Source organism: Corvus kubaryi, unplaced genomic scaffold (genome assembly GCF_017639235.1).
Source record: "Corvus kubaryi isolate FWS band 111438036 unplaced genomic scaffold, C.kubaryi_AGA036_p1.0 split1-131, whole genome shotgun sequence".
Taxonomy (NCBI): Eukaryota; Metazoa; Chordata; class Aves; order Passeriformes; family Corvidae; genus Corvus; species Corvus kubaryi.
Genome location: NW_024582073.1, coordinates 10,824,434 through 10,884,494, shown reverse-complemented (window position 1 = coordinate 10,884,494; position 60,061 = coordinate 10,824,434). Strand labels below are relative to the sequence as shown.

At 34.3% G+C, this 60,061-nt stretch overlaps 1 long non-coding RNA gene across 1 annotated transcript; it reads left to right on the top strand.

Moving 5' to 3' along the window:
- The first annotated feature begins 2,546 nt into the window (after positions 1-2,546).
- LOC121676783 lies at positions 2,547-37,446 on the top strand. The gene is made up of 4 exons (XR_006020590.1): positions 2,547-4,091; positions 9,375-9,468; positions 24,028-24,090; positions 34,822-37,446. It is a non-coding gene; the product is annotated as an uncharacterized LOC121676783 (long non-coding RNA).
- Positions 37,447-60,061: the final 22,615 nt, after the last annotated feature.

Below are 60,061 nucleotides of genomic sequence, written 5' to 3'. Positions count from 1 at the left end.
AGGGAGAGAGGGAGAGAGGGAGAGAGGGAGAGAGGGAGAGAGGGAGAAATGCTCTAATTTTCAAATAATTATCTTAAGGTGGAAATTCTTATAAAGATATAAATTATACCAAATAAATCCTTGTTGCTCCCTTCTACACAGAGATGTGGCAAACAAAACCTTGTTTCTTGTGGTTTTGTTAGCAAAGCAAATAATTACAGTTTTGAATATTCTTAAGACATGCATAGCTAAAGTTATGTATGGTTATCAAGCACTGAGAGGAAGGGGAAAGATCAGTGTCAAAGAAGAAATGGTTTACCTCATCTTCTGAGATTACTATGCTGTTACATCTTAGAAAAGAAAATAACAAATGCATTCTCTCTAGCCCTTTCAAAATGCATAGCTCCTTTCAGCTCAACAAAGAAGGCTTTATCAGTGCTTTGTCATATATATTGTTTTCCTTTAGTCCATATACTGCGTTAAATTTCTGAGCTCACTTTCAAAAATAATTTTTTAAGGACTAAAATAAAATTATTTTTCATATGGGAAATTGGAACACAGAGTAGGTAGCCATTGTCCATATTTAGATACCCTTTATAAACAGCATTTGATTTCTTTTTCATTTCTACATGTTTTATTCTTTAAACATACCTTTCTTTCTCAGGTTGTCATGTCAAAAGGAACACAGAAATATCTACTTCAGATATACAGGCAGAGGAGCAGGTTGATTCACCTCTCTTTGACTCTGCTCCTGCAGTAACTTTCCAAATACATGAAAAATCTTCACATTGTCAATGCTATGCTCCTATGTATGTTCTTACTTTCCAGTGTAGCATCTACCACACATCATATCATTGTTTTCATAGTGGTAGAGGTCTGAAGGATACAGATAGTGAAATGATTTCTGAGCACTCACAGGTTTGCGTATTTTTGGAGTTTATGGGATGATTAAAATAACCACGGAGTGACAGTACATGTGCCATTATTAAAAGTGACAGAGAAACCCTAAAAAATCCAGACTACATTTTTTTTTCCAATTAAATTCCCCTGCAGTGAGAAAAGCTCTATAAACAGGAGGTCCAGATTTTAATCACCACTCTTCTTTTAACGAGGACACTAATAATTCAGTTTTGCCTTTCCTCACTGACCCCAGTAATGTATGTAATGGTTGCCCTTGTACACCAGAATTAAAGCTCTATGAACTGCGTTGTGCAACATAGGTAAGTCTTAAAGAATTTCCCCTAGATTTTTTTTTTTTTTATCAGCAGCAGAACATTCAGTTTTGCAGTCCTAAATCCATTTTATAATTCCAAGTGAAATAAATCCTATTCACTTGAACTTTTTCTCCTGCTGAGCATAACCGATGTGGAATTATGCTGAGAAGAGTGACATCAGATCAGAGGCTGTTATTCACTTTCTTGAGTTTCATCTCCTTCATTTAATAGTACAAAAAAAAATCCTTTTCAAAGATATGAGCAGTTACATGACTGCACTTAATTTTAATTTTGACTGATTTACAAAGAATCAGATTCACAGATTGAAAAACACATCCACCAGTCCACAAAAGTACAGCATGTTCAGACTACTGCAGAGAAAGAAGAGATGTTATTTCCTAAGCAAGAAGAATACAGGAGTACCAAACTCCTAAAGTCTTTGCTGTAAAACTGCATAGCTGTACTGAAATCAAGCACGCTAGAAATCATCAGCTGATGCATCTACAGAATTTGGATGATGTGAACTTTGCAAATAAAAAAAGTCTTCAAAAGCTTGTTTTCTAAATTGTTTCCTACCTCATAACTGAATAGACAGTATTAGAAGTATTCTTCAGAAAAAAACCCCAACCCACTAGAAGTTTTAGGTATGCAGAAAGCCTGAGTTTGTTCAGAAAACCTGTGGAAAATTGTCTTTCTGTTACTAAGAAAAATTAACTTCATATGTATGAGGACAGAATAGGATAAGAGTTGTTCACTTCCTGAATAGTTGACACTCAAGTCTACTCTTACCCACTTAGTAATTTGGTAACATTGCTGAAGAATATTTTTCAGCTGTTAGTCTTTTTTCCTTACCACTTTACATAATTTATCTCTTCTTTTGGGAATAAAATCTGAAATATCACAGATGTAAAATTCATTTAGGATTAAGAAGGAACAGAAACAAACAAGAACATAATTATAATATTTAAGAAATTAAAAATAAACACAAAATACTCTGCTAACTTCTAGAGTCAAAAAGAGGTTTGTTTAAGCTCCATTTCACATAGCCAGCTGGAGGTTACATTTCCTGGAAGAAATTAAACAACAGGTATAGATTCCATCCCAAATAGCCTGTCTCTTGCTGATAGTTTTATCATGACAGTAATTAATTTAAAAGCAATGAGAACTACTCATGTGTGTGAAATTTTACAGGACTAGATATTCATTGACATCACAGCTGGTAGAAAATGAAACAAGGAAAAAATCACTAAAGTGTTTGCAATAATGATGTCCTTTCCTTCTTCCTTCAACTGCCTCTAATGGAAATTAGTATTTTCTCTTCTTATTTAAAGAACTATCTCTATTCTTCTTGAAAAACATTCTAATGATTAGATGGCAGATGCAACACAGTCTGACAACAAAGTTGTAAAACCAGCACTTCCTCTCAAAAATGCCTGCTTAGATATACAAAATAGGAGGTTGAGATAAAAGATCTAACAGTTTTGAAAACCTGCCAGATTTTTTCACTGAATAAGGTTAGAAGACATATCTTTTCACTAATGCAACAGAAAACAAATTAAGACCCAGTTTAAAACTTTTAACATGCCGCGAATCTTCTGGAGCATTCACAGTTTAATTCACAGCTTTGGATTATGTGTTTCACTAGCATTATTAGCAACTATTATTTTATGTTCTCACTTCTAAGTTTATGTGGGGTTGACTTCTGATATCCGTATGCAAATCAGTCTGAATATTCTGTGATACAGAAAATACCTTTAGAATAAATATTACTAATAAAAATATCTTCTTATGTATAGATTAGACATAAGATTTCTAGAGATAGATTTAAAATATGTGCATATGTAAATCAGAGTATCATAGAAAAGCTTGGGTTGGAAGGGACCTTAAGATAATCTAGTTCCACCCCCACCTCCCACCACAGGGAAAGTGCTACCTGTTAGATCAGGTTGCTCATGACTGCATCCAATCCCAGTCTGGTCTTGGACACTTCCAGGGATGAGGAGTCCACAACCTTTCTGGACAACCTCTTCCAGTACCTAAATACTGTGCGTAAAAAGTTGCTCTCCCTCTTTTTTATAAACTTCCTTTAAGTACTAGAGGATCACAACGAGGTCTCCTCAGAGCCTTATTTTCTCCATGCAGAACAACCCCAACTCTCTCAGATTGTTTTCTTAGGAGAGTTGCTCCAGCCCTCTCATCATCTACATGGATGTCCTTCCTCTGGACTCACTCCAGGTCTGTGTCTTTCTTGTTGTCCAATCATCTCAGGTCCCAGGAGAAGTAAACAAGGCTTAGGGACAGGAATGTATCCATAAGGAAAGCCAAACCCAGCAGCTGTCCTGGAAATCGTCTCTGGTTGGCTTCAGCTGGGGGGGGTCATAGCCCACAGGCTCATTTGCTGAGGCCATGTTTGCACATGCTTCCCCACAACTGAGGGGAAGGAGTTTTAGGGGGGGTGATGGTGAAACTAGAGGAGGTAACACCCAGCACTGGAGGCTACAAGTCAGATAAAGAACAGACTCTGCAGAGTCCTCCCCTACACAAACCAGCTCAGTTGTAAGACTAGGCCCCTCTCTCAAGAAGGTTATTCACACCAGACATTCACATGAGAGACATCTGTTGTGTCTCAGGAGTCATAAACCAAAGACCTGTGAAGGACACCCCAGACTGCTTTCTGAGGCCTTCCACCAGAGGACTGCATGTGGTCCACAAGTGTTGCAACAGATCCAGAGTCTGTTGAACTTCCCACATCCCTGCAGGGGAGGTGCTGGGGCATTCCCAGCTATATCTGATCATATAATAACCCATTGAACCCATTGAATTCTATGTTTAATGGGACCCTCACCACTGAGAAGACCAGAAGAGGACCAACAGGATGCACCTGGATCCACAGGAGGGGTGAGTATGTTTCTACTTCATCTGTCTCTATGACTCTCTTTCTCTCTGCTCCCCTTCTCCTTTTCCTATTTCTTTCTCTCTACCTGATATTTACAGTTGAATAAAATCCGTACTACTGACTTCAGCATATGGTCTCATTTGCACCTTAATTCAGGTAGAGGCGTCTCTCTAATAATTGAATCTTAACATAAGGCTGCCTTGTACTTTGGCTCGACAAATTAGAAATACCATGTGTATTTGACTACAGATTTTGCTTGCTGCTTTTACTTCACCGAATTGAATGAAGAAAATGGAAGAATATTGTCCTGTGATTACTGGTTATGGATTTCCTATCTTGATTGTTGTTCAGGAGGTGTCCTTTGCTCTATCTTATCCCTGTTGTCCATTAACCTAGGCCACATTAAAGACAAGGGGTTTTTTTCTTTGTGAAGTAGAGTCTTTATAAAGAAAAGGAGCAAGTCCCTATTTTTGTGACCATTACTAGATTCCTCAAAATCTAGTCAATTAACAGTAAGACAGAGGGTATTATAAGCCCTCACATTTTATCAAACTGATAAACTGCAAACTGAAGTACTACAGATATTTGCTTTAACTCTGTTGAGCTGTCTTGATTTCTCTTCAAAATTATCAATTTAGTCAAAATAACCATTAGCTTGAGTAATTTAAATAATTTAAAAATAAAATAGGTCTTCCTATTTCAATTCTATGTATGTACACACACACACACACACATTAACTGCTATATTGGCCCTGCTACTAAACTTTCTTAACATGAATGATAGACAGAAAATGTAGGAAGAGCTGCTGTATCAGCAACTCAAAGCCAAAATGTTTTTTTTATAAATAGGTGTCCTTCATTTTAGCTTTCACAATGACTTTCCACATTTAATGAACAGATTAATTGTGTGTGCACTGTAAAATTCTGTGTTCAGACCACTGACCCACATGACTAAAAAATTACAAACTCCAGGAATTACAATTGAAAGGTTCAGATGCTCTGAATTGCCTGTATTAAGGGTTTCAAATGGGACGATTGCATATTAATTATATGATCTAAACTCAGGTGAATTTTTTAATATTAAATATTTGAGAAGATAATTTTTTTTACCTTGAAACTTAAGACTGATTTCTAGTTCCTAAGACTTAAACAGAGAAAGAGGTATTTGTAACAAAAAAATCCCAAAACTCTGTGTTTTGTTTCTGTCATTAAAAAATAACGTGTATAAATACGGGACTATAGAACAGTACCTGCAGTAGACAATCGTTTTCCAAAGCTAGAAACCAGAATACTACCTGCAAAAATAATTTTCTCTTCTTTGGTTTTAAAGCAAGTAGAAATAAAATTTTCATAAATCCCAAACAGATCACTACTGGAATAAAATGTATGGTGTTCACCCGGACTACCATTTTTTGGAATATGGAAAAAATGAAACTTCTAAGACCTTCTAAGTACCTTCTTCCTGCTGCTCAAATTATGTTAATTATGATTGCATATAAATGGAAAGATAATTTGCCAGGTTTGTTGGTTTTGCAGTTTTAGTTTATAAAAGTGCAAAGTGGAGCTAAAATATGCTGAAGTTGCTGGATACTGAAGAATAGAATCTTTATAACTTTTAGGTATCTAATCCTTAGGAAATGCAGCAGCCTGCTAACCAGGCCACACAGGCTAATAACCAAGAATCTTTATATTGCCTCCTTAGGACACCAGACTGTTTCCAACAACAGTTTACAGCTCATGACTAGATGTACAGGGGAATTTTTTACTGATTTCTGAATGAGTCAAAAACAAATAATGATTAGTGATTTTTCCCTGCCTCTCGTTGTTTTGGGCATTTGTGGGATTTTATACTCTCTTTTCTCACTTGTTTATCCCTTTGCTAAACTCTTTTATAATCATTATACATTTCTGGCTCACATTCCCTTACAGTGTTTCCATAATGTGTGTCTTTAAACCATATCTTTGTTCTGTTGTTGAAGCATGAAATCACAGTACTGAAACCAACTAAGTTATTCTAGATGTATGTTGATATATCTGTTTTCAGTCTTGTTTTCCTTAAACCACCACCACAGTAAGAAACATCTATTTTAGGAACTCCTTTAGAATGGCAAAATTTATCATTAATAGAAATGGAGTGAGCTGTTTTCCCAAAAGAGGTTCTTGTGAGATCAAACACAAACTAGTAAGGCAGTGTTAAGAAACTGCATTGCGGCTGTCTCAGTCTGTTGTCTACGTAAGAAATGACTTTACTTCAGCCAACAATTCAGAGCTTGTTATGAAGAGGGGTTTGGTGCTTTTTTTTAGATCATGTTTTGAAAAAGGAAAGGATAAAGAATCCTCTCATTTCTTAGTGATTTGGATTTTAAATGAATACAGCCAAATGTGTCAACTTAATTCTGTAATCTTTAAACTACTGTAGACAACAAATGGTAGATGGAACATGAATGGGAAAACATATTTGGTTACGTTATAAATCCTTTCAAGTTTTTCAATTTTTAAAATTAGTTATTAGGACAAATATTTCTGGAACAGCTTCATGTGATTATCATCATCAAGCCCTGATATTATCATCCCCAGGTTTCAAAGAACTACAACAAAACCTGGTCAATAACCAGCTTTGTTTTAAACAATCTTCAAGAGACCTATTGCTGTTAAGTGACTAGAAAAGTATTTTTTATTTATATGGGGTCATTTATCTTTCTTCCTCTTTCTTCATGTAAGTCCTGTTTTCACTGCACATTATGCATAAGGGTACATTAATGACACTGAAAAGTAATACAAAATACTTCAGTATGTCTGAAGTTAAAAGGGAGGAGGTGTTTCTGAAAATACATGAAAAAATAATATTATATCTTCTGATAAGAGGGTTTTCATTGCTTGATTATTTTTTTTCTTTTTATTTAGTATTTCCCCATGAGAGGCAGGGAAACTACTTAAAAAAATTAAACCAGGAAAGATAAGAGCTTTTAATCTGGTTTCAGATGCTAATGATCCCAGTCCTATCTAGCTCCTAATGGTAATAGAGCTCTTTTTCTAACAAATTGAGGGGAAATGATAAATTCATGTTGTGTGGAGAAAACAGATAGCATTATTTACATGGCAAATTTTTACTAAAGAAATGTCTGCATTTGCATTGTGTAACTGGTGTATTGTTAATGACACAAATCTTAAAAACGGTGTATTAAACAGCATGGCCTTTCTGCCCTACTTGATTTTAAATAATTTTCAGATATAGATACAGCTATCTTAAGATGTTCCTTCTGTTGATGAAAATTTATTCTAGCACTAGGACTGAAAAGAACTACTACAACTGTGGGATGTTATTTAATGTTGGCAAAGGAAGAACTGACAGCTTGGGCAAAATGCAAATGACTGAGAAGTTTGCGATAGAAATGAATGTAAACAGATGGTTTGGAGTGAGCTGAAGTATTGTTGACTTTCTATTTTGGGATAATTGAAGAGCTCCTATTTAAGAAATTTTTTTTAATGGAAAGAAGCAAAAATACTAACTTTAAAGTCTTCACTATGCAGGATCAAGGAAGCTGAATGAACCTTTTCATAATTCTTGCTTAAAATGTGTGGCTAAGATGCTGCAGCTGGCCATGAAAGGCTGAGTGCATCTGTATAAAGCACTGCTGGGTTCCATGGAGACCCGGAGAATAGGTACTAAGCTCCTGGAAGAGAGCAATAAAATTCACCTCATCTTCTCTACTACTGCCCTTAAACACATTACTTTTAAGTGTTTTCACTAAACACTCACTTGAACTTGCTTGGACTATTTTTGCAATCCTAGCAAATTCTACAAAATTTATTTCACATAAACATTTGCACTCTTTCTAAAAATTCCTTTCAGTAAAACTGGATTTTACAAAGCATGATACATATCAAAAAAGTTTCTGTTGAAGATTATAATATTTAGTTAAAATTACATACAATAGAATATTGCTATAGTGATGTTCCAATTTTGTGTAATTTTGTAGAAAAATTGCTTAACATGCATGTACAGTCCATTCCACACAAATTATAATCAATTCAGCAACCCTTTTTTTTCAGGAGCTTGAGAGTACAGACCAATCTGAAAAATAATAGCCTTTCATTATTATATTGTAATGTACTGATGTTTCATAGAATTAGGAGAATTTCTTTGCGTTTTTCCCCTCTGAATCATAGTCTTATAAATAAAATCTTGGGAAATAGAATGTTAACTGGTGCTGGGCGTCTAAAATGTAAGCTGATAATAATAATGCAACTAATCATTAACTCTAAAGAGATAGAGAAGGAAAAAAAATCAACATGTGATTATACTTAGGCCAACAATAAGTTTAATCAAAATGTAGCTACACAGTTGAATACATCTAAATTGCATTAAATTACTTTTAGCTTACTTAAGAGGTAATTAGAACTCTTCTGTTCTAAAGAAAATCAGTTTAGAAAAACCCTAAATGCTATCTAGATCTATATTAAATGTCACTGCTTAACGTGAGAGTTAGGTTCACCTCATTGGCATTTTGATGGGAAATTAATGTATGGTATGAAATTATTGTAGTATTTTTTCTCTTTTTACAGGACTTTTCAAGATTTGTTGAAAACTTTGAATAGTTGTTGCTTATTTATGACCTGACTAAGTGAAGAGAATATCAGAAGAAATATAAGTAATAATATCTTAGTGATTTTTGGAAATTTTGCTCCACTACTTTTTAGGAGGATTTAACTTCTTAACTCACTAATGTCATAGTGGAAAATATATTTTCATGGAAGGACACTGATATAATTTGTGTTTTAAATATTCATCTAAATATCCCCTGAATGTCTGAATTAGAGTAGTATAGGAAGGAAAAGAGTTGTAAGAGTAGTATAAAAATGTAAACTATAGTACCAACAGAGGTCCCTCAAACTATCAATTCCCTTTCAAAGCTAACACAAGGACTGGAATAGGAAAAACAGCACATACAGTATAGGAGTTCAGAACCTATTGGTTTCACAGCTTCTTGATATCTAGGTTTTTGGTTTTGGTAACCTGATTATTCTGTTTTATGAAATACGTCAGGAACCAGTCCCACAAACACTGAATTTAAGAAAGGCAAAATTGTCTTGTTTAGAGTTACTGATGCTTTCAGGAAAACAGCAGGTTTCTAATCAACTTAAACATTATGAATACTAATATTAAAGAAGAACTCAAACATGGTCTTCATTTTCATCTTTCCGACTTATAATTCAATAGGAAATACCTAAAGTAATGTCACTAAAATATGAAATTATAAACTTTGCTTACATTTTTTTTCTAGTTCATAGAAGAGTAAGTCTGGGGAGTTCATCATAAACATGTAGGTAGAAGAATTTAGCAGATTTTGAGAGAGACATTTCTAAACTCCACCCAAGGTAAAATAATACAATTATGTTAATGCTTTAAAAATAATTTCATATAGAAATTAATTTGAATAATTATTTCTATTATAATATTTTTCTCTGAAGTTTCTCATATTTAAACCTTTTGGTCCTCTGTATATACACTGGAATGTCATAAGGAATCACTAAAAGTATTATCTGTTCAGTCTTTTCAGTGAAGAGATGAAGTTTGAGAGATGGCAATAGAAAATAAAATTTCAGGGTACCAGATATCAGCAAGTCACAATATAAAAAAAGGTTGTACACTTATGCTTTGTTTAGATTCTACAGCAAATTATATGACGTTTCCAGACTGGTATATGTTTCTCAATTAGAGATGCGAAGCAGCAGACTCTATGGAATTAGACATTTTGGTTAGTAACAAAAGCTGCACCTTAGATTTTCCATATATAAACAACCATTTCATACTCACCATTACAACTGACAGTTACCTCTTTGTAATTCAAAGGTGCACTGTAAATTCTAAAACCCAGGAATTTGTGAGTCAAAAAGAATGCCTAGGAAAGCATAAAATTCAGAACCATGCTTCCCATATTTTTAATTTTTATTTCCTATTTTTTTTAGTATACAAGGCATATTTTTGTGAAAGTATTATTTCTCTTTTTCAAGTTAATCTTCATGCATGTCTTATTTCCTCTTCACTTATAAGTCTTTATTTGTGATATCATAGATGGTTGCTATGGGAATGTTGTACAGCTACAAAAGATTGAGTAAAGTATTATGAGGCAAGAAAATCTCTTAGATTATATATTGCTTCATTAATTTAGTAGCTATTTATCTATTTTGCATGTACCAATATATTTTTTCTCATTTCCTACTATTTTCTTGTGTGTTTTGTTGTGTTAATTATCCACTTGCTCTTAAGGAATTTGGATGGGTTTTGGTGGGATTTTAGTCCATCTACCTTAGACAATGGACTTGCAAAATAATTTTTTACAACAGTTAGCAAAACATCCTAAAATAAATGGCCCGGATATGTATATGATCAGATGATAAAGATAGTTGTCCTTAATATGGTAAGTTAGAAATTGGCTCTAAAAAACAGTAAATCCAGAAAAATATTGGTATTTGCTGATAAAAATATGGAAAAAAGATTGCATTTTTCTGTTCAAGGTCTGTACCAGGAAAGGACACTTATTGCACAAGGCACTAACTCTACTGGCACATAAACATATGAAGGCTTCGGAAAGATCTAATGGGGGAAGTAAGGAGAAAGTGGCAAAAGCTGATAAAAATATGTTGCTTTGAGAGTTGAAAACTATACTTGAATTTTATATTTTAACATTTAAAACTGTAGCTGTGAAATGTAAAGCATGCTTTCCTCTTCCTCTGAAACTATTCATTTTCTTGGGTACAGAATAATCAGGGACAGGAATTTGAGTCTCCATTTCACTTTATCCTCCCTATACTAAAACCAAATCCCCATCTGGAGGATGAAAGCAACCATTCTGAGTACTTTATAGTAGTTAGCCATTTTGCTATCTCATTTATTTCATCTCTAAAATCTTTAGGAACTTTATTTCTTGAGGAACAGTAATGGATTCTCTCTTGTAGTAATGGGTATGGTATGAATCTTGTGAGGACGACCATGGAGGCTTTGTGCCTGCAGTGATCCATGTGTTCTTCAGGTATCCTGAATGGATTCTGAAGGATTACACAGATGACTTCAAGAAATTTCCAGAATACGAAAGTAAAATTTATCATCAAAATGATCAAGGTATAATAATTTCATGTACCATTACAGACATGCTCTCTCAGCACCTGGGTTGACACTGGGTTCTGAGTAACCAGAAAATATTACTCTAGAGCAATTCAATTGTGATGAGAGCTGAATGTAGACACTTAGGAAAAAAAAAGGGAAATGTCAGATCAGGTTGGAAAAAATTTCTAATGGTATTTTTTTTTTAAATCTCTGAAGATGTTTTTCTAGTTAAATTTGAAATTTGTATGCCTTCTAAACAAGTGTAGACACATATTACACTTTTTTTTCTGAAGTAGGAATGCCTGAAATTTTTAAATTATGGTTTTAACTGTTAAATAATATGTTGATAAATAACTGCATTATGTTATGTAAAACATTTGTGTTGCATGATTCATATTATGTAGAAGAACTACTGCAAAACAGAATAAATTTGCATCTGAAGTTTAGCCAGTCCTACTAGACAGGAAGAAATGAGCGCAATAGAAAAGTAAGGCAAAGAAATCAGGGTTTCAAACACTAAAAATAAAATCTTTTGATACTAATAGCTTTAATAGTGGCTACAACTTTTAGTGAATTGAAAAGTTGCCCTAAACTACTAACATATTTTGAGGGTGTTAAATTAGACTTTTCCAAAATATGTAGTCCTGTGTCCCATAGAAATAAATTCATGGAAGCACTATCACCTGTATTATTTGAGTTATGGGTATGACTGTTTATGGTTTTATAGTCTCTGAATCTAAATAAAAATACATTTTAGAATAACTTGCAGGGATGACTGTTGTTCTGATATTACCTTACACAACCCTAATAAGAAAGGAAATCTATGCGCACACACAAACAGAAATGTCTATAACCACTGCTGTCTGACAGCTTGGGTACATAAAATCCAAGTGATTTTATATATAAAAAAATACATATTTGCTCTTTTCCTATTTTAGATAACCCTTACATTTCATACCTTGACAGAGACAACCCAAAATATTGACTTACTCTCTCAACTACTTTTTTCAAGTGAAAAGTAGGCTGAGGGAAAATATGCAAGCAGCCACCAGCTCAGTGGGGAAAGGGAGGTCACTGCCAATCCATTACAGTTTACAGGTGTAGAGGAAATATTTACAGGAAGTAATTTTGTCTTTACCAAGATAATTTCTGTAAATCAGATCTCGCCCTTTTGTAGCTGAAACCAATAGGGTGCCTTTTTGCAGATGACTGAGTATTAGCAGGAGATTGTCATAAACGCAAACTTTTAAAGTATTGCTTCTTATGAGGCATACTTGGGAAATGTCAGGTCAGCAATGCCTTGATGGCCATGACCAACCTTACCCTGGACTGCCCCTCACCACTGGTGCTGTGTCTATCACTCTGTCTGTCTCTGGCCATATCACAGTCTTGACACGCGCTTCTTGATATACTCAGGAATCTAAGCTCATCAAATGAAAAACAATTACTGCAGAATCTGATTTATACAATTATGTTGGTTTCAGTGTCAAAATTATCTTCTTTTATGAAATTATGTCTCAACAGTCTAACTCAATACAATCTTTGCAAAAACATGGCAGTTTACTTGCCACATCTAACTCATAGGTTTTCAGAGATAAATTGTTGTTTTTCCATATAATTAATATGATTTTTATTTAATTTTACTATATTTGAAATTAAAAAAAATGATTCCCACCAAGAAAAAATATTACTATAAAAATGAGATTTAAACTACAAAACACATATTAAGTTGAAAGACATTTATCAGAGGAAAGACGTGTCTTGTGTTATTTTCTTCTCAGGTTTATAATCAGAAGAAAATGGTACAGACAAGAAGAGGGAGTATAAGATGGGATTGCAAGTTCTGTGCAGTGGCAATGAGAGGCCTGTGGTAGAACAGAATATATAATATTATGTAGCAGTGGGGATCTTCTTTCCACTGAGAGAATGAAAGAGTAAGAGAAAAGAAGTTCAGTGAAGGACAAGAAAAGAAGTTGACTCACTTTTCCTGTTATAGAGTTGTTAAGATCCAGTTATTGAGAGATGCCTCTGCCCAAATTAAGGTTCAAACAGGACCATATGCCGAAGTCAATAGTGCAGATTTTATTTAACAGCAAATGTGAGGTAGAGAGAGATAGAAAGAAATAGGAAAAAGAGAGGAGTAGGGAGAGGAAGAAAGTGAGAGAGAGACAGGTGAAGTAGAAAGATATCACCACCCATGGATCCAGATGACATCCCTTTGGTCCTCTTTACCCTGGTCTTCTCAGTGGTGAGCGTCCCAAAGTCATTCAAAACTTTTCACTATTCATACATTTTAGCAAACAAAGGAATTACTGCTCATTGTCTGCACAGTTCTCTCATTCCGTTGGTTACATGACTAAATTCCAGTGCTAATAAGTCCCATTCTAGTCTTTCTCTTCTTTTGAGTAGGTGAGTTATAGTTTCCCCCTGGCAGACCCAGCCAGAGCTGATTTTCAGCACAGGTGCTGAGATGGCTTTCCTTGTGGATTCTTTGCAGTGATACATTCTTCTCCCCTGGCCTTGCTTACCTCTCCTTAGGCCTTACATAACTGGACAATAGTACCACCTTTATCACATCTCAAGTTCCCATCAGGTGGCTTAATTTACAGTCCAAATCCACAAAGTCATATTCAGGAGGTTTGGTAGTGACACATGAGCAGTTTCTTCTTTACACAGCTTGCCAAAGCGGGCAAAGTCCTTTAGTGGTCTTAACAGTGTTTGAGACAACTGAGATCTTTAAGTCTCTTACACAAGTACTCTAATAAAACAAATTGAAAATCGAGATCAGTTTTTATCATTGCATGTAATACAGTTTACACACACTAAAATCTAAGCTATTATTGTGCCATACTAAGTGAACTAGCTTTTGTAGCTATATTAATACAGGAAGGTCTTTCAGGCTATTACCAAACCTTGTTAACAAATAATGGCCAACATAAACTAATATAATGGATCTCTGGCAAAAGGAAGAGAATTTAACTATACCTATAAAATATGTCAGTGTTTTGCAGTATTGTTTGTAGCAAATGTCAAGTAAAAATTAATAAATGCTACAAATTCTGGATCATAATGGTATTTATTTGGTACTTGTCAGTAGAAGAGGAAATTTATTTTTTGTAAGGATGAAATGACAGTGTGCACTGTGGTAGCTCATATATGAACTTGATAGAGTCCATCATAAATGCCACTTATTTATTTTTCCATAGTTTTCACCTATTTATAAATTTGGTGGTGAGGTAATGAAACATAATAGGAGCTGTGTGATGTGTCCACCCACAGACGCCCAATTTGCTATTTTGACAGATCATATTTTCTTGTACTTCATTGTAATAAAACTATTAATTCTCTAAAGTTCTGCTATTTCAAAGAAAGTTGGGAATGTTCAACACATGATATTTTTGTGAATGTCTGTGGGATGTAGAGTAAAAACAATGATCTTACACAACATCACAGTGTTACCCTGTACTCTTATAAGTCTCATTCTTGGCTTTTCACATCACTTCTCAATAACATGAGCAATAAGTGCTAGAAGGTAAGACAATAGATATTAAAAGAAAAAATATGATTAAATAGTTCTATGAAGTCTAGCAAAATTCGTCTAAATCCATTGTTCTTGAACATATACAAAAGAGGATAATATCCAAACTCTACTCTGATTGATGTCATTAGAACAGTATTTCTTAGCAAAATTCTACAAATGCAGAAGAAAGGTAGTCTTACTGCAACCTAAAGGTAATAAATAATTATTACTTATTAGATTTTATTAAGCTTCTTTTTTTTTTCCAAATAATGTGTTAATAGTTAAACAAATCCAAGCCTACTAGTAGTATTTCTGGGATAAGAAATGCTTTTTCATGGAATGCAATGTTTTTTCAAGAAAATATGAAGGAAATTATTTATAAATAAGATAATAGATCACACTTTTCTTGTACTTGTATTTCCCCTGCCATTACTGAATGATGGACAAGATCCTTGGGTGCAAATCTTTAAGCTGTATTCTTAGAAAAGGTTTAATCAAGGCCTATCCAGTTTATATCTTATTTCCTTTAGAAAACATTATGTCTCAGGAAAAGCAATTTGAATACAGAGACACAAACACATTCATAATATGTAAGACAGTATCACTGAGGTGTCCTAAATACAAGGAGCAAAAATTTATCCCAAATGGTGATTTTTATGATGCTCAAACAGACAGAGCTCACAAACACCTAATCCAAATTGAGGCAAGTATCACCTAGTTATCAATTATTTTTAGATTTGATTGTATCCTTTCTGAAGGCATTAGTAGCATTACTTTCATAGAACAGTAAAAAAAACCCAGAATGAATAGATTTATGCTGCTCAAATAAAGCAGAAATCAGTGTGCATCATGATGGCAGAATCAGGTCTTATGTGATCATCTGGATGGACTGAAACCTTGAAAAAACATAATTATTAGCCATCCTTCCTCCTTTTGTATTCTGAACTGTAAAAATAGGGATGCAATTAGACATTTATAATGCATCTCTCATCAAATATGCTATTTTTATTTTAGTGGATTGTGCTTTTTTTTACATTATGTGATTATTTAGATGTTTATTTGGTACCTCCATTACAATGGAAATATGCTTAGAGCTATACTGAATGATTTTGCTATCTTTTCTGTTTATCTTACTGGATCTTTAAAATTTTTTTATATTTTTATGTGCAATATGAGTAAAACAATTTGAGAAAATTCTTACTATGTTGAGAATGGAGATGAGGATTTAACAATTTTATCAAACTATTTTGTGCAGCCAGTTTCACCTGTCTTCCTAGTCAATAAATGTCTTGATTATGGTTTGGGATAAGGAATTGAGCCAAATGTAAAGATTCTCCTTTACTTAGACACCATTTTTAAGAGAAAATATTCAACACTGCTTTTCATATTTTAGGTATTTTTATCAAAACCAAAAATCAAGATATTGAAAAAAAGTAAAGGACAAAATTTTCAAATAGCATTACATTAGCAGCCCAAAGTCCTATTGAAATTTATTTGTGTGAATTTTGTCCAACTGCTGGGTGTATCCACCTCTGCCACTAAATCCTGGAACGTTGTCTCTCTTTTTCTGATATTGTTCTTTATACCAGGATAAAACATACCTTAGTATGGCATAGCATATAGCATAACATAACATTACATAACATAACCTCTTCTCCAACATAGCTTCTTATCCAGGACTTTGCTAGAAGGTGCTATGCCTTCATTGGAGCAATGACACTTTGATAAAGCACTAGGGCAATACATCATCAAGGAGCTTCATAGGGTGATGTATTAGTGTAATACATCAAAATGCCACTGCTCTTGAGAGGTTTGATCCTGCTTCTGTTGAAGTCTGCAGATTATTAGCATTGTGTAAAATGAAAAGAAGGATCAGGACCATAAGCATACAAAAATATTTTTATATTCTCATCTTTCCATCTTTTCAAAATATTTTGAACTGCCACATTTAGTATCTTAATTTAGTATTTTAATCAAGGTTTGTATTATATGATCTAAGAAAGACATAGTAGACTATGAAATCTGTATTTCTTTTTCTTCCCCTCTATAATCACTGCAGATTTATAGGATAATAAAGGGAGAGGATTTTGAGTTTGTATGGCTTACACTGTGAGATTCAGTTTGTTGCAGTGGGAATAAAACCTTAAGCACTGGCAGTGTAAAACAGATTTGTTGGAAATGCCCTAACAATCTGAGACTATAACAACATCAATAATGGCCTAGGCCAAAGAGCACATATACCAGCAGTATCCTGCCCCTGACAATGCCTAAATGCCCCTTTCTTAAACAAGAGAGTAAAAAACCCATAAAAAAACCCAGAACAATCATGTTGTTCTACCCAGTGTTTGGCACATTAAAAATTTTTCTATCCTCTTTGCCACTTTCATTCTCAGCCTCACAGAATGCTTTCTACCTACCTTTTTATAACCTCCTGAGACCTACCAAACCACCCTGAGGCAGCTCAGAGCATTGTATGCAAAGGTTTGAGATGAATGGGAAATCAAAATTATTACTGTTGCTGAATGACAGAGATTGTACTGCATAAATTTTCTGCCATTCTTATACCATCTTTCCCTGAACATGTCACTCTAAAAACTAGCTGCCAAATATGTTTGCATCATGATAGTTCCTAATAGTGAGTTCTGGAACTGCCTTCTTTCTGTAAAGGAAGTGTCATAAAAAGCCCCACGTATTCACATACATATTTTTCTTGATGTAAAATCTACTTCTGTATTGTTGTGTAATAATTTCTACCAAGTCAAATTCATCTACCCTAGTCAATAGAATTTGAAGGCTATCTGTGATTTAAGTCCTTGCCAAGACACTGAGCTATATTTCTAATATGATTTTAAAATGAGATGCATTATTTAAAATTATTTAAAAACAAAACAATATTTTAAAATATTTTAAAATGTACTATTTAAAAATGTAATATCTAAAAATCTTATGCATGAGGCAAAATAAATACATATATTATATTATTATGCAATATAATTATATATTATATAAGAGGCTGTGGCACATGACTCACCTCCGGTATGCTTTGTGCACCTGTACAATAAGTAGGAGACATAAAACAGACAACAAAAGTACAGACAGTAAGACACATAATTAAGACAGCATTTATCTGCTAAGCAAGACTGTATAACATTTCAGGATGGACTTCATTATTTTTTCTAGTTTATGCAGAAATTAAAGTCTAAGAAAACAAATATTTTGCAAAATGTTCCTCTGTTAGGATTTTGAAACCTGGAAGCTATTATGACATTATGAAAATCCTTACATTTTAATGTATTAACACCTGAAGTTTGGTGTTCAGTTTTTGTTTCTGTAGCAGTATATGTCTCTAAATAGTATAATTGCCATAGACATTATGCCAAAGGAAAAACAAACATGGAAATATGAAAGCCATTGAAGTGAAATTCAGAGAATTTTTGAAGCTTTTTGTCTGTAAGAGTTGCATTCGATCTTTAGTCTTCAAAAAAACTCCTTGAAAATGTAGCCAGATATAAATGGGTAGAACATTTATTGAGCAGTTTTTTGAGAAACCAGTGTCTTAACTTTTGGTTTCCTGGGTACTTTCAAATATCGAAGTTTAGCTTTTGCTTTTTTAATGACAAACTGCAATAAATATGCTTTAATATGCTTACTCTTTTTTTACTTTTTTTTTTTTTTGAGACAAACTAAAGAAAATTAATTCACATTTATAAAGCTGTCTACTTTTTTTCCTCTTTGGATATTGAAACTGTAGAACTGAAAAACATGTTTTCCCCAAGTTTGTTTGGATACAAGATACCATAAAGTAAAAGGTTACTTGATAATTTCAGTATCTGAGTCACAACATTCTATAAATACTGTAAAGAGGAACTCTGGTTTATGGGAAGAATCAGTACATATGACAGTGCATTTTTCTTTCTAAACCAAATAGGCTCAACAACAACTGAAAAAGAAAATACTATGTTACAACCTCATGGTGCTTGTTAATTTCATAATGAGTCTTTGGAAGACTATGTATCAATGGAAATTATAGTAAAAAGTTAAGACATAGAGAAATTCCACTTACTGCCAACAAGTTGTAATGGAAATTTAGTAGAAATTGTGCAGTTTTGAGAGGGAATAAGAATTAGAGGAAAGATTAAGTAAGTCATCTTTCTTTAAGAATTCACATCCAATAAATGTATTTCTTAGGAGACTGGAAGAAAAATAACCTCTCAAATATCTCTTAAAAAACCACAGCTGTCACATGGCTTACTTCTGGATTTTGAAAGACAGCAATGGAAATCGAATATAAAACTCAAAGACAGCATAGAGATTTTGAGGTTGTAAAACCAGAAACCTGTCTAACAAAAAGTGAACTTCTAAGCAGGTGTAGTAAAATCTGTAGATAACCTGAAGGTTATTCTGTCCAAATTAATTGGTGTAGTCACTCAAGTATCTTTATCAGTGTAGCTTCATCATTAAAATCTGAATATAGGACAAAATAATAGGGTTTTTAGCCTTAAATGTCATTTTAACATCCAAAATTCATGGCCAAAAATCAAAAATAATAGAAATTACAAGATGAAGACAAATTTACACACAGAGTTGGAGGGGAGCAAAACCTTCTGAAAATGAAAAACAAAATGAGTGCTGCAGGAGAAACGGGCAACACACAGCAGAGATGTTACCTAAGTAAAAGAGTAGCACAAGCTCTTTCTCCACTGTCTCTAGATAGTAGAATGCTGAAAAAGTAACCACTACAAAAGAAATCCATAAGGAAAAAGAAATGTCTGCAGAGTGGTACATTTAAAAACTGTGAAGAAGAGCAGAGGAACTAGGGAAGTTTCACAATTTTTAACAATGACCTAGAGAAAAGAGATTCTCAAAAACTTTGAATCCATGCTAGTAGTTGTAATCTATGACCTGTAGCAATTAGCTGAAATTTCTACTATATTGAAATAAGAGTTTTTTAATTAGATATTAACAATAAGTGAGGGATTTTTTAAGGGCAAGTGACTTTCGACCTAGCACTGAAGTCAGGGGGAGTTTTAGCATTGTTTGCAGTGAAAATACAGTAAGGCCACAATAAACACCTTTGAATAACCTAAAGTGTTATGGTCTACTCTGAGTTTAAAAATAATCAAATATAACTTTAACAGGAATAATTAAAGAAAAGTTTATACCAGACTACATAGATTATATATATATACACACTACTACATAACCAATGGGCAATGTTTATTTTTAAAAACTTTAGATATTATTTTAATATGAATTTATGTAGCATAGGGATGAATCTGCATGTTACATCAAATATAATTTATAACAATTTTACAGTTCAATATCAGAACATAGGAGTTATGTTATAGTAGATTCTCAACTGTAGTCTGGGCTGCGAAAAGCATAATGTGTTATTTGTTTCTGGTTTTTCACTTTGATTCAATAAGCTTCCTGTCTGATGTCAGTATCTATTCCTCAGCTTAACTGAGAGCATACAGTCCTGAAACAACTTAGAATGTTTCTTTATTCAGAGAGGCATGCTCAGTTATCAGATCCAAAACATAGCCACACAATAGCCACACTGTAGAAAGTTAACTCTTTCACAGCCAAACCCAACACATTCAGTGAGCAGACTTTTCAGAAATGGTAAATTAATTTAGTGTTTCAGTTCAATGATACTGCACCGGGATCATGCAGAAGACATTTTATTCCAGGAGTCAATGAATTTGATCAGTCTATGTGTGCTCTGTTAGGGCTGTACTTAGGGCATGAGAAGTCTGTATCCGTACAGTAATACAGTTGCTAACTTATAAAGAGGAGTAAGCTCGAGGTCGAGGTATGTAATGCATTGATCCTGACTGGGAGACCATTGTACATGAGTTGCTGATGCTACAGCATTTAACCACAGTGATTAATTCCAGGCCTGTGCTGTGCTGCACATTCAGTATGGCCTTTTGCTACACAGATCACTTGACCACAGGACAACCTCACACAGTTTCTTGGAAAAAAGGAGCCTGAAGACAGGTCCCACTTTTTACTGACAATTATGCCACCTGTGTGGCCTTGCCTTTACCTAAAAGTGAGATCAACATTTAGGAATGGAATTCTTCTCTTTTAAGAAAATTATGTAATATCTGGAGTGATCAAAAAGAAGGACCTTTTCTCCCTGTGCCTGTTCTGAACAGTGTGTCATTGAAACACCTATTTAGGGTGCATCCAGAGTGGCAGAAAATGGGGTTTCCACCATCTGAAGAAATATTTACCTGCTATCTATATTCCTCCTTTTATTCTATCTTATTAAAACAGCCATTTTATGAAACCATTTGTTGTTGAAACTTCCTTATCAGGATCCAGAAAGAACCCTGCACCATGTCTCTCCCTTGCTTCCCACCCCCTCTACAGAACTTCTCTTCCCAAAAAAAGCAAACTTAAAATCATAAATACCTTTCAAGACTCTTTTTAACAATAAGTCACATACTACATTATGATAATACAGCTTGTAGACCAAAAGTTCATTAAACAGTCAAAATCTTGATAATACTGCATGAAAGTATTCTGCAAGACATTTCTCTTTCTAGTCATAGCTGATAAATGTTAGGAACCATTTCTTCTCTCCTGAAAAAAGTCTTTTCATGTACCTGTGACCAAAGACCAGGAAGTAAACTCTCCAACTGGTTCATTAGGGTAGGAAGGCAACATTAGTTTATTGCAGCACTGGCTGCATGGGGAATTGCTCCACCTAGTATGCACACCCAGCAGCCTAACAAACCAGGTTATGTTCATGAAACTAATACATATTCATTACATTTCCTGAATACATACATATATGTTAATGATGTCTGGGGACTTCTTTGGATATGAGTAGGGGTCTTTTGAGGGTCAGTGGTTATCATTTGGCGAACATTCCCATTCCTCAAATTTTTCTTTTATGGTACTGAATCTTCTAATGAATCTTTTCTCTTTGAGAATATCCCAAATATGTGGTCAGATCACTATGTACTTCTCTCAACATCTTTGGTCTGGCACAAAATTTTAATTCTTAAAACTAAGTTATCTGCTTGTACATATTAAGCCCTGGTATAGGTAAACAGGAAAGTACTTGCTGGTACAGATGTAGGGAGTTAACACAAAATTACATTAAACTCTTGCATTTGTAGTAAGCACTTTATGGTACAAAACTAAGCATTAATCACAGACATAGGGATCAAACACTCTTGTACTAAAATTAAAAGAACTCTCCAATATCTTCCCCCAGTGCTGCACAGACTCCTTTCTTTTAAAAGAAATATTACTTGTTTGGTAAATGCCTTTCTTGTTATGCCATAACAAGATGTGTAGCCACACTAAGAAAACTCTTTCACTATAAACATCTGGAATTTACAAATAAAATTCTTCAAATGATGTCACATTTAATTGTTTTTTATCTGAGATTTATTCACACACCTTTTAAAAGCGGAGTAAATTTATTCTTAGCTTCTGTTAGGGGTCATGCTCTACAGAAAAATTTTTGAGAGGTTGGCATTGTTGGCAGATAACCTTATGAGGTCGATTTGAGATCTACATAATCTCAGAAGTGCACTGTTGCACTGTAAAATGTTGTAGCTGCAGTTACAGAAAGGCTTTATCCTGCCTGAAGCCATGTTCTATGAGCAAAGGATAGGGTGTTCAAACAAGTCCCTAATATATACTGTTGTAAGTGCTTGTCATAGTTTTTTGTCTGAACAGAACTTAAAAAAAAATGTTGCTAAAGTCATGATGGAGATTTTTTTTCACAAACCACTCACTACTGGAAAATGGTTTTTTTTGCATAGCAGAGAAAATAGCAAATGGAAATGTGATATTTAAATACATTGATAAATTGTGAATACTGTGAGCACTTCCATTTATGTATGTTTCTCATGGCCAGCATGCTTTGATTAAACTGTGTACCAGAAAGAATAAATGTAAATAATATATGTTTGTAATTTAAAAGCAAAAACTTTTAAACACTACAGAATAGCAATGACTACTGTTGATTTTTTCCACCAGAATCTGTTTCTCACACTTTCCACATAAAACCCTTAAGACTTCTGAGGTTCTTTATTGACACTTCAGTATCATCTGCTTAACAATCCATCCAGTTTCTCTTAAATAGACCTCCAAGAATTAAACTCACATTTTTTTTCAAATGAATCGATAAAAAAGGATTATGCCGTCTTTTAAGCAAGTATCTATAACACAGTCTGAAATTATTTCCATAAAAAGAAGAAAAATATAGCTGAAGGTCCTAAATATCTTATTTCCTACATATAGAAATAATTTGTGTATCCAAAGATTTCAGCTCTGCCTCAGCTGACCCAATAAGCACATCATAATGGCAATCCAAGATGTCAGTACAGTCCTATTGTTTAGGGTTCCTGAAGGTTCTAAAACACCTCAAAACCAGTTTAAAAATATGTGATTCATAAAGCTTCCTGTAATATCAGACTCAGAACTGTTTACACTTAGACAGTGTGTCTGATATTGAGAATATATTTGAATCATTCAATAAGCATTAAATCTGAAAACTGCATAATCTTATCAGAAGACTGTACATGAATAACATTGCTCTAGGTTCTGCAACTAGTCAGAATAGTTTCCTGACTTTCTAGGGGGTTTTGTTTTTTCTTGTTTGTTCTGACACATAATAACTTCTAAGCTTGTTTTTATATTAAAAGAATAACAAGAACTAAAATGCAATATAATACTGTTTACACAAGAACACACAAGAAGTTACTAACCTAAACAAAATCATCAGCAACAAAAAAATCAATGAAAATTTACCTTGCATTTGTACTTGATTGGTAATGAACAATTTACCTTCATGACTACAATGTACAAATAATCTGTTTGATTTACTATTCAATTTAAATGATGCAGCTAGGCACAAAATCTTGTTTGGAATATTGATGTCAGAATGAATTAAGTGTAAGGTGAGGTAAAAAGACTGGGAATATATCTTCCTGCGTCTAAAAGCATTGTTAGTCTCTGACATCATGATTGGATCTGCAAAACCAAATCAAATATATGCATACACATTATTTTAGGGTGTTTGCACAATACAATAAATTGCTATGGTATGCCCCTGGAGATAACGAAAATGGCAAACTGACAAAACAGAGAATACAAGATTGACATTATACATAAAATTCTTATCCTGGAAAGCTGTAAAAAAGCCTGAGTAACTCTTTAAACCCAGTTACATCTTTTCAATAGTATCCACTACTAGGAAATACTGACCAATGATTCAATAACACAGAAGAGAAAATGATCAAAAATTCATTCATGTAAACCTAATTAATTTTGTTTTCAGGTTCTCATTTCATAAGCATAAGAAATGGAGATCCTTTGAGAAGCAAAAAACATTCACTTTCAGGTATGTGAGGTTTTGGCATTTAAGCATACTGACTTTTTAAAATCAGGTAAAGTACCTTTATATTTAGGTGATGTTGCAACTGAAATCATGAGACCACAGTTCATTGATTTTAGAACATAACCCTGAATTACAAGAACTGATAATTCAAGAAGCAGAATGAGCTAATGAATTAGTCTGTTTGGTTCTGCATAATCCCATACTTGGTATCACTCATCCTTTGAGAAGTGTTTCTACCACAGAAGTCAGTAGTAGAAATAGCATTTAGAGGGGCATACAAAATGTTGGTATTTCTTCCAGAAACAAACTCTATATAAAATTTCTCAAGCTATAAAGATATTTCGCTTGTGAGAATAAGTGCATACATATATCCCATGTCCACAGCCCTTTTGATAGGACGACTTTCCCCCGATATGAAAAATTACAGTACTCAGAAAATTTGTAAATATTTTGAGACTTCCTGTGGAGTGAGTGGCTCTGAATCAGGCATCAGACGTGGTTTGGAAACACATTCTCCCTGATGATTTTTCAGGCTAACAAGGTAAATAATATACTCTGTACAATTACTGCAGGTACTTTTCTTCCTTTTTTTTGCATGATGAGAAACCAGGAATCTGGACTAAATCAGGAGACATTAATTAACTTGCACAATAAATTCAATGCATCAGCTAAAATGACTACTTACAGCTTTCACCTCCACTGTCATTTTGAATGGTATCAGAATGAACTTAATTTGAAGAGCAAAGATGCATATAATGAAAGATTTCCTTCTGTTTGAAGTGATCATTAGTAATAATGTAGGGACCTTCATCTCATTTAACATTCTCCTATTTATGATCATGCCTGTGTGTATCTTTTGAGCTATGAAACAGTTTCCATTGTGTCAGTTGTAATGACTCAAAACTGTTAAGTTCTTAGTCAGCAGTATATCGCACATTCTAATTTTTGCAAACACAGTTGTGCTCAAATACATAAGGTAATCCAAGATACTTCTACCATAATGCCCAGAATCCTAAAACTATAGTTATGCAAGTTTTCATGTTCATATGTTTTTACCAGTTAAGTAACTGATAGAGGAATAGTTATTATAAAAGTGTGATCTCAGGACTATAGATGCCATGTTGCCCCAAACTACCATTCCTGTCTGAGATGGTGATATTTAGTAGTCTGAATAATACTCTAAGGCCTTTAAACTGAGGAAGATAAATTTCATAAATTATTTGCACACAGAAATAAATAAAAACCAATGCTTCAGTAATTTATCCAATTTCAACAATATAAATGCAGTCTATCATGCAGTGACACATGTTGCCTCTGAAGAGCCTGTTGACTGTAATTCTTTGAATGACGTAATCTACTTGGTCTGATGGGGAAAGCAGATGCCTGGAATCATAGTTCAAATTCCATCACAGTCAGTATATTTAGTTTGAAAATTATATTTCTCTAACAGTGAAGTTGTTTGATACTGGAATGCTATTGTGTCCCTCTTTCAAAATCTGTTGACTTTTGTTCATGAGAGTCTATGAATCTTAAGTAAGAGGGATCCTGATAAGAAGGGGAAAATGTAGATTTTAATATCCTTGTGGGTTTCACCATGAAACTTCTTAAAACATCTTAATGGAGGAAAACAAGATCTTATACATTAGGTGCATATGTCTAAGTGCACATTAATGATGTCCATAGGTGTTGACATGCCTGTTATTTTCAACAGACTGAAGTTTACATATATATTGCACATATATAGTGAGCTAAAATAGAATGATTTTTTCTAAGAATATTTTGTGCATGAAGAGTGTCCTTATATTTCCTTGTCACTAAGCAGACATTTTTTTATAAAACATAGATAAAACACATTAAAGAAACTAATTTTTCTGTGTCTTTAAGGGAAACATCTGATTCTTCAATTTAATAATTTCTTAACACTATGACTTTAATGCTATGGGTGAATACAGGTTGGAGGAAAAGTGGCTGGAAAGGGATCCAGCAGAAAAGGACCTAGAGATGCTGGTTGACAGCCAACTGAACATGAGCCAGCAGTGTGCCCAGGCAGCCAAGAAAACCAGTGGCATCCTGGCCTGCGTCAGCAATAGTGTGGCCAGCAGGGCCAGGGAAATGATTCTTCCCCTGTACTTGGCACTGGTGACACCACACCTCAAATCCTGTGTCCAGTTCTGGGCCCCTCATCAGGAAGGACATTGAGGTGCTGGAGTGTGTCCAGAGAAGCGCAAAGGAGCTGGTGAAGGGTCTCGAGCAAAAGCCCTATGAGGAGCAGCTGAGGGAGCTGGGGTTGCTTAGCCTGGAGAAAAGGAGGCTCAGGGGAGACCTTCTCACTCTCTAAAAATACCTGAAAGGAGGATGTAGCCCAGGGGGGGTTGGTCTTTTCTCACAGGTAACAAGTGACAGGAAGACAGATATAGTCTTTAAGCTGCACCAATGGAGGTTTAGATTGGACATTAGGAAGAAATTCTTCACAGAAAGGGTGGTTAGACATTGGAATGGACTTTCCAGGGAGGTGGTGGAGTCACCATCCCTGGAGGTGTTCAGGGAAAGACTAGACATAACACTTAGTACTGTGGTCTAGTTGACATAGTGGTGTTTGGTCATAGGCTGATCTTAGAGGTCTTTTCCAACCTAATTGATTCTGAGATTCTGTAAATAGAGAATGGCTGCAAGAAATTTACTTATGTAGATATTGCTGTAGAAAAGATCAGTTGAACAAAGTCTGAGAAGTAGAAGATTACAAGGTGAGAAATATTTTAGAATAAAATATAAATATTTTCTCAACTGCAATAGTATAAATCCCAGAAGACATCTATAAAGATAGAATAGGAGATACAATTTAATTCCTCTTAAAAATAATAGTCTGGTTACAAAGATCCCAGAAGACAGTGCTCTGTAACGACAGAATATACTAACAGCAAGAAATCCATGACAGATCTGGTGAAACTTGGAGAACTCTATTATTCTATGCCTTTGTGAAATATCTATTAATAAAAAACCAACAAAAACCCACAACATTAAATACTGTGCATCTGTTAAGTTATGCCGGCAAAATGATTCCTAAGAGTGATACAATGTAGACTCAAACCACACATCAGGAATCAACTGGCAGAATAACAAATGGGGGTTTGTGCCAAGGAGATTTAAGCAGATGTTTATTCTATGACAACTAACTGAGAAATTACTTGAGCATAAAGATAAGGGAACTACATAATGTTGTTATTGATTTTTAAAAGGCACTTGGTAGAGTGTGGCAAGGGGATTATTCTGCACCTTGGAGTATTAGTCCTACAAATCTAAGAGCAATTACCCCTGAATTTAATAAGAATACATAAAGCACAAAGAAAATGAGCAACTTGTTCTCTGATTGTTTTCTCCTCAGATATTTCTTTTCACCTCATTTAGTCAACCATATTTTGGGTGCATCTGGGTAGACAGCTTAAGTAAAATTGCCAGGTCTGATCTCTGCTTTCTAGCTGTATTATCAAAATAGCTCAAGGTTTTAGAGCCATGTCATCAAATCCTTGAAGACAGTTTAAGGTTTAGATTTCAGACTAGGAAAAGGTCAGGAAATACTGTCTGGACAAAATGAAGCTAGGTAGAGAAAACAGTAAATTTGAACCAGATACAGATTAACTGCTTCAAATTAAAAGTACTACATATAATAATGGCATAAGAAAACAAGAGCCTTGACTTAATTGACCCAGCAGTAGGGAAAAAAAATAGGGAGTCTGAAAGATATATCAAACCCACGATCTATAATGTAATGAAAAAAGTTATGCTAGTCATGTGTTAGAATTTTGTACCTCAATCCCTGAGAGAAGGCATTTTAGTAGACTAAAAGCTACATACAAAATGTGTGTTTTGGGACATTAAACCCTATGGCACCTAAAGAAGTCAATGTGCCTGAACCTTTTAGGATGATGAAAACTCAATTCTTTGTACACTTAATAGAGATTCAGAAAACAAGCACTATATTTGTTTTCACAGTTCTTTGTATTCAAGAAATAGTGTGAGTCAGTACTGCAGAAAAATATGAACATTTTATTCTACTGTGAGGATACATGCTGCTTGGAATACTACTGCAAGCATATTTTGCATATTATGAGAGTGCAGTTGGGATTGTAGGTATAAGCTGTTAATGATGCAGTTTTTCAGGTCCTCTAGTGTTCACAAGCATCACCCATCACTGTTCATGACTCCCTCCCAGGCTCAAACAGTGGAATTTATGCTTAATTAAATACAGGTTCACTAAAATAGAGTGAGAGAGACATGAGAAATTATCTTTTTTTAAAATTTTAACAGATATTTGGCTAACAAAAGACTCTCTATTACAATAAATGTAAGCTAAATACAAGGGAACAGGTGCAGCAAAGTGAGGTAAGTCTATAACCCAAACAGTTATAGTCTGCTTAAAATAGGACTTTATTTTCCAAATGGCAAAATGAAAAGCACTGCTTAAGGAATTAAATACTATTTTAGCTGAAGAAAAAAGAAAGTAAGAGAATAGCAAAAATACTTTCTGAAATTTGCACCAAGATAAAATGAGGAGGAATTAATCTAGGAGAAAACAATCCACAGACAAAAATAGAGAAATGGTCACAATTAGGAAGGATATTGGGAATCAGAAGAGAACTAACAAAGGAAAGGGAAATGGACTAACCTGCAACAAAAGCTGCACAGTACTTTGTAGCTCTGAAGATATGGGGCAGGGAGGGGACAGGGAGGAAAATAAGAACAAAATATACAAGGTATAGTTTCAAGACAATCAAGATGTAGCCCCTAAGCTAAACAAAATTATTGTTTCACTTTTCAGCAAGAAGAATCTTGTTAGCTGATTGAAATGTATCATCCTTGTGGGTCCCTTCCAATGCAGAATATTCAGTGGATCTGTAAATCTGTGACTAAAGATAATCCCACATGACACCAACAGTACACATGAATGAAGAAAAATATCATCTGAAGAAGCTTTGACACTAAGAATAGTTAAAAGAAGATAAAATGAAAGCACCCATACTGTAACAAGGATATGCTTACTGTAGGATTCATTCCTCTTGAGAGGGCATCAGTATTTAAACTGAGGGGTGGAAAGAAAAGTAAACATAAAATGAAAGGGCATATATTTAAGATATAATTGGGAAAATTTTCTAAGCTAAGACTACACAAAACTAAATTTTTGGGTTTCGAATATTTACAGGTTACCAGCCTCTGAAGGCTAGAAATATTACTGGTTTTCAGGAAGTAGCTCGAATGTTTTTAAAAAGGGACCATTTGATTGTAGCCTAAAGCACTAGTAAATGGCCCTTTGTTACCTTTGTTACTAATGTTATGTCCCTAAGGTAAGAACCATCATTAGAGACACCACCTCATTTTTATAATGAGAAATATTTCCTTACGTGCAGAGGCAAAATTGCTGTTAGTTATTTAGACTTTTCTATGATATTGTATATTGCTTATATTTATATATCATGCAAATGACATCATCAAGCAATATTTACTAATAGAAAATTGTCTGAAACTGAACTCAGACTTTCTTAATTGAATTCTTGACTTGTAGCCTTTTATTGCAACTCTGTAATCTGTAAAGTGAATGTAATGATTCCTCCAGTGTAACGTCTACGTACATTCCTTTTCCATTTGAGATTACAGTGACATTATTAGTCTTATTTTTGTATTTATTTAACTTATTTTGTTTTTTCAGCTCAGGTACAGCAAGAAAATATACAGTAATTGCACAACAGAAAAGAAGGGAACTGGAGATACAGTAAATTTCAGTTAAACTGATTCATCTTGAAAAATTCTAGAGAAAGAAACTTATGGCTGTGTGATTAATGGTACAGTAAAGCAAGTTATAATAATGCATTTATAGTTTTACAGTTATTGAAAAGCTGAATTCTTTCTTGAGTTTGAAAAGGAAAGAGTTATTGAGATTATGTGAGCCATTTTTTTGCATTTATTATATAGATATTTCTTTGTTTACATCAAATGCAGAGAATTTTAAAATCTATAAACTGATCCAGAAAGGATAGGGTATGAAAACAAGTTAAACAAGTCCTTTTTCCTACTTTAAATAGAAACACTATGTATTAAAATAATTATGAATATTGCTGTTTTCTTTTTAATTTGCTGTTTCGTATAAACTAACTTCATTTACCAGTAATTAAATGAAGAAAATTAAGGGAAATGCAAACAGTAATGATTTTCCACAACAGAAATTGGTGTGATGTAGTATAAATTAAGCTCCTAGTACCACAAATGCCTTGCATGACAAAGCACCAAAAAAGAAATAGCATTGTCACCAGGTAATTATGTTTGCTACTGGGAAAAAGGGAGAAAAAGCAAATATACACACACACACAAACTCCACCAAGAGAAAACATTTTTAGTGTAAATTTTCTCATAGGTAAAAAATTTTCATGGACTTCAAAGGTTCTTCATCCTGTTTTTAGGCAAGAATTAAAGATGTTCTTGAGACATCTGACCAAATACAACAATCCTCAGAGAAAGCAATTGTTTATATACATTTCTGACAAGGAAGACGAAGAAAGAAAATATGAATCTTCTGAATAACTTAATTGGAATACCAGTCTACTATTTTTTATCTTTTTTTTCCAGGAAGGTGTTACCTTTGTATCTATCATTCCTGAGTAGTGAACAATATAGCTAAACTGATGGTTTGGAAAATAACTAAAAATAAAATACAACAGATTTTGTTTGCATCACTTTATGATTCTTTTGCGAAGGCCATAAAAACCGTACCACTTAGGCAAGGAGAAGTTTACATTCAGATCTGTGCCAAGAAACACTGTAGATGGTAACTACAGTGTTTGTAATAAGAAATTTTAAGGATAAAAGCCGAAGAATAATTGGCAACTGTGAAATCTTTCAATACCGATGTTATGCGACAAGATTAAATCTAATTTCCTCTCATGTATTGTTATAATAAATAACAATATTATTCCCTTATTAGGTGTAAGCAGAGCACTCTGATATTTCTATCTGTTTCAACACACTGCTGAAGAAAGGTAGCAGATGTCATGATAGGGAATGTCACAAATCTATCAATAGGAAAGACACTGCCTTCACAGAAAGCTGTTTATCTATCTTACACCTCATAATAAATTTACGTCATCAGTAGATAAACATGATTTTGATACAAACACAACTAGAAATATATAAATAAAAATGAAAGAAAAGGATAATTCAGTTGTAATCCTTGGTTATTTCTTTACAGATTTTTTATCTTTTTTATGTGGCACTTCCCTATAGCCTATAGTTTTAACATTCTCAACAATAATGTCTTATTATGAAGGGATATGCTTACATGGGCTCAGCAGATTTTTTCTTTTTTCTTTTTTTTAATTATATGAGAAGGTTCTAATGAGAGTAGAAACTATGATTACTGCAATCTAAAACTCCAAACACCAGTAAAATAATGTATCATAAGACTTATATGAATAGAAAATAATATGGGTTGTTTAAGAAAACACAGCTTGATTTAATATAGCCTTTAGGCAAATATATTCCCAGAGGAGAAGGTTGAATAGCAATGATTTTGGTACCTATGTTACAAATGGCCACTTTTGATCAATTTGAAAAATTGCAAAGGTACCTGGTAGTATAAATAGTTTCTGAATGACAAATTATTTGTCATTGTAACTATCTATTAATGCTGTACCCATGTGTAGAACAAATCTCTTTGGTGATATTTTCTGAACTTGGTAAGGTGATGCAATATCTTGTTAGCAGACATCAGTTTAACTAATTTTTGGTGCAGTATTTGTACGGTATAGTAAGACAAATTAATACTTGATTACTTGTTTTAAGAAGTATCTTTTGATTGAAACACTGGAATATGGCTGAAATTTTCCACAAAGAAATTATATTGAAGAATTATTGAAAACATACATTTCCATTAATTTTCATTATTGCTATTAAGACCAGCAGTCTTGTAATTATGTGGATAATACAAACTCTCAAATACTTTAGTATTTTACCTGTATTTATTTTATCTTGAGGATCAGGATTCAAGGAGATCTTAAAATTTTAATAATCCATACTCCTATGATATAAAATGTTTCTAATCAAGTTGTAATATTGAAAAGATATTGTATAAGAATGCAATGATCGAGAAGTTTTATGGAAGCTTGTTATACGATTCTTTTAATTACAATTTTTTGTTAAGCACAGTCTAGTTCTTATCTAGGACTCCAGTTTAAGTTTTTTATAAGGTGCATTTTTCTATATGTACAGAAGAATTCTAATCCATGTTTTAATTATCTGCCAGGAACCTTATTTTCATTCTGATCTATGCATTCCTTTGGTCTCCTGGTGCTTGATTCAAAGGTGATTTCAATCATTATATCCTACCTTGTGTTCAGGTGGTACTAACTGTGTAATTATTTCCCCCTGCACAAAATACAAAGACATGAGGCCTTTTGTCTTCATGTGAATCTAGTTCTATCACTAAGCTTCTGGATCCTGTAAAATAAACATAATCTGAAATCAATCTTGTCTGCATCTAATCTTAACTTTTATTTTTAAACAGGCAACTTATGAAAAATATTGTGGAAAATTTTTTTACAACATATTCTTATCTCAGTTGAAATCATTAATTTTTAAGTTCTTGACTTTGGCATAGTTCTGCATGAATTATCTGAGATAACTCCAGCAATCTCATTTTTACTGAATATCATAATATCATCAAAGTTTTAACATTTCCACAATCCTAAAAGCCATTAAAAAATAAAACAAAACAAAACAAAAACGAAAACAAAACACCCAAAAAAAACAAAACAAAAAAAAAACCTAACCACCACACTGAAAGATAGACTTCTGGTATATACGTTGGGTGAATGAATCTGATTACCTGGAAATTGCAATACTCAAGAGGTTAATTAACACACACTAGAATTTCTCAATATACTGCAAGCTGAATAGACGGAATAGTAGATTAACACTGATAAAGCCTCATGAGTTGAGTTAGGAATTTCCTTACAACCACTAATGAATAAAGATATGAGTGACTGAACTTTGGTTGCTTAGACTTCTGGTTTCATCTATTTAACAGCACAAGCCAATAAACAAGACACTTGTGCTCTGAAGGCTTGTTTTAAATCAGTATTGGGACAATGTTGAAAAAATCTGACCTCTCTCACTGTAGATAATTTCATATGAAAAGTCAGTATATATAGGGCTCATTTTATGAACTAGACATAAATAGTCTTATAAATGCAGAAAAAACTTAAACAGATTTATCATGGAAAATATTTAGAAGAAATACTATTCTGTAAGTGTTCAAATATGATATCTGATATTTAACAACAATCTCATCAGGACCATACAGTCCTGAATTAAAAGAAATACTAGTGGGAAGGAAGTAAAATTTTAAATACCTAGAATTAAATTTCTGTTGTTCTTCACCTTTCTGTCTCTCCAACTTGTGTTGGTTTCAACGGGATTTTTAGACAGCCAAGGTGCCTCAAAATTAGGGAATGTACATTGAAGTGCTTAAAAATATACTTTAAAGCCTATATTTCCATTTATGCCTAAACTGGAACTACAGAGTACCTAATGCCAGAAAAAGTTTCAGAACAAAACTTTCAAAATAATTTAAGAGATTTATTAGCTTGACTTTGACCTTCAAACCCACTAACTATGCTTATTTTTCATATTTCTAAATCTGTTTTATGTACATTCAACAAGGTTATCTACAGTTCAGTATGCATTAATTCCAGGATAATAATAAAGTGGTGAAAGTTAATTTTACATCAACAGTGACTGAAATATAATTCTTAATCTTACAATAATCCAACTAATGATTATCTTGAGAACAAGCAAATTTTATGCTATATCAGATTAAAATCGATCTAAATATTTAAAGACACATGATGGATCAAAATTTAAGTAAAGAAAAAAGAAAAGATAGAATGCGAACTGACTGGACTTTAAGGTAGTGAATACAAGAGCTTCAATTTTTAAATTTTTCTACCTGGAAGACATACAAAAGATGAGAATGGTTGGCATTGTAGCACATTTCCCTACATTTAGAGTATAGAAAATATCCCTAAGCATGACAATAAAGGGAAAAAAGGGTTTGCTACAGAACTTTAAATTTGTGGTTTTTTCTGTGAAAAGCCTACTAAAACTTTTGTGAATTATACTGGATGCTGAAGGAATAAATGCCTACCTCTAAATTTTGAAAGTTTTCCATTTAAATTACCTTTGATTCTAGCATTATTTCACTAGCTGGTAGGAAAAAAGATAGTAGAAATCAGATTACTAAACCTCTCCTCACAGGTTTAAGCTTAAATCAATGACACCATATCACATCTGGATGCAGCAGTGTGAGATTTTTTAACTTCTGAGTAGTTGAAAAAAAACATGTACTTGTCAGTATCTCTGGAGGAATACATCAGTGTCATACAGCTTCTGTAAACTTAGCAAGAACAAATAAGACAAGAATGAAAAGGTGCTTGATAATGGCATGAATCCATAGTGAAAAGCACCATGACCTGTGCCGAATCCCAGCGTTAAAAATATTTCTCTCCGTTTTTGTATGCACTTTCCTTTTTACAGGCTGTGAATAATATATTCAGACCAAATAACAAAGTATAGGTGTGCTATGCAAATATATATACTTATCATTTAATAAGCAACTTATTCACTAAATAAAAATTAACAGATTATTGCATGACATAAATTATTATCTTATTTCAATTTGTCTTATTCAAGTGAACTGAAGCCAAGAGAAGCAATATCATGAACAACAGAGATCCCGCTTTCAAGAGGAGGAAAACATCGTAAGAATATAAAACATGATGCAATGGAGAAGAAAGAAGACAAGTCTTTTTCAGCTCCAATCATTTTAGCAAAGGAGCTATCAAATCTGATCACCTTGACCTCCATACCGAACATTATCAAGGACTACAGACATCAATACTAACCATATGTCAACAGTAGCTCACAGCTAAGTTACCATTTTTTGAATTTTTTTTGAAGACTGGCAGCTTTTTATTTGTAGTGACAGTGATTCATAATACATAAAAATCAAACATTATCATGAAGTGTGCCATTAATGAACGGAATTAGTAAAGCACCACTTTAAAGCAAAGACTGGCCTGTCTTACCAGTCTTCTAAACACTGTCATCACACTGATGTCTAAATCACTGATATAGATAAATATCAATACAGATCTAGATGATATAAAGAGATATAGACTTAACTGCAACACAGTTACTTGTGCCACTCAAGTGCTGAAATAGATGATTAAAAATTTAATCTATGAACCTAAATATTCTCATCAAGGCAAAAAGACATCTTTTCATCAGAGATAATATTGTTACATAGTTTTCTTATTAATATTTAGAAGACTCTTCTGTCAAATATACAAACATACTGAATTTTAAAACAATTAGTATACAGCCAGTTTTGCTGCAACATTCTCCAAGAAAAATATTCACAAGAACATTCCCCCACCTGATCAAAATATAAATTCCCCATAAACATGCATATGGAAGGACAATAATCATATACAATCTTCACTTCTATTCTTTACTAAGAGCAAGCTTTTTCCTCTGAATGACTGTTAAACAAAGAGCATTAGCTGAGAATGCAAAAACATTCACTTTCATTGAGTCTGCAGATGCATCAAGTGACACAGAACAGTGTGTCACTGTTTCTGCTGCAGCTGCAAACCAGAGGGACCTGGGCAAGATGGAGGAAGAATGAGCTGCCAGGAACCTCATGAAATTCATCAAGAACAAATGCCAGCTCTTGCTCTGGGCATGACATGGTCTGGGACCACACCACCTGGGGGGCAGCTTGGCAGAGAGGGCTCTAAGGGGATGGTGCTTGATAGCAGGTTGGGCATGAGCCAGCAGTGTGCCCTGAAAGCAAACCAGCCAAGAGCAACCTGGGCTGTGCTAGCACGGTCAGGATGTGCAGAAGAATAGTTATTCTCTTCTTCTCACTGGTCATTAGGCTGTCAGTTTTGTAACCCACTGATTAACTGGAGTATGTTCAGGAGGGAGCCAGTTAACTGGTGGTGGGGTGGAGCTGGTTCAACCTGGAGAAGAGCTGAGTTTGAAGGAACCTAACATTAACACACCTTGCTGAAGGAAAAATGGAGTCAACTCATCACAGTGATGCAGGGCAGGTGGATAAGACATAGTGACCGTAAGTTTAAACAATAGACGTCTTCCCTGCATAAAGGAGAAGCATTTTTCTGCATGAAGACAGTCAGGAACTCAAACAGAGTCCTCCTGAGGTTCCTTCTAAGTTGAATGGTCCCGGAATGTCATGTTTCTCTGTGTGACATCAGAAAACTACAAAGAGGCTGAAGACTGATTCTGTGATAAAAGAAAAAGAAATCCAGACAAATGGAAACCCAAATGACTTATAGGACTTTGATGAAATTTATTTTAATTCCATTCTATTAGAAGTGAGATTAGATCAATGCCAATTACTATAGGAGTAATGAGACCTCATATCCTCTATCTAAAAAATGTCATTATGAATTTATAATATGAACAGTTCTTTCTATCAATTATGCAATTCTCTTCAGCAAAAAAATATGCAGACAAGTGCTCTCTTAATTTTAAGTCCTTTATTTTGTAAACTTCTGGAGTGGCTCTTGCTGGCTTATGACAACAGCAAATGAAATGTTATGAGTTTTTCAACAATTCTGTTTGAAAAGGCATGTTGTGAGATGTTATCTTTTATCGTTCCACAGTCTTTTCTTGGTGTAAGGAGAAGTAACAGTGAGACATTCCTTTCTCTTTTTTTTTTTTTTTTTATAATTCTCAGCATGAGACCTAATTAAAACTCTAAAAAGAAAACTGCAGTTATATGTGTATGTATATACATATTTGTATACAATGTATATATCTAAAAATACATCCTTATGAAAAATCACAACAGTCAGGTGTTCTTAATATTTTGCCCGGTTCTGTTTGTCTCAGAAGCTCTTTGCTCTTTGCAAAATGTGTGTGTGTGAATACAAACATATGCATGAAGACATGAACAGTCTCATATCTTGACTTAATGTAATTATGGAAAACTATAGCACCAAGTTAATGCAAGTTTGCCCTATATTCCACACCCTGTATTTAACAGTTGTAATGTGAACATTTTTTTGTTTCCTATCTCACAAAGTAAATTCCTTTCCTTTATTCATGCCCACATTATGCAATGATTATGAAAAAATTATTAATATTTTATAAAACTCTAATAGGATTACTCTTCATTAGTCTTCATTCATCAGTTGTGAGTTTAAATGAATTGTAGAGAATTTATAGAAGAATCTACAGGTAAATATACTTATTTATCTTGATAAAATTCAATCATTTTGGAATCCAGATTAAAGTTTAGTAAAAAAAAAGTGTTGTTTGGTTGGTTTTTATTAATCCCTATTAATATTAATTATATAGTATTATTATGCAATTACTAGTAATCATTACAGCAGAATTGCAATGTCTCTTTAATTTATTAGTTATATGCCTTTTAGGATAGTTCATCTACAGTGTTGCAAATATTGACTAAGCCCCATTATCAAAAACTTATTTAAAACTCACAAAAGCAGCCTAAGTGGTTGTTTCTCAAAGGAAAATGTAGAGCTGTAATAATATTTTCTCTATAAATGTCATGTAAGAGAGAGAAATATAAAAAGGAGTTGAAATCTTGTACAACATGCAACAATTTTTTAAAAGGGCTACCTGTTCCATATGCTAATAAATCAAGCATAAAATTAACGTGTAAGTACTTTTCATAACCATGCAACAAAAAATAAAAGTGAAATCATTGTATATCCAAGCATTGCTTTGAAAAATCAGTATTTGCTAATTTACTAAGTAATTAATAATTAAATTATTAAAATTAAATATTTAATTATTTCCCCTTTATCAATTGAAATCATAATTTCACTTGAACAGCTGAAATCATCACACGTGGCTTCCCATTTATTGAATCCTTGCAGTGCATGAACTTTACCAATTTCCTTTCATTTTGATAACAGTCACTGGTTTCTCTGAAGTTCCAGTCTGAGATACAACTCACAGCAAAGGAAAAATCCCAGATACTTATAGCTACTTGACTTTAATTAAATCCACACTTGTAACCAATTGAATTAATTCTTAATTAATTCATTCAGTTTTGCTGTGCTTCACTGACATTCTGATGTTATTGATATTTGAGAAAGATAAGAATCAATAGGATAATTTATAGTGGATTGTACTATGGATGAAAATTTCTGAGCAATTCTGAAAATGAGTTTGAAAAGAACAAAATAAATAGTTGTTTTTTTTTTAATTGATCTAATTGTCTTAAACTAAATCTTTAGAGAATTTTTAGTAATATTCTCAATATTTGCATTGGCATTAAGAAATACAATTAGTGTCTGCACTGAATCTTTAAAAAATGTTTATAAATAGATTTCAGGGAACTCTATCTGGGCATTATTTTTGGATTCAGAATTGTGAAGCTTTGTAGTTGCTGTGAGTGTCAAGTATGACAGCTGTCATAGAACTTCCAGACCATACAGGTGCAAAATATGCCATAATCAGGTTTGAAAGCCCAGTATAAGTGTTGAGAAAGTAGAACATTGCTTATGCCTTTGTGGCATAGTTTAGAAAGCTTGTCAGATTTACTCTTAACTAAATTGGGCTGAAATTCGGGTCAGTTCAACAAATAAAGTATTTCCTAACCCATGTTTTCAAATCTTATGAATATAAATCATTTCTACCTATGAATGTACTGGGATTATTTGGAACAAATCATAACTAGCCAGGCATTTTACCCCATGGTAAGCTATTGTCAGTTTACAGTTCTGGGCAGCAAAACTCTTGCAATATGGCAAAGGTAATTGAGCTTGCTTTCTTTCAAAAAAAATAAAATTCTAGAAGATGATTTTTGAAAGATTAACAGTTCTATAGTTTTCATACAATCTGAAAACTTTAAGGTAAAAGAAGAAATTTTCATCTATAAAAATCGGTTCCGTATAATTCAAAGCATTATTTCATTGCTCACCAGAAGTCAAAAAGAGATGTCTTGTGGTAGTACTCTCTAAAGGAGTTGATATGATGATGAGGTGAAGATCCTGTCATCAGTGAAAGATGTGTGTCACCTTTGAAGTAGATACTATATGCATATCTATACTGTGATTACATTGTCTTGAACAAGGTCATGTAATAAAGTCTAAGAAAGGGCTAGGAATGTTATCAACATCTGTTTATTCTTATCCCATTGTTTTAATCAAAGAATAAACCTTCCTATCATACTTAGTTGTTACAAAAACAGTGTATTGCTGAATTGAGAGCATACCTACATAATCAATATTGAAAATAAGAAAGACATAAGGAACAATGCACTGCTATTTGGGATATTCCTTACTTTCAGACCTTAGCATTGCTGAATTGTGCTTTCTAAAATTTTTTCATTGACTGTTTTCAGGCTGAATGTCGTTAAGTATTTCAAAGGAGATGCAGAGGGCTGTTCTCTTTAACAGCTGTTTAAATGGTTTTCCAAGCAAGACATTTCTAGAATTGACCAAATACATTGAACATCTGAGATAAAGCTAAACCATCTTATTTTTATTCAATCTTTGGAATTTAAAAGATGTTAAAAAAGCAAAATTTAGATGATTACAACTGACTCTAGTTGCATCTATATATTTTTTACCTTTGAAAACCAAAGTGGTTAGAAAAAAAGAAAATCTTTATACTTTTGCTCAGCTGAAAAATGGGCGGAATGAAATCAAAACAAATATCCAAATTTAAAAGAAAAATTTGTTAGCTAATACTTGCCTTATGATAAATTTCATGGAAAATGTGAGATTTACTGAAAAAGAAATGGTTGTTAACACACCTGTTTACTTAAATTTAAGTTTTCAAAATTATTTTTCTCATTTTGAATACATACAGAACTCCCTCAGTATGATAAACACATTTGTTCAGAAAAAATCCAAACCAAAACAAAACCCCCAATTGTTTACAATGTGCTTTCAGAGAATGAACTTCAGTTTTAAAAATTTAGTAGAAATTTCACATTGTGAGAAATAATTGACAGTCTTCTGGAAACCTCAATAGTTATAAAAACAGTAACACCAGAACATCACATCACCAAGGCAGACTCTACCACCAAATGCATTTTGCATGTGTAAATTAAATGTGTTCCCATATGTCATAATTTTTAATAGCAATACAACTTGTGTGGACCATTTTGGAAGCCAAATACATTGTCAATATTATGTACTACTTTTAAGAATTACACCTAGGATCTTTCTGTTCTTCCTCTCTTTCTTCCTCATTTCCTTTCTTAGCCAATATCACCACAGTTACTAAATTTGCTTTGGAGAAATAGCCCACAGAAAATTATTTCATAAAAAGAGTCTGGTACTTTCTATCTTAATAAAATGGTTTTAAAATACCTACACATAAAAAAGATCTCTGTTCAGCATTTAGTGTCTTAGCACCAACTATAAATCACAGCTTTTAACATCAGGGTTACTGTTATAATTTCTATCTTTCTTCTTTCAGCAAGATTTTTAAGAAAAGACTACCAGTGATCCTCACCTCAGTCTGTCCACAGAATGTCATGATTGCAAAGGGGGCTAATTGATCTATCCTGTATGTGAGGCATCCTCTGTGCAATGTGTGAATCCAGAAATAAGAAAAATCCAGAGGTGCCTGAAAGGGAGTCTTAATTTTTTCTGATATTTCAAAATAGTGTAATCACATAGAAAACACTGCAATAAACTAGAATAGTATATAGGATTTCTTAATAGTTTCAGAGCAACCTCAAGCTCTTCATGAACACACTGTTATACCTAGAGTTGCTTCCACTTGAAAGGGAATATCAGAAACCTGTAATTAGCTGGGAAATTATTTTCAGGAAAAAGAATTTAAAATGGCCTACTAATTTTTTAAGAGTTAAAGGAAAGTGTATGATTGAATTATTATTTTTCAAATGTAATTTTATTAGTTCTTTTGGGATTGAATTCTATCCATTGGTGACACTAAATTATCAGAGTTAGAAACAGGATATCTGTAAAAGACACAGAATAGTAATGAAAATATCCTTATAATTATTCATACAGAAGCTTATTTTTATCCAGTCATGTTACAACATGATACAGTTCTCTCTTTTGGAAGCTGTATTTTAGGTCATCCATTTTACATTTAATATATATAATGTTGCAAAAAATTAGTATGTTGACTTTGCTATGTTCTGCTATTTTATTCAAAAAACACATGTCCATTATAGAAGAGGTCAGTATTTTAAAAACAACACTATTTCTCTCCTTCGAAATTTTTCTATGCCATAATACCTGTCCACAGACCAAATCTATTTAGACTTCAACATATTATTTAAAAAGGACTACTCAAGTCTGTGTCTGTCCTCAGTATAACTCAAATTACATGAAGGTAAGACACACAGAAAATATTTCTCTAGGGAAATGAGTATTTTGAAAAATATCACCACTCTATTTTCCTCACTGATATTAAAAATTACTGGTCACTTAGACCTACTTGTAAATATACATAAGGCTAATTCTTGAATAATCACTGAAGATTATTGATAAACATCTGAAAAGTTTGCCTTGTTAGTCTCCAAGAAATTTTAATTCCACAAGAACAAGACAAGTTGCCCTAAAAGCCAGAAAACTCACTTCTGTATAGAATGTATTATTCCTTTTTCTAGCTTAGTTCACGTAGTGGTACCTTTCACAGTACCTTGGATGACTTGTAGTCAGCCCTGCTGTTGTGGGGAGAGTTTTATTCTTAATTTGCCTTTTGAGCAAACTGTCTTGGCAGCAGCTTAGAAATGAACCCAACAGATATCTACTTGTTATTTATGCAAAGCGGAGCCAAAGAAGATGTTGGGAGAACTGTTTTACATCAGAGTCGATAGCTCCCTAATGAGACCAGACAAGAAATAAAGCTCATTAACTGAATCAGGAATAATCAGGGTTTGCATTTCTGGATAGTATACTAGCATTACAAGGAGAAATGCTCTATCTCTTGCATTAGCCAGGCACTCCATTTTACAAACCAAGAACAGCAATTTTCTTGCAAGCAGACTTGTTTTTCAGAAACTTGTATTTTTCAACGAACTTAAGCTTTAACCTGCCATGTGGCATTATTTTTAGCTCAAAACTAGCACTGAAAATTTGCTGAGTGCCTAGTAAGTCCTAAAACGCACTGCAGATGGGCTAAAACTCACATTTTTTAATAATGCCATACAATCATTCAGGCATAACAGCAACTATTCTCAATTCTGAGCCCTAGCTCCCATTTTAGCTTAATAGATACTGAGAAAAAGTAGGGATATCGTCCACGGAATTGTCTATCCTTAAGATTAGTTTTGCTCAATATCAAATAGGATAAGCTTATGGGCAGGCTCATTAATTCCTTACAGGAATTAATTAATACAACATAATTGTTACCATAACCCTATTTTCTCCTATTGTCTTCTTGTGTTCAATAATCTGTCTAGAAATGTAATGTTGCAATACTTTGCCACAGGGTAAAAAACTTAGTCACCCTATAAAACAGGGAACCTGTCATAGTGAGAGTAATGTATGATTAACAAACTGTTATACCAATGCAGGTTACTGTGATTATTTTTTCCCCAAAAGGAGTTCAAAGCAAAATAATTATTATTATCTTTTTGCTAGTTTTAGCTAGAACTTTGACCTTTCTGATTTTGTTACTCAGTGCTCGAGTAGTTTTCATACTGCATTTTCTTGCCTATTCACCCCATTTCTTGTAAAAGTCCTTCATTTTTTGCATTTTAAATCATCAGGAAGCTACTTGCTTAGGTTTCCTTCATCAATACTTGGCAGGGCATTCTGCCTAGCAATTCCCTGAATAAGCTAAAGTCTGTTCTCCACAAGTCCAGAGTCCTTGTTCTCCAGATTACCTTCTCAGACTTCGTGTGGATCTTGAGTTCTGTCATCTTTCACTGTTGTAGCTCAGCCATTTGTGGCCACATTTACAGTCAGTTGCTCCTTATTTGTGAGCAAACAGACCATTTTCCCTGGTCAACCTCTGTAGCATTTATATTAAGGAATCATCACCAATGGTATCCAGAGCACTATAGCTTCATTGCAGTTAACGTCACAGGAAAAGTACGTGCCAGCAAAATATCCCATGAAAATTAATTCCTTTGAGTGTAAGCCTTTTGCTACTTAGTTTTAGAAAGCCTCATGTACTACCTCCTCCTACCTTCTCCTGCTCAGATGATCTGTTATGACTTCCCAAGTGTTTTTTCCCCTTCTGGTTATGATTTGGAGAGGTTCAAGGGACCATATCTCTGACTTTGTATTTTATTTTGCATAGTGAAGGAGTGCTGAGATCCATTCTCTGTCTTTCCTATTGTGCTGCTTTTGGCTGTGATAGAGTTAATTTTCTTCACAGTAGCTAGTATGGGTCTGTGTTCTAGGTTTGTGCAGAAAACAGTGTTGATAACACAGGGATGTTTTTGTTATTGCTCATAAGTACTGAAACAGAGTCAAGACTTTTCTGCTCCACCCCACTCCAATACACCAGGGAGGAGGCTGGGGATGCACAAGGGGCTGGAAGGGGATGCAGCCAGGACAGCTGACCACAGCTGACCCAGGAGATATACCATACAGTGTGGGGTTGTGCTCAGCCTATAAAGCTGGAGAGAGAAGGAGGAAATGGGGTACCCCATTTCTTGTAAAAGCCCTTCAATTTTTGCATTTTAAATCATCAGGAAGCTAATTGCTTAGGTTTCCTTCCTCTTCATCACTTTTGCAGGGATAGTGTTTGTCTTCCAATGTACCCTTTCACACATGAAAGGGCATTTTTTTCCTGAAAGTAGCTGAGCATCTTCATGACAATGTGAAGTAGTGAATGAATTCCTTGCAAGAAATGTTTTGCATTGCTTGCACACATGGCTTTTACCTATCTACCTGTTAAACTGACTTTATCACAAACCACAAGTTTACTCCTTTTTACTCTTTTTGTTCTCTCCCCAGTCCTACCAGAGGAGTGTGAGCAAGTGGCCATATAGGACTCAGTTTCTGGGTGGGTTCAACCACAACACCTACTTGGGGATATTTAATCCCTGCCCCAAATACTTGTGTTGTCCCTCCAAGTCTTCATGACATCAATCATATCATATCCTGCAAACATGATTAGGCTCTTCATTCTAAACAAGGTACCATAACGGAAAAAACAAAAAGAGTTAATTGTGATATTAGATGCATAGTCAAGCACTTGGATACATCTGCCTTTTGTTTTATCTTGATCAGGAAGGCTGATGAAAACATTACTGGGGCCTCTGTACCCCTGCTCTCACTCACAAAGTCCCTGACACAACTATGGTCATGTTGGGACTTTCTCTGGCTGTATCATTTGTACCATGGTTGAGAAGCAAGAGAGAGTAGTCAGAAGCACATGAAACTCAGTGTCTTATGCAATGGTACATGTCCTCATGGAGATACCTTGCTGCTTCAAGTGGTGCTAGACATATCTGGAAAATTAACACTTTTGTCCCAGGCAAGAGGTAGTCAGCAATCACTAGCACCTTTTACTTCCTTTTCTGCGGACTGATCTTAACTTGAAGTCTGGCCCACAATCCTCATGTCTGAATTTACTTTTTGTGCCTTCTTGTCAAGACTATTGATTTAAACACTTGTAGGGGGAGATGACGCCTTGCTTCTACTGCCACAAATCCCAAGCTTCTCCATGCATTGGAAGTTCACGTCCTCTCCTTTCCAATTCAACAGCGACCGTACCAAACTTCACGTCTGTGGTCCTAGACTCTTGCCACTACAGAGCCTGTGTGAATGTTCTTTTTCCTTTTCTTTTTTAACATTCCTGATGCAAAGAAGGCTGTTCCCTTTCTCATATATCTCCTTCACCTTCCACCATTCCATATCTACCAGATCACACCTTCCTGAGGATGAAACACCCTCATACCAATTTTCAACAAGAAGTATGAAGCTCTTTCTGCATTGTAATACCTAGATGGTGGAATCCATCCTCAGGAGTTACATCTAGACAGAGAATGCTACAATATTAGAACAGGTGATTACAACAGCTGAGGCAGAAAAGTTAATTCTGTGTTATCATGATACATGATTAGTATTTTTTTGAAAACATCACTTCTGGGCCTCCAACATGCTGTTTGAAAACTACCATGTGCTTAGCTCCTCTTTAACAGCCCATTCAAAATGCTTCTCATTCTCTCCAGGCACCAGACAATTTTGGAAGTCAAATACAAGTCTCCTCACCTTCAAATAACTCAGGACCTCACGCTATCTGAGATTCTGGTCGTGGCTCACTTATCCTATGAATGCTGGGTCTTCTGTATATGATTTCCTCCCATGCCGTGCCTTTTCCCCACCAATTCTCACAAATGCATATAAGCATAGTCCTGTAGCTCTCTTTTGGTACATTGCAGAAAAAAAAATGGTTAAAATTAAACCTTCTCTTCAGATCTGAACAAATGCAGTATTTGAAAAACTGTGTAAATACTATATATGAAATATAAAATTACATGTATAATTAGTAATTTTCAAGATATAATATTGCATGCTTTTATTGGTTGTGGGAATAGTCTGGGGACATGAGCTGAGTAAAAACTGTTGCAAATTGAAAGGACAATCACTGTTAAAAAAATACCAAAGAGAATATATTCTGCATACCGCTACTGAAACTCTTGCAGAACTGTCGCAGTGACCGCTACTGTCCACTGCCCAGGCTAGCTCCAGCGGTGTGTGACAGGGGTGCGGAGCAGCCGGAGGCACGGAGCTTTAGAGCTTTAAAGCTGCTCCTCTGACTCCTCTGCTCTACCCTGCGGAGCACTGGCTTCAGGCACTGTAGCAGCCAGCAGCCCTTGATGAAGGGAGAGATAAAAAGTAGCGAGGAGCCTTGCCACAGGAGTCAAACGGACTTTATTGAAAAGTCTCCTCTGAGGACAAGCAACAGTTGCAATGCGCCCATGCCTTATAAAAGAGGGCTGACCAAGGGGCGTAAACCAACTAGGGACCAATAAGCGGATTAGGAGGGAGGGACGCTGAAGGGATGGACTCACATCTGGTCCAATGGTCTTGGTGGGTGGAGGGAGAGGGGTCACATTCCCCAATGGGGCATCGAGGTTTAGGGGATTTCCAAGAGGGGAGGTATCCAAGGGGGCAGGGTCTCGGGGGACTGACGGGGGCCATAAGGGTAATTAGGGAGGGCTTTGGTGACTAGCACAGAACTTTCGGGAACAACAGGAGGAGTTTGGGTGATTTATAGGGAAAGAGCCAGAACAAAGGGGAGGGGATAACCATATTGGGAGCACCGGGGGAGCGGCTTGGATATGGAGCAAACCAACTGGGAGAAGGAGTGGGGAAGGTAGGGAGAAGCCATCAGGGTACAAAGAACATATGAAAATAAAATAAAAACATCTCATTGCCACACAGAACTACAGAATATTTTAAAAGTATTTTGAAGATCTGAACCATTATATTAAAAGCTGAGATTCCCTGCTCCACTGCAGCTGCAAAAAGGTGTTACCTCACACCAAAGGATTCGTTTTGGTCCCAGCATATAATATATAAAAAAACCCCAAAGAGCTGTTTCCTGGAGCAATGTCTCTCTGGTAAATCTAGGAACATAGCTTCATACTTCTGTTATTCTGTTTATATGTGTATTTAAAAAAAAATAATAAATGGATAAAAATATGAAACATTCCATTTTCATCAGGTAAATGCAGATAAGCTTAGCATGCATTGTCATGTATCCAAATATCATCTGAGACTCCCTCAGTAGCCTGAATTATTTTCTAGATATAGATGTATTCTTTAGAATTTATCCTTTTTTGGATATGTGTGGTTCCTAGAACCATTGGTTATATTTGTTATTCATACCAAAACCTCATTTGTGAAGGACAATTTTTTTTCAAATGTAAGAATGAACAGCCATAAAGAAAATAAGCATTAATTAACATGTTCACTCATTAATTTTCACATTTTATTTGTGCTAGGTGTACATACTAATGCGTACTTTCAGTGTTACTCATTAGATTTAGGATTGCAGTCTTTTTTCTCAAATTGCCCAGAAAAGAGAACTATAAATAAAAACCATAGTCTGGTTTCTGTTGGGGTTTTTTTGGGTTTTTTTTGTTTTTTGTTTGTTTGTTTGGAGTGATTTTTCAATGGTTAGGTTTGGGTTTTGCTTTTTTTTTTTAATATGGTGGCAATGGATGCTTTGTTTTTTTTAGCCAATGAACCTTTTTTCTCCAATTACTTTTTGGATGTGTACATACAGTTGTTTTTTTTTTTTTAATCTCCTCCATTTTTTTTTTAAAACTCCTCTATTTTTTTCTCTTTTTGTGTCTTTCTTTTCAGATAATTCTTTAAATATATTTTCTCATCCCAGTTTTGATGAACTAAGTGATTTTTAATTTAGTCCCCCTTAGGATCCTTGTTTTTTACTTGAGTCTGTCAAGTGACCTTTCAGCACCTCTTAGAGTGCATTTCAATCAGGCCGTTTTGAATAACCTTTCCATGCTTGACATTTTTTCCCTAATTCAAAGTTCGAAATGAAAATTTACTGTCTTTAAGCTACAAACACTCTGCTTTGTCCTCTCAGGCCATTTTTATTGGTTCAGCCAGTGTAGTAATAGCATAGGTCAACTGTTCTTTGCCAGAAAACTCTCTTTTTGGGTGGATCATTTGGTTCATCTAATCTGAAGAGGTATTAGAATGATATGTTAATTATCTGGAGCTAAATGCTAGAAATGGATTCAAACAAAAGGTTGAAAAAACTCAACTTTTTATCTACTAATTCAATTACAATTTTAAATACTTTAAATTAGTTCGATATTATTTCTATCTTCTGAATATATACCCTATTAAAATTCTAGTATTAGCAAAGTCCTAATTATGACAGTATATATTGAAGAAATGCACATAAGAAAAGTAATAAAATGAGTGTTGGGGTATGAGTATGTCTATGCGCATATTTTAGGATAGGATATGCATAAGGAAGGTGATTTGTCTGCTGAGGATTAGAAGTTACATTATTAATTTCCCTGTGGCTTTTGCGGGGTTTTGTTTTTATAATGCTAAAAATGTTTTCTTTCTGATTCAATAATTGTAATTATTATTTAATTTTTTACCTTGTTAATTCAAGTTTTATTTCTCCTACATAAACCTAGTGAAGATGGGACTCATTATATCTGCATGTAAAGCACAAAGAAACAAAACAGATGAAACATTACATTGAAAATGGCTTGAAGTATTGTAAGGTCTCAAGTTTCATTTGCAACTGTTTCTTAATATTATTTGAACTTAAAAACTAATAAAATCATTTAAGAAAAAAAAACAAACAAGCAAATAAAATACTTGAAGTCTCTTGAAGGCTGTTTTATTGTAAGAGAATCGGCTCTCATACTTCTTGATCTATTCAACACACCAAACAAACATACACAAAATTAAAAATAAAAATAAACAAGAACTCTTATTATAAGTTAACTCTAAATTTATTCAAACTTTAAACTCAATCATGTTGTAGGTAAAATTATCACTTTGGCTTTTGGAGAGAACTTCTACATTAAATGTAAAGCGTGCAGAATTTTTTTTTTTTGTGCAAACCACGACAGTCTGTCACTGAGATTCTTTATAAAAATTATAGATGACCATAGCTTCTACTAGTGAGAGAGAGCATTTCTTGATATGTTTAAATAAGAGCCAAGTTGTTGAACATGGAATTTAGAAATTTTTTGTATGCACACCTGTTCAATTAGCATGAACTATTAAAGCATGCCTGTGCTGGTTTTATCGTTCAAGGACAATAGACAATATTTCACTGCCTAAGTAAAACAGATTTAATTGGTAAACAAAATTTCAAGGAACCAAACTTCATTTTAATCACAAACAAGCTGCAAGGCAATTTTCAATTACAGCAAGCTTTTTATTTTTATCCAGCTGTGTATCCCTGCTGATTCTTGAAATTACATGTAAATTGTCCCAGATTTTGAAGTGCTATACCTACTGAGGTTTTTATTTTGTCAGCTGATGAAGTATCTGTGATTAGAAACTCACTAAATTGGCATTTTTAAGACTCATTACCCCACCCTGTATATTTTTGGACTGGATGATTGAATATGAAGAAGGTTTTCTTGTCCCAAGGGGTATCATTCATCCTAATTAGGCTGTTGGTAGTGCAAATCGCTCACCTATCCTTCAACAACTTCAAAAGGTAATATAGAAACTAAGCTTTAGAGAAGAGTCTATGGGGTATTGAAGAATCAGGTCAATAACTCTTGTCTTAAAAAAGTTTTAGATTAAATTTGCCGTGGACCAACTTGCATAATGATGCTGCCTTTCAACTTTTACCATTATTCTATTAACTGTTCAGACCTTAGACTTAGAGGTACACACCTGCCTGTATTATATTTAACTCAATGATTCATATTCCTGAGCTATGCATTTTAGTGTGAAGAGTCTCTGTTTAAACTCACAAGGTTGCCTTCTTTCCTACTATCCTCATGCATGACATTAACAGAAAAACAGAAGGTCCATTTTCATTCACAGCTGACATGTTTATGTTCAAATACAAGTGAAGTGTTTTCAAATGGCAGAGTTTCTAAATATATTGTGATAGAATAAGAGTTTTGTGTAGTAAAATATTAAGGAGTATTAAAATAGGTTTGTAGGTTGCATCTGTTCAGCAGGAGTTCTGCACCTTTGACAGGTACAGCATAGCAGTCTTGGACACTGACAGTGTATCTCGCTGACAAGTCCAGAGAAGGGCAATGAAGCTGGTGAAGGCTCTAGAGCCTTCTTGCAAGTCCTATGAGGAACAGATGAAGGAGCTGGGGTTGATTCGTCTGGAAAAGAAAAGGGTCAGGTGAGACATTTTCACTCTCTACAACCACCTGAAAGGAGGTTGTAGCAAGGGGGGTCAGCCTCTTGTCCTAGGTAACAAGTAACAGGACAGGGACATAACCTCAAGCTGTGCCAGAGGAGGTTCAGGTTGGACATCAGGAAGAATTTCTTCACTAAAAGGGTTGTTAAGCATTGGAATGGGCTGTCCAATAGCAGTGTTACAGTCAACATGCTTGGAGGTGTTCAAGAAATGAGTGGACGTGGCACTTGATGCTACAGTCTGCTTGACAAGACCGTGATCAGTCAAAGCTTGAACTCGATCTTGGATACCTTTTCCAACCTTAATGATTCTGTGATTCTATGATTAATAAATGAAATAAGAGTTTGCAGTATTTTGTAAATTAGATAGAGATTGGCAAAGTAATGAGTTAAAGATACTTGTATTTGCCTTTTCAGATATAACAGCATAGGTAAATTAAAATCGAAAACTTGTAAAAATTTAACTGAAGGTTTAAATTCTTCCTTTATTTCCATGGCACTTAGGTGCAACCAAGGAAAGGGTTTATACTTAAGAGATGGTCTTTTTCAGGTTGACAAAGAATGAGTAAACTCAAAGAGTGGTCTCTCATCAGGTATCAAACAACTCAAAAATGCCAAGATTGTGAATTATTGGCTAATCATTTTCTGGGATATAGATCATAGATTAAAATTATTATGAGATTTTTGTATTTTACTAATAGCTTCAGACTTAATTTTTCTTAACACAGCTCACTTACTTGACCAAAATGTTACCAAGTGGTAAAATTATGCTAAGTAACGCTGAACAAATAAATAAATGAGAAAAGTAACATAATCTATGAATACATTGGTTTTTGCTAACTTCATTAAACTGATAGTCAGTGCACTTACAGACACCTCCCTACATATGTAGGGACACCTTTTTTTTTTTCTCTATGCAAAAAACCACTTCTGAAATTCAAAATTTCATTACATGTAGACCTCTCTTGTAAGGTAAAACCTAACTGTCAAGAAAGAAAATGATGTATGGAACTGCATAAAATCCACAAGAAGTCCTGTTTATCACAGCTATTTCCATCAGAGCTATTCTCAAAGCTACCACAACTGCTGGGATACACCAGACACAAGCTAGCTCCTTGTGAGAGAGGTGGGGGTGTGGGCATATGCCTGCTAGGCAAACACGAAGGAAAGAAATGTAGACATGAAGTCTGAAAATACAACAAGTGAGTCAACAAAGATGTTAGACAGTGAGAGACTGAATGCTCAAAGGTTTTTAAAAACCTAAAGATTTTTCTTGGTGTGAATGACACTGGAAAGAACACTGATTTAAGCAAGGTTTTTTTGCTGTTGCTCTTTTTTTGTGGCGTAGTTAGACAAAATGTAAGACTGCATAAGAACCTGTAAGCAGTTTAGATCTCAATCAAGTTGCCTTTCCATAAGACTGCAAGGTTATTTCAATATCTGTAAGACTGTAAGGGTATATATCCTATTTCCATTTTAAAATGTTAACTCTACATTTTCCTGTAGCATTATCTATATGGATTAAGTATTATACAGATGTGTGGAGATTGGAATTAAGAAAGGGATCATGAAATAACGTCATACTAATTTAGTAAAGAAGCATGTTGCTAATGCAGTGTTGAATGTGTGCACATGAAAGAAGAGAAATTCTCTTTTTTTAATTTTTAAGCAATGTAAGAGATCCTCATTGGGCCAGAAGCATTAATTTAGGTAGTAATCCAGAAACTAAATTAGTCTAAACTAAGCTTAGAAAAGTGTTATACTGAAACAAATCTTTGACGGATTTCTAATCATAAATACAAGAGCGTGACTATATTACCAGCTGAAAAGTAGTAACATCTCCCCCTCGACTTGCACTGAACTTTACTGCCAGTGAAACAAAAAAAAGAGCTCTTATGAATCTAAAGGGCAAAGTTCTGAAGTGGGAAATGTTATCCTTTGCTTCTTATCCTGAAATGCCAAACCTGTGGCCTGGCCTTTTGTTGCTTAAGAAGTTCTTTTACTGCTTTGTCACAATAGACTAAATGGCTTTATGCCCCAAAGCTTGTCTCTTACACTCAGCTCAGCACTTCTTAAAAAAATTGACCTTTTTTGCAGCAAACTCTTTGCATAGTAAATCCTTCTCTATTTCTAGCCCTATTCAAAACTTCTCTGCTTTTAGGATTAAAAAAATCTTTAAGGCACATATTCAAATGTATATATTTTTGTAGTATTTTTTATATTAGCTTTTTAGTAGTATAACTTTTCACCAGGTAAGGGCCAGAGCTGTCAGAAACACCATCATCCAACCACTGACAATACTGGAAGTTCTGGCAATATTTTTCCAGTTTTCACACACTGTATCTGCTGCATGAATGCTAAGAGAATAACAAAGCTGATTAATACTTTATCTGAACCAAAATAATGAGATGATAGACTCTAGACTTTGTGAGCCACAGATACAATATACACATAATATAATGGACATATAATCCATCTGTAGAAAAAGTAACATAATGAACTACTCAGCAGCTTATTTGCATCAACAAATAGAACCAACAAATTAGAACTGTCCAGAGAAGTGGATTTAGAAACTTCCTAGAAAAAATATTTTCTGTTTAAAGGCTGGGAATTAAATACAACTCATGAATTAAAATGTAGATTAAGTCTTAGTAAAGCCCTTGTTTACTTCAGTAAAAAAAAAAAAAAAAACCAAAAAAACAAAAACCCCCCCCAAAAAAAAGCACCCCAAAAAACAGTCAATGGAAAGTCATTATAAAAATTTTGGGGGAAAAAATTAGATATTTGATTAGTTGTTTAAAAGCAGATTTTGTTCAATGTGGTCTGCCAGAAATGTCAAAAACATTGTAAATCAACAGTTTTCATTAGCAATGCCCAATGCAACTCAAATAGTATCTCTAATAGCTACTTACAATAGTTGGCCTTTTACAAATGGCAGAAAAACAGGATAAGGGGAATGCACGCTCCGTATATTACCCTAGTGTCAAGAAATAAACAAAAACCATGCACAAATAAAAGCAATACATTAACTGTTTTTCAAAATGGAAAACAACAGAGCGTGAGAGGTCTTTTCCACTGCCAAGGCACTTTGCTAAATGCCCTCTGGAAAGACATTTTCTTCTGAACTATATTAAGTCAAAAATGGATTTGGAAGAAAATGAAAGAGGTTTCAAAGTGCTTCTGATATTTATTTATTTATCCATTTATTTATTTAATTCCTGGTTTTTAAGCTGGTGAAACTGTATAGCTGTATGTGCTTGCCTCAGAGTTGATGGTCTGACAGGACAGTGAAGATATTGAGACACATAAGCTGCTAAAAGCTTTGATAAAAAAATACATCTGTTTTAAATTCCAAAAGTCCCAGCTCAGTTAACAGCTTTTATATGTATACATGCAAATATTAGAACAATTAAAATGAGATAAAACATCTTACTCTCCTACCCACTGCTTCCTAATGTATTATCAGTTTATGCAGTCTTTTCCTATGCTTGATATTTTTATTAAGCAATTAAGTAATTTTATTAAGATACTCACAGGCTTCAGATCAGATTATACTTTCTGGCTTTGGGGGTTTTTTTTTTCCCCTTTTCATACTTCAGTGCTGCTCTCCCTGTTACTCTTGAAAATGTGCCCCTTTGTGTCCACTTTTTATCTGTTGAATTTTTTCCTTGATAACAATAAGAAGCATCCTTGAGGATACAGAGGGTCAAAACAAGGATATGAGCAAATTTCACATGATTTTAGCCCTCAGCTTGAACTCTTCTTGCATACATGTCCAAAATTAATTTCATCCATCTGTAAAAGTGATACCACAAGTATATTTTAAAAAACTTGTAATTATATTTTCTCAGTTCAGAAAATATCACAGTGGAAGATCATTCAGCTTAATGATGGTATGAAATAACAACAAAATACAAAGGCCACATAGAGGGCTAAGAGCAATATTTCTAAATTGTTCACACTTGAAAGGCAGATATTTAATGTGTCCAATTTGACCACTAGCAACCAATCTTTCTTTCATTCATACCCACCTAATCTCAAATATAGATCAAATAGATCTCTTCCCTTCTTCCATTCTTCTCCATTCTTACAACCTAAAAAAATTTTAAAAAAAAGGAAAAAAAAATGAAAATAGGAAATGTTCCAGTAGACTTTTGAGACCAGTAAACCTAAAGAAATATGTATCTTGGAAACATTTAAACATTAACCAGTTTATTTCTTTTGGGTGATAACAATCATCGCTCCTGTTTACTTTTGAGTGTTTTCAAGGTCATTCAACCATGAAACAAATTTTAGCAGGTCTTCAAATTATAGTACATGCCTATAAGTTATTCAGCTCACATCCTGTTAAAATGACAGGATTGTACTGCTGCTGACATTATGGCTCAAGATGCCTTTAACTCTGGATGCTTCCAGAGAGCATAACATGCTTTGTTATTTTATACAGTCTAGGAATATAGATTCTATTAACCATGTTTTCTGAATCTCAAAAGATCTTATTGCCCAGCTGATCTGTCAGTGACTGTCATGCCCAGAAAAATAAGCTGAAGAAATTTCTCAAATGGAGGTAACAGAAATAAGTGGATATAAAGCAACACTGGTTTTTTTTGTATTATGATTTTGAATTTATACAATAAAAGTTTGCATATATAGACCTTATTTACCTCTTATGATTTACGGAGTTTTTTCGTATAGGAGGAATGTGTTTTATTGTTATTTCACATGTGTGTGTTTTGTATGTATGGAGCAGGTTATTAACTTAAAAATAAAAGACTAGTGATGGGATAGCTGAAAAAAGTAAGCAAACATTATAATATACTTAAAAATTTTAAGATTTTTAGGACTTTTTTCCAGCTCAATTGGGTCATTTTTCTGCTACCTTCTGCAAAAAACATTTAGACTCAACAGGATAATAGGATGAGCAATTATATATCACATCTAGTGGGTTTCTTGCACATTCCTACAATAACATGGGAGACTGTATGTGTACACTCTCAGCTCTATACAGATTTCATATAATTAGAACAAAGTACAGGATTTCAATACCTATAAAAGGTCATCTACAACAACCACTTGATGCATTTATCATTTTGATCTTTGTTAAAGATCTAGCTGAGTCACAAACAGGATGAAAATAGATATGCCTTACTTTAGTAATAGAAGAAGGGCTTTTCACTCTAGTGTTGGAAAAACTGTAAAGCAGTGTTTGGTCTGTTATGGATATCATATAATAAGTGTAACTGAATCTAAATTGAAAATCTTAAGTTTTTGTACTAAATTAAACATTATTTTAATTTCCTTACCCTCTATATCTTGACAACTTTTCTAAAAAAACTTCTACAATTTCTTCCCTAAGAAAATCCAAGTAATGAAAGAGTAGCTGTCACAGTTAGTCTAACTTGGTAGATATCCCATAATGCTTTATGAAGTTTTTCTGACTAGGTTACAATAGTTTTTTCAGAGTAACACACCAGAGTAAATAGTGTTTATTTTAACAGCGGGCTTCTGTCATTGCTGACGTTCTTAGACATCTCGTAAGTCCTAAAGAGTTAATGGATATCCCATTATACACAATTGTTCTGGTTACCTGTTTGTCTAAAAGCTTCCTTATGCCTCATATCTGTGAATTTTATATACACACTGCAAATAGCTATTATTGTAGTGAAGTACTGTCACAAGTCCCACAATAGAATCTGAGGATTATAATAAATTATACAACTAAGAAATAAAGAAGATGTATTTTCCTATAAACCTCATAAAAAGACCAACATCAGAGATTTAGAAATGCAACTGTTGCAATTGTTTACCATTTTTCAGTAACATTGATACAAAATTTGATGGATTGGCAAAATTTGGGAATTACAGCAATTCTGAAATGAAACCAGTTTTTGTTTTTTAAAATTTCCCTATGGATTGGGCATGAAATACAATGTGACATATGATAAATATGCAATGATATGTAGGAGGGATAACAACTGAACTGTTGGTGACCGTGGTAGTCCAAAACTGGAAAAGACTTGAGAACAGCTTTACATATGGTGAGAAAGTACTGAAAAAATTATATTCATGTCTGACACATTTATCATTTTCTTGGTTTTATTTGCATTTCTTCTAAAAAGAAAAGAAATATATCCATTATGTTAAGTCTCAACACTGAGTGCAGACTGCAATGACATTTGTGCCACAGAACAACAACCTGCAGCATATATGATTATGTGGTGTGAGTCCGCACAAGAACTACAGCTCTCTGCTGTTATCTGCTCATGATAAATGATGTAATCCATTACATGTAGGAAAATAATTCTGATTTTTAAGGAAATCCAAAATGTACTTTTTTGCCTTAGTGTACTAGTTTGAAAACAAACCAGTGGGAGGCACCAAGTCAAAATAACAATTTAATGGAAATTAAAGAAAAGGAAAAAAAAAAAAAAGTAAAAGAAAACCCTGTCAAACTGACAGGGTCAAGGTACAACCTGACACCCTGTTAGGCAGGGTGGTGGTAGCAGTCTGGTAGAATGGTGGCTGCAGTCCTCTGAAGCAGTGATCCTGTAGTAAAAGGGTCTGCTCTTCCTCAGAAGGCCCAGTGGTGGCTGTGTAGCTCCTCTCCTCTGGAAATCCAGTGGGAAGCCCATGTCTCTGGTGGTCAGAGTCCCAGATTATATCCACGATGGGATGCTTGATTCCTCCCTCTGGGTGGAGCATCTCACAATGGGGTAATGAGTCATGAGGCAAAGTGTTGATTAGGCTCATTAACAGAAGATAGTCTGGAGGGACTTATCTCTGAGTCAGGCAGCAGGACAATGATGGGCAATTAACAGCAAGATAGTCTGGGGGGAGGAGGCAAGGAAACACTGCCCCACCTGGTTTCAACGGCTCCTGAGGATGGTAATAGAATAGACTGCAACCCAGGATACTTAGGTATGCATAACTTATTTGGGCATGCTTGGGAAGCTACCACCTCTCCCTGACTCCCTGAAGAAAAAAAACCCCAAACCACACAAAGTTACATATAGGTTTCCTCTATAAGGCAAGTTTTTAAAAGATCTTGAAAATATTCTTCTATCCCCCACCCCCTCAAAAAAAATCCCCAAATAAATAAGCTTCTTATTTGTTTAAACTGAGTTTTTCATATTACAAGTTGAAGGATCTTGGCATTAGCCTGAAGACTGCAGAAGGGGGTTGTATATGGAAATTAGTAAATTAGATAACTACCACTTTGAGTTCAGTTTTCCAAATTATACAGATAATATTTTTGTCTTTTTGTTGTGGTTTGATGCTGGCTGGATGCCCAAAAAAGCCACTTTACAACTCCTCAGATGGACAGGAGAGAGAAAATACAATGAAAGTTTCATGGGTTGAGATAAGGAGAGGAAGAGACACTCAAAAATTGTCATCACGGGTAAGACACTCAGGGAAATTACTTGAATTTGTTGCCAACCATAATGGTAACGAGAAGTAAACCGAAATATTAATAATACCTTTCTCCCACTCCTCTCTGCTTTGCAGCTTAAATTTATTTCTGATTCTCTACCTCCTTCCCCTCAGTGGTGCCAGGAGATGGAAACAGGGGTTACAATCATATTGTCACACATTGTTTCTGCCACTTCTTCGTCCTCAGGGGGGAGGACTCCTTCCCATGCTCCAGCCCAAGGTCCCTCCCACAGGAGATAGTTCTCCATGAATTTCTTCAATCTGAATCCTTCCCATGCACTGCAATTCTTCATGAACTGCTGCAACATGGGTTTCTTCCATAGAGTGCTCTGGAGTGGGTCCCCTACAGGGTTACAGGTCCTGCCAGCAAACCTGCTCCAGTGTGGGCTCCTCTTTCCATAGGGCCACAGGTCTGGCCAGGAGCCTGCTCCAACATTGGAGCCATTTAAATCTCCCACACTGATTCCAGCTGCACCCACCCCTCGCCTGATCAGTTCTCGAGAGCCTCTAGGTCCAGGCAGGGCTCAGGGTTGCTGCTTGGTTGTCCCTAAGCTCGGGGACTCCCCTGCACAGCTCATTCTCACCCTTACCCCTGGACTTACCTCAGTCGCCACCTCACTAAGAGACTATTTTGGTCTTAGTGCATTTAAAGCTCCTGTAGTGCTCCTGGTTTGTTGGTGTTTTTTGGTTTTCTTTTTTTTTTTTTGGTGGGGTTTTTTTGGGATATTTTTGGGTTTTTTAAATTTATTTTCCTTTTTAATTTCCTTAATTTCCTTTTAAATTCTACTTGTGTTTGACTGTACCTGGACATTGAGGTGTGGATTTCAATGATTTATCTGCAATTATTTAATAATATTATGCTTGAGAAGAAATACCTAATTTCATGCCAGCTGCTGTATGCACACAGCAAGGACTGGCTTTTTTCCCCCCCACTTTACTTCAGAACATTGAATTTCATCTACTGCTTCACTGAGCAATTACTCCTGTGTGACATCTTGCTCTAATTCATCGCTATTCATTTTATTTTTGTAGATCCCCAAATACTTTATACTGGTAGCAAAGTTCACTATTCACACCCCTTACAGATAGTTTATGAATTTCTACAGCAATTCTAATTCTGTGAGTGATTTGTAAGAGCTTCCATTGGTGGCCATCAGCCCTTTTGAAACCTGATCCATATGGTTACCCTTCACTTACTACATTTCACTGATTTAGTAATTTATAAGGCTATCTTATAAGGCTATTCTTTTTACCCTATACAACTTAAATAAATTAACCAAAGTCTTTGAAGAAGGATGGGATGTCTGGATACCTGTATCAATTAATTGACTCATTTGAAAAACTTCAAGAGATTTTTGAGGCACAATATACGTATCTCTGACTTGCTTACATGTTCCTTTTCATTTTGTTATCACTGTTGGCACTTTTCTTGTTTCTGGTGAGGAGGCTGATTCAGACAATATATTACACACAAAAACTTATTCAGGAATTCTATATCTGAATTCTAGAATCTTATTTTTTCTCACCGTAGCAAACTATTCTAAAGCTTTATCATGTCACTTCAAACCGATGTCTTATGAAGATTTTGATGCAGGAATATACCTTAGCTTTTCCACATTATACATCCATATGAAGAATTAAATTAATATTTCTGGTATCTTGTCTTTTTTTCAGTATGACTTTGACATGAAAAAAGACTGCAGTTATATTTCTCTCCATGGATGGTTCTCTGAAAGACACTCATTTAACGATGATTTTTAAAGTCTTATTATTTATTGATATTAATCATTATTTAATGCCTCCAACAAGTTCCTCAATGTATTCGTCTATGTTCCCCAATATTTTCATCATCCTGCTTTATTAAGGATATGTATATAATTTCTGAGTCACATTAAAAAAAAAGCTGAATTTTTAACATTTGTTTTCCTTACATTACTAGACTGATATTAAATTGGAATATATCATGCAAACTACAGAGAAGACTTTTCAGCCTACCATACAAATATCAGTCAGAATCACTAGATACTCACTGATTTTTTATTTATTTCCTAACAGTCAACACATTGAGATGAAAAGTAAACTTTCTTTCACCAAAAGTACTTCTGCTATGCTAAGCTAATGCAAACACTACTAGAAATTAGGATGTTTATTGAGATAAAAATTAGTGACTCTAGTCAAACGTAAAATGAAAATTTCCTTTAAGCCTCTGTTGAGGTTTCTTTTAATAATGAAATAAACTATGGAGATCTAGAAGTAAAATAAAGTACATCCCATTGATAGGCATATGTTTGTATTGATAATTACAAACCCTTCCAAACCGGAACAAATTTTAGTTGCCTGTTTATTGCAGTTTTAAGTGCACTTAGTGAGACAAAAGTACATAGGAGACAATCCTCAATGTTAGTGTCTTTAGCTCTATAAAAGTTAATGGAGTAAAACATTAAGGCTATAATTCTTAAAGTCCACAGTAGCTGCACAATTAAGGAAGGAGCTTAAGACAAAAAATGCTGTTTAAACATATAAGCAAGACTCTGACAAAAACAATTTCTATTAATCTAAACTGTATAATTGCTGAGATGCCTTTCTTATGGATGTGTTGGGGTTTTAGTCTAGTCTGGTTTTTTTTTTTCCTGTTAAAGGAATTTTCTCCCATATGC